Source organism: Callospermophilus lateralis, chromosome 1, assembly GCF_048772815.1.
Source record: "Callospermophilus lateralis isolate mCalLat2 chromosome 1, mCalLat2.hap1, whole genome shotgun sequence".
In the NCBI taxonomy this organism is placed as follows: Eukaryota; Metazoa; Chordata; class Mammalia; order Rodentia; family Sciuridae; genus Callospermophilus; species Callospermophilus lateralis.
In genome coordinates, this window is record NC_135305.1 from 221,789,347 (window position 1) to 221,857,362 (window position 68,016).

Consider the following 68,016-nt stretch of genomic DNA (forward strand, 5'->3'; position numbering starts at 1 on the left):
TTACCATAAAAGCCATTGCCAGGCTGACAGCGGCTGCAGGGCTCTTGTTTAAGATTCTGATGAACATATGATCCTCGCTGGGCCTGGCGCCCTGCCCTGCCCTCTTCCCAGTACTGAGCATGGCCCCAGGAAGGAGGCCCAGGAAGGAGGCCCCAGGAAGGAGGCCCCAGGAAGGAGGCCCCCAGGTCACCTCGGCTGGCAGCTGTGCCCAGAGACTGGCCTCCTGGGGCTGTGGGGGAGCAGCCTGGCGTGGTGGTCAGTGCCCAGCCTGCCCCTGGTTCCAGCTGCCCGCAGCCCTGGCCCATGCGGGCTCCCCACCTCTTCTTTTGCCCACCCAGTGTGCATTTATGGGGCTCTGACTGTTTGCCCAGCCCCGAGCAGGTGCTGGGGACGTCGCAGTGGCTGATGGGGGTCTGGGCCACCGACGTTGGGAGGGGCTTTCCTCTGAGGCTGGGGTGTCCCTGCCTGTTGCCCGGGAGACGAAACCAGAATGAGGGCCGCTCCAGGCTCAGGAGCAGGCACTGGGACGCGTGGGGACCGCGGTCCACGGGGAGGACTCGGGACGCAGGGAGAGCCCGCGTCCCCAGGACAGCCATCTCCTCATCAGGGTACCTGTCGGGGCCTGGGGACCCCTGCGGCCACGTGGCCTCCGGGCCTCGCGGCTCACAGAGACCAGCCCCCAGTGAGACCTTCCACCATGGCCTCGAGCCACAGGTGGCATTTGACACGGGGCCGCTGTCACCGCAAACAGAATCTCCTCTCTTTTCCATTCGCGCCACTTAAGCTCCGGCCGCAGCGTGGCTCTGGGCCCCTCAGGGACCGGGAGGTAGCACGGGCCTCAGATGCCGCCTTTTGTCCCGGGCGCTGTCATCGCAGCCAGTCCCCTGCTGCTGGGCACCTTGCTTGTCCCCGTCCTCGTCCTGGGAACCAGGTAGGGCCCTTCCATGGGGGCGTGAGCTCCGGGGTGGGTGTACCTGATCCAGGGGACGCGGGACTTCATGACAGCTGACTGTCCTCTGGGGACGGCGTCCACGTACATGTCCCCGATCGAGTGGGGGGTCCTCTTGTCCCTCCGCCCCGGCTGCCCGGCTCGGCATTGGCGGGACAGGCAGCAGCTTCCCAGGGACAGAGGGACCAGAGACTCCCACAGTTGGGCCGACCCGAGCATCCACCAGTGTGAGACGCCGCCGCGGGGCTGTGTGTCCAGGAGACGCGGGGCCACCGCGCTGGCGTCACCGCCCTGTGCGCGGCCCCCCTCCGCCTATCTTGAGCTGATCCGGCCTCCCTCCTGGGCCCCGCTCACCCCCCACCTTGGTGCATGGGTTCCTGTGGCCCGGGCCACCTGTCCCTGTCCCCGGATTCCCTGCCTTGGATGTGGAGTCCCCCCATCACCAGCCAGGCTGTCCCCCAGCCCCCTGGGACCTGGAGCTCCTGGGACCTGCCTCCCCAACAGGCCTGGGGGAGGCTGCCTGGGTCACCCTGGGTCCCAAGGGCCCAGCCTGGGGTCTAGTACACAGTTGGCGATCAACAAATGCTGGGGTAGGGAGAAAGGAACCATCGTGAGGACTGTACTGCAGCCACACCGGCCCCCTTCCTCCAGAACTCAGGGTTGTCCACCTCAGGACCTTGGCACGCGCTGTGCCCACCACCCAGACTCCCTCCCTGCCTGTGTCTTTGCTTGGCTGCCACCGTCTGCCACTCTCTCTCCCCCTGAAGGTTGGGACCTTGTCACACTGTGTCCCCCAGAGCCAGCATTTCAGCTACGGCCAGAACCTGGCCCACCCTCATTCGGCCAGACCCCGCAGGTCCAGTCCTTGGGGATTAGGGGCTGCGCCAGGCTCCGCTCTGAGGACCTCTCTGATGTCCGTCTGTTTTCCTGGTCTTCAAGGACCTGGGCTGAACATCAGCCTCGGGCACCAGCAGCCAGTCCCCCTGGGTGCACAGGTGGGCGGGGACCTTGTCAGGGCCTCCTGCCTCGGCGGGGGCTGACCTCTGAGACCAGGAGCCACGGCCCGTCCCAGGGGAAGGCTCTGCCAGGCGCGGGGATCCCCCAGTCATCCCAGCGACTGGAGGCTGAGGCAGGAGGATGGCAAGTTGGAGGACAGCCTCAGAAACCTAGGGAGCCCTGTCTCAAACAACAACAGGACTGGGGTGGCCTGAGGTGGAGGCCCGGCTCGTCCCCAGCTGTAGACCCTGCTGCGTCTGTGACAAAGCCCGGGGCTGCTGGCCGCGGTAGAGCAGCCCGTGAGCGGGGCCTGGCTGGTGTGTCCCGGTGGAGCCGGTGCCCTGCGCGGTGGAGCCGGTGCCCTGCGCGAGCGAGTCACAGTGAATCTGCGCCTGGGGGCGGGCGGGGCGCGGGAGGGACTTGGCCGGGACCTCACTGGGCCCTGGCAGGCGCAGGGGCCGAGGAGGGGTCTCTGGGCTTCTGTTGGAAAGGAGGTGGCCGGTCCCTTCGCCCAGCCGTCGCCCAGGCTGGCTGGGGGCAGGGGCAGGGCTGGCCCCTCTGTCCTCTGCCCGTGGCGGTCAGCACTTGGGCCCTGGCGCGGGCAGCTTCCTGTACATTTCTGCCCCAGGTGCTTGGGTCCGCCTGGAGTCCACCGTGGGGCTTCTCCCCCTGGCCCCCCACTTTGCCTTGGAAGTGGACATTTGGTGACCGGGGTGAGGCGGGCAGAGCGGGGAGGCGCTGATGGTCCCTGGGGCCCTGTCCTGCAGGCCAGCTCTGCTGGCTCTGTAAGGCCCCTTCGCCACCCATTTGTCCACTTATTCGTTTAAAAAGCACTTACTGAGCACTCACTGTATGCCAGGCCCCGGGACCCAGCAGGGACCAGGGCTGAGCCGACCCCCGGAGCCGTCCACAGACCCGTCCGCGGTGGCAGAAGTCTGTCTCCGTCCAGAACTGCAGCCTGGCACCCTGAAGGCAGGCAGGGCCCCCAGGAGCATCGAGTGACCAGCAGGGCGCTCCGTGCCTGAGCTGGGTGGCTCGGACTAGACAGTAAGCCATTCTGGGACTGCGAGGGTGAACGGAATCCAGGGGTGCGTGATGGGGGCGCCTCTGAGCCCCGCGCTCTGCTGGCCTCTCTGAGGAGGTGAGCTCAGGAAACTCATGAGAGCATGGAGGAGGAGCAGTCCAGGCAGAGGCACAGCCGTGTAAAGGCCCTGAGGCAGGCAAGCCTGGCCTGCTGGGGCAGAGTGAGGCTGCAGCAGGAGAAGGAGGGAGGGGGAGGCAGGAGGCAGGGAGGGGACAGGGCTGGTTGTGAGGGAAGCGGGAGCCACTGGGGCAGGGGACGGCCCCCTCAGCTGCTCACAGGTGCCCTCTGGCTGCTGCAGGGGCTCAGGCAGGAGTCGGGCCAGCGCTGGGAGGACTGCACCGAGCCTCGGAGGCAGTACTGGGGGGGGACGTCGGGACGGGACGCGGAGGAGGAAAGGTCTGAGTCAGTCTCTCCACACAGGCAGCCGAGGGGAGGCTGGGAGTCAGGGTCACTGCCCAGGTTCTGGCCTGAGCCCTGGCGGGTCACAGCTGCCCTCAGCGACAGGCGGTGGACACGGGAGGAGCAACCGGGGTGCTGGCTCCAGCCATTCCTGAAGCCGACTGCATTTGCCCAGAAGGGGCGGGGCGTAGGCAGACTGCGGGGCCAGCAGGTGACAAAGGCCGCGGAGCTGGGGTGTGTCTGCGGCGGGCAGTGCCCGGCAGGCAGAGGCGGCGCCAGGGCTCTGGTGTGTGTGGGCAGGCGCCTGGCTGGTTGGCACAGGCTCACTGCCCCGGGTCACAAATGCCGTGCTGGGCGGGGAGGGCCGGGCACGGGGCCTGGGGCAGGAGGCTGGGGGAGGCTGTCCAACCAGTTCTCCTGGGGAAGGAGGCCGGCGAGCACCGGTGGTTGGCAGAGGTGGTTTGAGCTCCCAAGTATGAGGAGGGCAGAGGCGGTGGGTCCTGCATCAGGGCACGGGGACAGCACAGTGTGTCCGCCCTGCTTGGGACGTTGCCTGCTGGACACAGTGGACATAGGCACATTGGAGAATGTCCCTTGGGGCCACTCCATGTGGAAGATGGTGGGATCAGCCTCAGCCCGTGGGCTGGACGATGGCACATGCCCACGATGGTGATTCCCAGTTAAAGGAAGAAAAGATGCCATTTTCTCATGCAGAGGATGGGACGGCAGCAGTGGCCCCAGGACCTTTGCCCTCACTGTTTCTCCACCTGGAAATCCATTCTTCCGCCCTGGGGGTGAAGCCAGGGCCTCGAAGGCTGGGAGGCACTCTACCCTTGAGCTGCACACCTGGCCCTTTTCACTTTTTATACTGAGGGTCTGGCTCAGTTGCCCAGGCTGGCCTCAAATTTGGATCCTCCTGCCTCAGCCTCCGGGGCAGCTGGATGACAGGTGTGCACCCCAGCCCGGCTCCCACAGGAGTTGCTGATTTGCCGACTTCACTTGGATCCAAAGGCAGATGGGGCCCCTTCCAGGAAGGCCCCCCGACCTCCCCTGTGGCACCCCCTGACCTCCTGTCCCCTGACTGGCTTCTGGCACTGCCGGGCACTGTGTGGAGCTCAGGGCCGGTTCTTTGGGGGTGTTGTGTCTCCTCACTTGATGTGAGCCCCCGAGGGTGGCAGGGGTGCTTCTGTCCGACCACTGCTGTGTCCCCAGCACCGGGCACGCAGTAGGTGTGCAGTACATTTGTGGGAACGTGACCCTGGCCCGCAGCTCTCTGCGGAGGGTGACTGCTCATCTTATTTCCTCGGTGCGCGTCCCCTGAGCTGCTGCACGCGCCTTTTATAATTAGAAGAAAAGTTATTTTGAAAAAAATTACCCCAAGTCCCAGCTGCAGGAGCTGACGCGATCTGGCCCCGCGTCCCTCCAAGGGCAGCTGCCTCCTGTGCACAGGGGGCAGAGCAGCTGAAGGGTCCAGGGGTCAGGGGTCACTCTCAAGGACACCTGGTGGGTTCCTGGAGCTGGCAATGCTGACCTTCGAGGTCCTCAGATAGAGACCCTCCCCCTCCTCACTCTGCTCCAGCTACAGGGGCTCCTGGGTGCCTGCCCTCTGAGGACACAGCCTGGCTGGGGAGCAGGTCCACGTGGGCACTCAGAGCTGTGGTGGGGACACTCAGGGCGCTGTGGACGGGGTCTCCCTGCTGAGGCGGCGGCCACCTGGCCAGCTCTCCCCAGTCCACTGGAGTGGCCGTGACTCCAGCCTGCTGTGGTCACTGTCGTCAGGTGAGGACAGGCGGCGTCCCCATGGGGACACGGGCCCAAGGCCCACAGAGGCAGGCTGGCTGGGAGGTGGCCTTTGGCCACCACCCTCTGGGTCCTGAACAGCCCAGGAGTGGGCACATCTGCCCCAGGTCACAGCTGCCGTGTCTGGCTGATGTTGCGCCCGGGGCCTGAGGCTTGGTCACAGTGGGGTGCCCACTGTGTGCCCTGCCAAGCCAGGGGTGGTCAGTGCTGCTCAGTTCCATGCCCCTGCTGACAGCACCTCCCAGGCCCCTGGGGGGGTGATCACACAGAGACTGGCACTGCTGGGCTTCCCATTGCCTGCCTCCATGAGGCACCTACTGTGTGCCTGGCTGGAGTAGGGCTGCGTGGGGGAGAAGAGCCTCAGGGTGCCCGGGCAGTGGCACCGCTTCCACTCCTGTGGCAGGGGCGGGAGGGGACCTCCTGCGCGGTGCTCGCCCTGGAGCGGGGTTCTGTGGTTGAACAGGAGGCTGGTGGAGCCAGGCAGGGGAGGCTTGGGAGCCGGGGGAGGTGGGGTGGGACCAGGTGGCGGATGAGCTGTCTGGGGTCACTCCTTCACCCCACTGAGCGGGCAGGGCTCGCGGTGTGAGGGGCTGTGTCCAGCACTGCTGCGTCCAGATCAGTGAAGAGGTTTCGGCTTCCCCTGCCGTGCCCTGCGCTGTGGGTGCCCTGCGCTGTGGGTGCCCTGCGCTGTGGGTGCCCTGCGCTGTGGGTGCCCTGCGCTGTGGGTGCCCTGCGCTCTGGGGCTGGGCTCAGCCCCCAGCGCCCTTTGGTTCCGTCCCCGTCCTCCTTAGAGCCCTAAAGGTCATGCCCGTGTCCCCACCTCCATCCCTCAAGCTGGGGCGTTGGGGAGGAAGCCTCCCAGGGCGCGTGCGGGTGGCCTGGGCAGGCCCAGCGCTCGGGATTGGCTAGGAGGGCAGCTGGCCCTGGCGGCCCTGGCCTCCCCTCGGTCCGCGCCTGAGTGGAGTTTTCAAACCCGGGCCCCAGGCTGCGCGCGCCGGGATTGGCTGCCGCCGGGCGCCCTCCTCTGCCCGCGGTGCCGGCCGTGCCCGGCCGCGCATCTGTTTCCAATCGGCCGCTCTCCGCCCCTCTCCGCCCCCTCCTCGGACGGTGGCCTGGCTGGGGGGCCTCTGCCACGCGGTCGCTCCTTCACTCCCGGGTCCCCGACTTGGAGGGAAAGGAGCCTCTCGGGCCCGCGCCCCGCCCCCGGCCTGGGGCTGGGAAGGGGGGACGCCCCCCCGCCGGCCACTAGGCCGGGAGGGCTCTGCTGCCCCTTCCCGGGTCGGGCACCCAGCGCCCACGCCACGTGGGGAGGGGCCGGCAGGGCGCGCTGGGCCCAGGGGCGGGGGGGGGGGGGGGGCTCGGGCCTGCGCGGACCCCGGAGTCCTGCGCCCGCGGACGGGCTCGGTCCCCCGCCACACTTCCGGCCGGCGCCCCGCCCCTCCGCGCCCCCTCCCCGCCCCGGCCCCGCCCCCAGGCCGAGCTCGCGGGCCGCGGCCTCTCCCGAGTGCTGGCCGCCGCGCTGGGCGGACGGGACGCGGACCCGCTGCGCAGGGCCTGGGAGGCGGCTCGGGGCTCGGCCGGATCCCGGAGCGGGGTGAGTGCGCCCGGGGCCCCTGCGGCGACGCGGCCCGCGCCAAGCTTTGTCCCCCTCCTCGCCTCCCCAGGCTGCGCAGCAGAGGGGACCCCCGCGTCCCTCCGCCCAGCGCGCGGGCCTGGTTGGCCGCCCTCCGGGGACGGCTCGGGCTCCGCGCCCCTCCCCCGCTGGCCCCCTGCCCGGCCGCCTCCCCCATCTCCGGGGAGAGCCAGGCGCCAGCGGCCAGTCGCGGGGCGCTCTTGTGGGGACTTGGGCATCCCCCACCGGGAGGGAGGCGACGGGACCGCGGAGGAAGCGCAGGGCTGGGGCTGTGTGCCCGGAGCCCCTCTTAGCCGCCCCCAAACCACAGAAAGTTTTCCTCCCTGCGTTTGCCCCCTCGCCCCGGGACTGACCCCGCGCCGCCGGGATTGCAACCAACACCCGAACACCTCGGCTGGGCCCGCGCCGGGTCTTGTTTGCTGGCCCCATAGGGCCGCCCCCACCTTTCCACGACATGCCTGGGCCTCTGCCCCGTGCCTTCCCGCTGCTGCCCCTGCCCCCTCCTGCCCTCTCCTGCCTCTGCCCCCTCCTGTCCCTGTGCTCCTTCACCGCCTCAGGAAATCTTTCCCAGAACCCTGGCTCCTGGACTCCAGGTCCGGGACCTTCTGCCCACCCCCAGCCTCCTGGCGCGTGCCACTCACCTGCGCTTTGGGCTCTGTGGCTGCACCAGGGTGAGGACGTGGCACCCTGCAGCTCCTCCGCCTGCCCTGCCTGCCGGGCCTCCTGGGGACCTCAGTTTCCCCTTGTAAATGGAGGGGTGACCGGTGGTTGGGTCTGACATGCAGTAGGCGTCTAGTGTGTGCAGAGGCTTTATCAGGTTCTTGGGGAGGAGAGAAGGCTCCCGCTGGGGGAGGACAGTCCTGCATGGAGCAGACCTCCGAGGGACACACAGGGTGCCAGGGTCCTGGCACCAGGAGGGCTGTCTGAGGGGTGTGGCCACTCAGTGGGACCTAGGACAGACAGCAGGAGGCTGAGGGTTGGTAGGGGCGAGCAGTGCACCCAAGGAACCCTCTGGGGCACAGGGGCCCGCAAGTAGCGGCACCTCAGGTAGGCACAGGTGGTGGCTGGGCAGAGGCAGGTGGGCAGCACAGTGGGCTTTGGAGGTGGGGAAGGGAGTCCTGGGCGCCAGCAGGGGGGTCTACACGGGATCCCACGGAGAGGCCCAGAGGCCTGCGGCTGCCGCTGGACACACAACAACCTGTGGGAAGAAGTGGCTCCCAGGCTGCGGTCCCTTCCTGGAAGGCCCCGAGGCCGGGGAGGGCGGGGGGCTGGCGCGTGCACCCAGACCTTGGCACCACGTTCTCCCTGGAGCCCGTGTTGGCCGGCTGAGGTGGGCAGGTGGGACTCTGCAGGCCTCCCCTCCACGGTGTCCCCTGGTGACCAGCCACCCTCTGCCTCAGTGTCCTCATCTGTCCAGCAGGCAGCCCCTCAGGGCACTGACGTATCTCTCCTCCTGCCCACGGGCACTCTTGGGGACAGTACCCTGAGCCTTCATGTCCTCATACGTACAGACCAATGGTCACCTTGGTACCGAGGAGCATGGGCCCTGCCCTGAGTCTGGGGGGCACATTGGCCCAGGAGGGAGACCAGGCCAGCAGCCCTGTCCACCAGTGCTGCCGGGCTCCCGGGGTGGGGGGCTTGCTGGCCACGGTGACCAGGCCCTGTTTGGCTGCCCCTTGAGTGGCCCAGACACCCAGGGAGGCTAAAGGCCCTGGAGGCTCTGAGGTCCAGGAGCTGGCAGCTGAGGGGCGGGTGCTGCTCTGGCCTGGGGCCCCTCCTGCCCTGGTCCCTTCTGGCTTCCAGGTGGAGGGAGTTCCCGGGGTCCCCACTGAGTCCTGGGCTCTGTAGGACGGGGAGACCCTGTGGCTACAGTCAGCGCTGGGAGGGGCACCCAGTGTGTCCTCAGGCCCCAGGAGACTGGCTGCGGGTGACACAGCAGCTCTTGTGCGCCAGCTCTGCCTCATAATCGCCCTTTCATGCTCCCTGGACCGCGTGGGCGCACAAAGCCGCTCCACCATCGTGTGACCCGGCGCCTGGGTGGGACGGGTGCCCGTCACTCCTCACGCACAGCACAGGAGACCCCAGCGGTGGCCTAGGACTCGCCTAGATCCACACGTGGGACACCCCAGCTGGGAGCCTTGGGGGCTCTGCTCCCTGGAGTCTGTCCCCCGGGGGAGGGATGGGACCCACCTCCTGCTGCAGCTGGGCGGCTGCTTGCTTCCTCCTGCCCTGTGTTTGCTCTAAAGAACCAGGTGGGGACCAGGACGGGACTGTGCTCAGGCTCTTTCTGTCCACCAGCCTGGTCCCCGCCGGCTGGGAGCACGTGTGACTGCGGTCTGACTGTGTGCTCTGTCTCTGCAGCCTGGCTTCGTGCGTGGGGGGTGCGATTTTGCTCATGTGGTCTGGGCAAGGAGGGTGTGGTCTGCGGCCGTGAGGGTCTGTGGGCTGACTGTGTGCTGCCGGGCGTCCACATCTGCTTGGGGCGTGCATGTCCTCATCTGTCACCTATGTCACCTGTCTACCTGTGGCCCGCGGAGTCCTTTGGCCAAGCGTCTGGCCGTGTGTTCCTGTGCAGCTGATGTGATTGGGTCTATGGTCTCACTGTGCGCACAGTGGGCAGGTGGCCTGCCTCAGGGTGACCTTGCATGGGAGCCTCGTCTGACTTGGCGTGGCTGAGGTCTGACTTTGTGCACATTGGCATTTGTGATCTGACTGTGTGCAAGTGCATCAGGCTGGGTGTGCGTGTCCCCACCTGTCACCTATGTCACCTGGATGCACGTGTCTGTCTGCCATCTCATTGTCTGCTGTCTTTGTGTGCCTGTGGCCTGACTGCGTGCATGCCAGTGACATCTGTGGCGGAATATGCGTGTGCTGAACACTCCAGCCGTCCTTGTCCCACCCCGGCTTCTCCATTCCACACCCTGGCCGTGACCCGGCCACTGTGGACCAGCCTTCCCCTGGGACCGCCCCAGGGCCGGCCAAGGTAACCGCAGCAGGGTATTTTGGGAACCGAATCACAGGGCTGCTCCGTCATTACGTGGCCCTGGTTCCTGTGCCGTGGTGGCCTGGACCCGCCCGGGGCCTGGCCTGGGGAGGGTGCGGGGTGCATGGCCCCGAGGGCCGCCGGAGCCTCTCCAGGCCTCGCCCTGACCCTGGCCAGAGTGGATACAGGTGGGAGTGGCAGAGCACGCTCCAGGGCTGGCGGGTGGAGAGTGGCCCACTGCCCTGCGAGGACAGGTCCCTGCAGGAGCAGTAGTGGCCTGGCGCAGGTGGCCTTGGCCTTGGGGGCGCAGAGGGCTTCCCAGGCCTCATGCAGGGCCCAGGGTGAGGTGGGGGAGGATGGGCCGAGCCCTGGGCCGAGCCAAGGCCCTGCAGGTTGGGCGTCCAAGATGAGGGGGTTGTGGACTCGGTGTCCCCAGAGCGCCGTCTCCCCGCTTCCCGAACCCAGTGTGCTGTGGTGGTCCCCGAGCTGCTCCCTCACGGCCCTCTGTTGTCTCCACAGACGCTGCCCGGCTGACGCTCGGCTGGAGGCCGCTCTCTGAGGGGCCAGCCCGTCCCTGCCCTGGGCGGAGGGCCGAGGTCACTGCCCAGCATGGCGCTCGCCTGGGGTCCCGGCCCGTCTGTGGTGGCCGCCACGGGGCTCCTGCTGGCGCTGCTGGCCGGAGGCTGCACGGCCGAAGGTAAGAGGCTGCCCGTGGAGCGGGCCGTGGCGCGGGGAGGGGTCTGCGCTGTGCTGCCTGGACTCACGGGGACAGTGACCACGTCCTGCCGGCCGGCAGGTGACAAGGACATTCAGTTCCCTGGTGCCTGCAGTGCCAGGCCTGTGCTCGCCTGCGTCCTCGGAGCCTCAGGAGACCCTTTGTGATCCCGGAGGAAAAGCGGCCTCCAGGGCGGTGGCACTAAGCTGAGGTCACCCTGGGAGCCCTGGCATCCGCCCGCACCCAGCGGCTGGAGGAGCGGGGAGGCTCCCGGGAGAGGCCGTGGGCAGGAGCTCGGCATGCGGGCAGCGCCTGCTGACAGGACCGGGGACTGCCAGGGAGAGGCCGCGGAGGGGGCTGGCGTGGCTCGGGGACCGGCAGGGCCGGTGTCCAGCTGTGACGGGGGCGCTGTGGGCTTTAGGCCCATGCGGGCTGACGGGGCCCAGGGGCGGGATCTCTGATGTGCAGGGCCAGGGCAGGACCCTCGGGAAGGGGCCGAGGCTCTGGGTTTGGGTGAGTTTGAACGAGCTCTTCTGCCGCTCGGCCCGGTGGCCTCTCGCCGGTGACTCAGCCCCTCACCTCCCACTTCGGCTCCATCGGGAGGTCTCCCTGCATCACCCGGTGCCTGGGTTCTGTGACGAGGCCGCGTGGTGAGCCGCTGCCTGCCTCCTAGCACACAGTAGGCCCGCAGTGCTGGCCCACTCAGCCGAAGCCTGGTGTTCTGGGTGACACTGGGTACCCGCTCAGCTCAGCCTCCATCCCCGCACCGATGGGGAAACCGAGGCCCCCGAGGTCTGGTCATGGCCAGGCCGCGGCGGCCAGAACGTGGTCCCAGATCTGAGGTCTGTCGGCCACAGTGGCCTGGTCACACAGGAGGTGGGCCGGTCCCCGGGTCGGCGGGGAGTCGGGCTGCGGTGCCGGACCCCGGGCCTGCGAGTGCTGCTGGCGCTGGTGTCCCGCAGGTCTTGAGCGTGTGCCCGGGGCTGTTTGAGGCGAGGGGCCAGATGAACTTGGCACCCCTCCTGGCGGAAGCCTGGTGACAGGGACGTCTGAGGACGAGGCTGTGGGTGAGGCCGAGGGGTGGCTGGGGAAGACCCCAGGGAGGAGGTGGCACCTAGGAGCCGAGGGGTGTGCCTCTGGGCACCTGGAGGAGCGGAGCCCAGGCAGAGGGCACAGCCTGAGGCCCTGGGCAGGGGCAGGCCTGGCCTCTGGGGAGGGAGGAGCCGAGTGGCTGCTGCGGGCGGAGGAGGAGGGGGCAGGCCCTGTGGGCCTGGGAAGGACTTGGCCTTGACCCCTGGGGGCGGGGCCGTGAGGGCAGGGGCCTGGCACTAGTGCTCTTAGGTGTCCTCTGGCCACTGCAGGGAGGACGGGCTGGGGCGGCCCCTGTCCAGGTGAGGGGAGGGAGTGCGCCCCAGGTCACCAGCACCTGTCGCATCTTGGACGGCCCTCGGGGCTGCTGCTGCTCTGAACTCCAGCCCAGGCCCAGAGCCCTGGACCCAGCAGTGGGTCTGCTCAGTAGGGGCCCAGCAGGGACCGTGGGCCGGACTCGCCTGGCAGCATCAGGAAGTGGCTGGGGGGTCCCTGGGGACCTGTGGGGCAGGGCTGCCACAGCTGCTGCGTTCCCAGGGGCCAAGGGAGGGGTCTCTGCAGTGGGAACGGCCCCTGGCCCTGGCCTTCCCAGGATGCCGCGGGCCAGTCCTGGCGGGGAGGCAGGGTGGGTCGCCCGCTCTCACGCCAGAGTATTTTCTGCAGAATCTGAAATGGAAAAACAGAAATCAGGCCAAGCCAGGCCACCGAGGGGCCCCTGCCCAGCCTCCAGAGAGGCCTGGTTTCCTCCCCAGGCCCTGCACTTACTGGAACCCTCCTGTGGACTTTGGCCTCTTTGTCCAGGAGACAGGGACGCCCCGTGCTCAGGGTCGGCGAAGCTGCGAAGCCCCTTTTACCCAGCAAGGCCCTTCCTGCGGCTCAGGAGCCGGTGGCGAGCTGTGACCCAGGGCGGGCCCTCTCCCCCAGGTGGCCCCAGGCCGGGCCCCTGTGCCCACAGGAGTCGGGGGGTGGGCCCAGGAGAGATTCCAAGAATCCCGCGGGCCGCGGTGGGCGGGGCCAGCCAGAGCTGGCCTGGTGCCCAGAGCCCAGAGGTGGGCTGGGAAGGGCATCTGCTCAGCAGGGGGCCCGAGGCCGCACGGCCCCACTGGCCTAGAGTGAGGGCAGCGGGGCCAGGGCCACCAGGCAGAGAGGTCCCCGCCCAGCCCAAAGCAACCCGGCAGCTCCCCAGGGCAGGGCTGGCACTGCCCGCTGCAGGCCGCGGGAGGGGCTGCCAGATGAGGCCAAGGGCCAGGGCCAGGGAGGGGCAGCCCAGACAAGGGCCGTGTCCCCCCAGGCTGCTGTTGGAGGTGCAGGGCGTGTCCTGGCTCTGGCCACACAGGCAGCTGGGCACACTGACTGCCCCTCTCTTCCAGCCTCACCCACTGTGGTGACTTTCCCTGTGCCCTTGGCCAAGGACATGTGACTCCAGGTCACCGTTCCTGAGGGAGGAAGGAAGGGGCCCGGCAGGCATCCAGGGAGGGACATGGAGCAAAACATCTGCTCATCAGGCAGGAACCCGAGATGTGGCTCAGGGACAGAGACCCAGGGTCCAATCCCATGCTTCCCATCTGAGCTCTGACCTCTGTAAGTCCCTAGCACCCGCAGGTCTGGCCAGTGGGATCCACAATCACTGGGCCAGAAGGACACGCAGGAAGTGAGTGAGGCTACAGGTGCCTGTACACTGGAGTCTGCTGCTTTTCCAGAGAGATGGCTAGTGCAGACAGAGGCCATGCCAACAGGAGCGCGGTGTTGGGTGAGGGAGGTGAGCCTGGCCCTGCTGAACCCATGGGTGGCAGGAGTTGGCCTGTGGAGACCCAGAGTTGGCACCTGCCACCTCCTTGAGCTGCTCTGTATTTCTGAAACTTCCAGAACTTTCTGGAAGGACTCGTGTGGCCCCTGGACTCACTCCACCCAGTCGGGTGAGCTCAGCCCTGGTGCTGCTGCAGCGTGGGGGTCCAGCCTCTGTCCTCCACCCGGACTTGACTTACTGAAGACCTTTGCTTTTTTCTTGAATCAGCTCATTTAAAAGACAGTTTATTGTATAGAATACTTTCAAGTTGTCTTTAAGTAGTGCTTAATCCTGGAAAAGCACCAAGATACGTCCCCCACCCGTCCAGCGGCTGGCCCTGTGTACACGTGTGCACACACACACCCGCTGGCCACCCCTCCCTGCCCTTCTCTGTCTCCTGTTTGCTAGTGGATCTCGCCCTGCCCTGCTGGGCCCTGGAAGCCCGACCCCTCCTCAGTCCCCTTTGGTTGGACAGCAGCGTGGCTCCTGAGGGACTTCCCCTGAGCAGGGGGCGACTCAGGGTCGCTGTAGCTGGGCAGGGAGTGACTGAGAGGTCAGGATAAAAACAGTCACTTCAGAGAAACAGCGTCGCACCTGGAGGGGTGGGGGGGCTCCGCAGATCTGGCAGGGGACAGTCCAGACGGCCGGGGTCCAGCGGGGACGTGGATGGCTCTGGCCCTCCAGCTGGAGTTGCTGGGGAGCTAACCTGGGGGTCCTGGGGTACGCGTGGCCTCCGTGCAGGCTGGGGTTGGGGAGGCCTGGGCCTCGCTGCCCTCCTCTGGCTCTGAGCCTCCCTGGGCTCCAGGCTCGAGTGCTGGCCGTGGCCCGGGTCCCTGCCTGATGTCTCCCGCGGCCCAGCTCAGGATCAGCATGGGAACCCCCCCACCCCTTCCTGGTGCCCTCAGGAGCTGTGGTGGGTGGGAAGGTGCTCAGGGGCGTGTGCTCCTGGGATGGGGCGTGGCCGGGGCGTGGCGCGCGCCTAGTGCCTACCCACTGCAGCCCGCCCTCTCCTTGCTGAACCTAGAGCCACCCAGGTTCATCAAAGAACCCAAGGACCAAATTGGCGTGTCGGGGGGTGTGGCCTCCTTTGTGTGTCAGGCCACCGGCGACCCCAGGCCACGGGTGACCTGGAACAAGAAGGGCAAGAAAGTCAACTCTCAGCGCTTTGAGGTGAGTCGGGGCGCACCCTCTCTCAACAGGGCCCCACAGCTTAGCCATGGAGGATGTCACAGGCGGGACCCCAGGTGGGGTGACCTGGCTGGGCGGCCTCTCCAAGGTGGCCCCTCCCACCCCTCCCGGCCTCGGGGCCCCACCTGGGGGCCCTGCCAGGCTCCGGTGGTCTGCCACCTGTGCTGTGTGCCCTGAGCAAGGTCCTGCCCTCTCTGAGCCCTCACTGGTGCCAGGAGTCTGAGCACAGCCTCCAGTTAGACCAGCATGCCTCCCACGCACACGCCTGCCACGCGCAGTGCAGGCCGGTCCCTTCTCCCCGTGTCCAGGCCTGGGTCTGCCCACCGCGTGCCCACCTGGATGCCCGCACAGGTGCACACAGCCTGGGACCATGGGGTGACCCCCTTTGCCCCCCGCCCACCTGGACGGGCCCTGCCCACCCTGGCCTCGGCTCACCCTGTCCTCTCCGCGGCCCACACAGACCATCGAGTTTGACGAAAGTTCGGGGGCCGTGCTGAGAATCCAGCCGCTGCGGACGCCCCGCGACGAGAACGTGTATGAGTGTGTGGCCCAGAACCCGGTGGGGGAGGTCACCGTGCACGCCAAGCTCACCGTCCTCCGAGGTACTGGGCTCCCGGGGCAGGTGGCCAGCAGCTGGGCTCTGGGCTTGGGGAGGGACAGTAGGCGTCCGTGGAAGTGACGCCAGCCTGCCTGCTTTGGATTCTCTGTGAAGGACTTTGATTTTCCTTCTCCATCCCATAATACTGTGGGGCCCAAGGCCTATGGTTGGGGTCTGTTCAGCCTTTTTGGGAGAAGGGCGCTGAGGGACTGACGTCACTTCACTGTGCTCTTCTGATGACAAGAGGCAGCTCCAACTCAAACCAGTTCAAGCACAAATGAGAATTAATACGTTTGTGTAAAAAAAACAAGTCTGTGGCGGATTCTGTCTGGCTTCAGGTTCAGCTGGATCCAGGGGTTCATTCAGGGTTCTCAGGGCTCAGCCTCTCTGCCTCCTGGCTCTGTTTTCTTCTGAACTGACTTGATCCTTGGCGAGACTCCTCACCCCAGTTAACCTGGGTCACCACACGCCCTCCCAGCTAATCGCTGCAGCTTAGGAGGAACACACTGTCTGACTGGCTTGACAGCTCCCCAGAGCCACAGGTGATCGGCTCCCAGAGATGGTTTAGTCCTGGAGCTCCCCCAAAGAGTGAAGGCTGAGTAGACGCGTGGCCAGCCCTGCCACTTGGCCCATGAGCCACCTCCTGGTTCAGCTCAAATGGGTTGGAGTCCACCACGAAATTGTTTTCTCATCACCCAGGCAGCTGTCCCACACCCCAGGCAGCTGCCACCCTCTGTGCCACACTGGGTTTCAGCCCTGGGCCAGCCTCCTACAGCTAGGTCTCTGCAGCTGTGTGACCTTGGGCGAGTTGACGAGCCTCTCTGAGCTGTAGTTCCGGTCTCTGTCCAGCAGGGTAATGTGTGTCTAGCACAAGCGGGAGGGTGTTGCAGGAGGCCACGGTGCCACCATGGACAGTTAGCGTTTTCGTCACCAGCTTTAACAGGACGATCGCCAGCAGCCCGTCTGCAGCCCTCAGACGATGGGTTCAGCCGTGGTTGGAGCCCTGGCGCGTCCCAGCCGTGGGCGTGAGCCACAGGCAGCTCTCAGCTGAGGGGTGGCTCCCTGGAGGGACTGCTCTGTGGTCTGCCAGGGCAGCAGGCAAGGTGGCGTCACTGTGGCCCTGGAGCCCGAGGCTGGCAGACAGGCCGCTGTCACAGAGGACTGCACAGAGGCCCTCGGCTCTGCCCCGCTGTCCCCCTCTGGAGGCTCCTGCTCCTCTCCTAAGGAGGCCCGGGCTTGGTCTGCCCTGTCCGGGACCTGGCCGCCGAGGGGGCCTCCCAGGGTGTTTTCGGCTGACCTTTCCCGGCACACCGCCAGCCCCTGCCCGACCCGCCCACCGCTGGGGGCTCCCCTAGCCCCGGCCTGGGGTCTGGACAGCTCAGCCCTGGGCTGCCCTGTGGCCTCCGTCCAGGCCCACCCCCAGCTGAGCCCTGCCCCTCCGGGTGGCCGGGGCCATCCTGTGCCCCTTCCTCCCTCCCGCGGCTGCGCTGTTGTGTTAATTAAACTCCCAGGAGCCGCCTGGTGCAGGCCAACGGGTCTGTTGAATTAGGAGCTGGGGCCTCCCCTGCACCGTGGGTTGCTGCCCACAGCTCTGGGGACCAGCGGGGCTGTGCGCACGCGGAGGGGGGCGCTCGCCGAGCTGTGCGCACGCGGAGGGGGTGCTCACCCAGAGCAGCACCCGGGCTGGCGCCAAGCAGGACACCCTGGGATCCTGTGGGCAGGCAGCAGGTGCCCACAGGGAACAGGAGAGGCTGCTGCTTAGCCTGAACCTCGGTGATGTCATCAGCAACCAATCAGAGCTGCCTGTGAGGCCGCTCCGCCCCCCGCGGACCAGGACGGATGGGTGGGGCCCAGACCCCCGGGAACAGACCCCAACCAGACCCCAACTGCTCAGGCCCCGTGGGTGCAGCCCCAGCTCCTCGCCCTCCCCCATCCTGCTGTGGCCCGGCTTCCCCACCCCCACGACACAGGCGCGGCCTTCGAGGAGGGCAGGTGTCCTCTGCCCACAGCAGCTGGACCTGGGACAGAGCTTCTCTCCTACCTCTGTCCCCAGCCACCCCCTTCACTGTGCCCTGTGTCCCTTCTGGACATTTTTAAGCAAATTCGTGGGTGTCCATTCTGGGCCCTGGGTGGCTGGGGCCTGCAGGAGGGGGCTTCACAGAGAGGAAGTGGCGGCCAGACCCCTCGCTCTGTTGTCCCAGCAGGAGGCCTGCACTCATGGCTGGGAAGGGCGGCAGGGTGGTGGCCCTGAGACTCGACCACCCCCCTGGCCCCTGAGGCCGCGGTCCATGGTCTTTCTCTTGAACACAGCCGGTCAGTGCCTCCTGGGCTCCGACCCCCTCTCTGGGTCCGGCCAGTGCTCCTGCTTGTTGGGGTGCCCACCCGCGGGTGGCATGTATCCCTGATGGAAGCCACAGTGGTCCCTGCCTCAGGGGCTTCCTACACCTCGGGAGCTGTGGGTGGACTCAGGGGGAGGAGGCCAGGGCTGCCCCCACTGCGCCCAGGGCTCCGGGGTGGCAGGCGCCATGCCGTCCCTGGGTTTCTGCTGTCCCCACCAGCACCCTCTCTGTCTGTGGCTCAGTTCCATCAGCACTGTGATGGTCACTTTAGCCCCTTGTCCTCTGGGGACAGAATGAGGGTGTGTGGGTCTGCCCAGCCTCCTGAAGCCACAGACCTTAGAGAGGCCCAAGGTGCAGGCCCAGGCAGGCCCGGCTGCTCCCGGCCTCTCCTTGCACCCTCGGCCACCTCCTGAGTCCTCTCGCAGCCGTCCTTCTGCATGCCCTGTCCCAGTGTCCCCTTCTGGTAGGGCCCCTGCTGAAGATGCCATCGTGCCCTGATCCATCTTTAAAGGCCCGTGTCCGCCCAGCCCTCCTGAGGTCCTGGGGTCAGGGCTTCCACGTGGCCTCGTGGGGCCCAGCACAGCCCACGTGGGGCTAGAGGCCATTCTGTTGGTGCTGTGGCCATCGGCCACAGCAGAGGAGCCAGGGGGCCGGCTAGAGAGCAAGGGCACCATGGAGCAGGGCCTGCCTGGCTGCAGCCCAGCGTCCGGTCAGTGGAGCTGGGCCACTGGGCCATCGCTGTGGGCTGCAGACCCTGGATGAGGCCACCCGAACTCTTGCCACGCTCCAGCCATGGCCGCCGCGGGGACCCTTCCCAGCAAGTTCGTCCCCCCCATTCCATTCCCCCCGCATTACTGTCCAGGGGCACCAGACCCTGGCCAGCCAGCGGGGCCCTGGGCAGGGTGCGAGGGGCCCAGCTGACACGGCTGTCCTGACGTGTGACAGGCGGGGGGTGACCCTCTGAGAAGATGCCAGAACCCAGGAGCGTCCGGACCAGGGAGCTGGCTCGGGATGGGGGACGGGCCTGGGTGCCGTGGCCAAGGGTATGCGGCGCCGCGGGCTGGGCTGCAGGGAGGGAGGTGGGGGGCAGCGCAGGGCGGCCGTCTGACCCCGGGTTTGCCGCCAGGCGGCCGTGCGCTGGTCAGCGTTGCGCAGCCTCCCTGGACCTCACCTGCCTGGGGCTGGGGCACCCTTCCTGCTGGACACCACAGGTGTCCCAGGCCTGCCGTGTGGCCCCAGAGCTGTGTCACCCTGTGGAGGACAGTTGGCCAAGCCCACGGTCCTCCCACAGCGGCGGGTGCCTGGTTCAGAGGCGGCGGCTCTGCCGGCTGCCAACACCTCCTCTTCCCCCGCCTCCTCCTCAGAGGACCAGCTGCCCCCCGGCTTCCCCAACATCGACATGGGCCCGCAGCTGAAGGTCGTGGAGCGGACCCGCACGGCCACCATGCTCTGTGCCGCCAGCGGCAACCCCGACCCCGAGATCACCTGGTTCAAGGACTTCCTGCCTGTGGACCCCAGCGCCAGCAACGGGCGCATCAAGCAGCTGCGATCTGGTGAGCACGGTGCCCACGGGGCGTGGGGCCGCGAGGCCGCGGGAGGGGCATTTCCAGGCCGTCCGTGCAGGGGTGGCCAGCAGGAGGGTTGCCCCGATGGGCGAGGGGACGGCTCTAGCGGGCAGGGAGTGTCTCCAGACTCAGTGCTGACCGTGAGGAGGCGCAGAGCACGTGGACAGTGGACCCAGAGGAGTGGAAACCGGGGCAGCCCTGGGCACAGACAGGCAGAGGTGGCAGCGGGCCCGGGAGGCCGTCTGCCTGGGTGCGTGATGGGAGGGCAGGTGGCAGGTGGCGCAGGGAGTCTGCGGAGGCCGAGGACCCAGGACAGCTGCCCAGGGCCCTGGCAGTTGGGGACAGGGGACGGTGTTTCGGGGGCTGAGGCAGTGGGTGTCTCCAAGGGGTCGGGGCCAGACCCAGAGGGCATCTGGAGCCTCGAGGACCCGGGATGCCCCCAGCACCGAGGCAGCAGGGCCTGTGGGCACAGCCGAGCAGGGCGTACCCTGGGCTGAGCACTGGCTGGCCAGCTGGGCAGAGGCGCCACTGAGCCTCCCCCCTCTGCCCCCTGCACCCGCACCCGTCGGCCGGTTGGACTGTGTGTGTCCTGTCCGTTGTCCCTGCTCTGTGTCCTGTCTGTGTCCAGCCCCTGGTGCTGGCCCGAGCTCCTCCCCGTGTGGCACACGAGGTCCCTCCGCCTTCCCCAGTGGGTGTTTCCCACCAGCCTCTCCCATGGTGCCTGACGGTGGCCTGGGCACCACCTCCACCGTACCTCCTGCTGCCCTTGCTTGGGGACACGCGTGTGACGGCCACAGTGCACCCACGTCTGGGCCCAGGGGCGGAGAGCCTGGGCTCCTGCTGGTACCTGTGCCCGCGCCCGCCCTGCAGCTCAGCCCAGCACCGGCGGGCATGGGCCAGCTCGGGGTCAGCTCCACGTCGCCCTCCCAGCCTCAGTTTCCCCGTGAGAGGTGCCCACCCCGTCCAGGGGTGCCCAGCACGTTCTCCGCCCCACAGACGCAGGCTGCGCGTCAGCCATGACCAGGGCTGTCACCCTGACCCCCCCGGCCTCCTGGGCCGGCAGCACCCTTAACGGTCTCTTCTCTTCTCTTGTCCCCTAACGTTCAGAGACCTTTGGTAAGTCTGACCTCGCCAGCAACTAACGCCTCTGGTCCCCACCCCCCCAGACTAACAGCCACCGTGACAGTAACCGACCCACGTGTGTGGCATGTTCACTAACCCGACCCCCACGGCCACCCCTCCCAGCCAGTGCCAGGGCCGCAGAGACCGGCCCCGAAGGAAAAGAGGAAAAGGAGGGCCGGGCCGCGGCCTCAGAGCCGGCAGCGGGCCCTCAGGTCCCAATGGAAAGCCCTCTGGGGCCAGGTCTGGGGCTGGGCTGACCTTTCCCAGCCAGGCCGGCTCAGGTCCTCGTCACCCTCCGCTCCCAGCCCCAGCTGAGCACTCTGGGCTCATTGTCACTAAGGTGAGAGGGGCCGACCCAGGACAGTGGAGGTCCGCCTCCGTCTTCCCCGCGAGGGGAGCAGGCCCCCGGGAATTGCTGAGAGACCTGCCCTTTCTACTCGGTGGCGGCCATGACAGCTTGGCCACCGTGGGGCCGGTTCTCTAACCCAGTTCCTACCATGGTCACCCTAGCACAGTGAGACAGTGAAGCGGGAGCCCGCGGGTCCCCTCCAGCTCCCGTGGCCTGGCCTCCGGGAGTTCCCCTTGGCCTCCTCAGGAGGGCGGAGAGCGGCCCTAGAGGGCTGGCGCTCCCAGAAGAGAAGGTGGCCCCCAGCCGGTCACCTCCTCTGCCTCAGGTGGCCTGAGGTTCCCCGGCTCCCCGCTGGCCCGGCCCTGGCCACTGTACCATGACCCAGGCCACGGGGAGAGCTGCCCTCGGGTGCCCGTCCGGCTGCTCAGGATGGCCGCTCTGCCTTGGTCTGAGGCCTTCTGGGCCCGTTGTCCTCCTGTGGCCAGCTGTTGTCACAGGGGACTGGGCTACCCAGGGAAGAAGAGCAGAACTGTGGGGTCCGATCTGGGTCCCCAGGTGTCCCCTCGGCGGCCCGCCCTTTCCTCTTTTCCTCTGGGAGCTGGACAGGCCCTGTCCCCCCATCCCGGCTCCTCCCGCCCTCCTACCTGTCTGTGACCTCCCTTAGCTGCTTCCACGCCCAGTCCCGGGGCACTAACCCCTGCTGTCCCTGTCTCTAACAAGACCGAGACCCCTTGCTCCCCTCCCGTCCCTCCCAGTCCAGACTCAGGACTTCAAGCAGCCCCTTGCTGGGCCCCAGAAGGAGAGAAGGGGTCGGGGCCTCCTCCCTCCCCCAGGGCAGGCGCAGACCCCTCCTGTGGGAAGCCTGCTCTGCCCACCTGTCCTGCAGCCAGGCCTCCTGGGTCTCCAGGCCCCAGCTGGCTGGCCTCCCCCTGGCCCCTGGCCCCTCCTGACATTCGCCTGGTCTCTCTTCCCTTGCAGAGAGCACTCCGATCCGAGGTAAGAGGCCCGCTCCCGCCGCCCTGCCCAGGTTCCGGGGCCCCCCAGGCCCCCACTCCCACCACCCTGCAGTGTCCTCCTGTCTCTGTGTCTGTCTGTGGCCGGGCGAGTGCGGAAGTGGGTGGCCACCTGCTGGGGGGAGGGGCGGCACCTCCTCACCACCCAGGGCCCTGGCAGAGCCCCTCTGCAGCCTCCGTTCTGCCTCTGAGGTCAGCTGCAGAGCAGCCCCTGGATGTGACCATCTGGGGTGTCCAGCCCGAGGGAGCAGGCACTGTCAAAGTCCAAGATGGACTCTGGGCCCTCCCTCAGCACTGCCTCAGAGGCGACTCTGTAGGCCTGGGTGGAAGCCTAGGAAGAATGCTGTGTGACCTAGGGCAGGCTCCCTGCCCTCTCTGGGCCTCACAGTGATCTCCACTGCCCATTACCGCAGAGTCTGAGGTCGGGGAAGAACATAGGTATTTGTTCTGTAGGGACAGAGCCTCTATCTGCTGTCCCCAAAGAGGACCTCCCTGTCTAGGGTCCATGCCATTTCCTAGGACAACCGTAAACAGCTCTGGTTTGGGACTCCTGGTGCCACGGGTTCTGATGAAGCTCACAGCTCTAACACCGCGGGACCCTCTGTCGCCTTCCTTAACTCGCGGCCAGCAGGCCCTTGGGTCCAGGCTGTGACCCATACGCCCTAATGTACCTTTACGGAGTTTAGTTCTTACCAAACGAAGGCCCGTGGACCCCCGTGTCTCGTGGGCTGTTGGTGAGCGTGTGTCCTGTGAAGGCCTGGGCTCCGGGCACACGGCCTCGCTGTGACGTGGGGACACGTTCTCGTTCGGGCTCCAGCAGCCCTGGGGGGTCTCGGCCTCCTGTTCACTAACTCTGGTCACCGACTTAGTCTGTGACTTCAGCAACTCCTTAAAACGTGGGTAGAAGTGGGGTCTTGTCAGAGCCTGCGACCTCAAACACAGCGAGGGCACGGCACGTGCCGCTGGGCACCGAGACCTGGCCTCAGTGCCTGCCATCTCAGACGTATCTGTCCGCTCATGACCAGCCAATGCCCAGGTCCGGGCCTGTGGTTCTGGCCTCACTGGCCCATCCAACTCTAGGTCGGCTGTGAGTGTAGCGGCCTCCGTCGGTCGACCTCTGCAGCCCCGCGCGACCGGGCCTCGGGGCTGGGCCCAAAGGTCAGACACACCGAGGGGGCACCAGGACCTTGGGTCCCGGCGCCTGGTGTCCGTGGGTCCGCGTGTCCAGTCACTCATTTGGAGGACTTGGGTGCCGGGAGGCCTGGCCCCTGCGCAGTGTCCAGACAGTGGCTCTGGTCCAGACTCTTGAGGCCAGGCATGCTTGGTGCGCCCTGTCCTGGTGGCTTTACCTCAGCCATCGTGAGGTGACACTGCTCCGCATGCTCACAGGCACCCGGGTGTGGAGACCCCGATTCCACACGCACTGGGGGACGCGGACCCGCGGGGTGGACTCGTGGGCACTGTTGAGTGCCTCCAGCCTCCCGGATTCGCAGTTGGCCTCTGTTGGCCCTGAGGCCTGGGTCTGGGGGGCTGAGGGGCTGAGGGCCAGCCCCACCCATTTCCCTGAGAGCATCACGCGGTGCTTTCTCACGTCCACCCCAGCAACATGGCCGCCTGCTGCCCGTCTGGGGGCTGGCGTGGCCCCGTGGGCAGCTCCTTTTCAGCGAGAGCGGAGGATTTGCCGGGCACCCTGGGGTGTCCAGCCAGCCCAGCAAGGGCTAGGCCCGGTGGGTCCAGCCGGGGTGGGGTCCGGCGGGCCTTCAGGCTGCCCTTGTGTCGTCACCCTCTCCAGCTGGGCCAGCGCCAGAGACGGGCCAGCCGGGACTCAGGATGGCCTCCCAGCGCGGCCGGCCCCCCTCAGTGGCCAGTTGTCCCTCTCCCCGCAGGGGCCTTGCAGATCGAGAGCAGCGAGGAGACCGACCAGGGCAAGTACGAGTGCGTGGCCACCAACAGCGCGGGCGTGCGCTACTCCTCGCCTGCCAACCTCTACGTGCGAGGTAGGGAGCGCGGCACCCAGGTCCCCGCAGGGCCCCGCCTCCGGCTCCCCCACCCGCAGACCTGCAGGCGCCCTCCCCAGCCGGGGGACGGGACTGGCGGCCTCCCTCTCTGGACCTCGGCTCCTGGCCTGGGCAGCGGGCGGCTTTCGTCCTGCCCCTGGCCGTGAGAATGCCTGCCCTCGGCAGCGGACGGGCACGAGCGGGCGGGGGAGGGGCAGTCTTGGGCCGCAGGGTGGGGGAGCCCGCGGGCCTCGGCCCTGTCCCCGCCGCCCCCGGTGGCTTCTGTGGTGTGTGGTGCCCCGTGTCGTGTGCTGGCTGTGCTTCTCCGACTGTGGCCTCGTGGTCCCGCTTCACTGCCCGCCCCGCCCCGCGCCCTCCTCGGAGCTGGGGTCCAGGCCGCCCTGCTGGCCCAGCACACTCGCGCCCACAGCTGAGACCCGCAGGGCGCTCACGCTCGGGCCAGCGGGAGGACCGGGCCTGGCAGGCACACTCGCGGGCTTGGTGGCCCCCTCGGGCCAGGCAGGCACGGCACCCGGCGAAGCTGTGGGTCCCAGCTTCCCGTCCCGCCAGGTCCCTGCCGGATACCAGGGGTCCCGGTCCCAGGGGCTTCCCCACCTCCGCCTCGAGCGCCTCGGGTGCCTGAGTGCTCCCACGGGGCCGGAGACTGCCGACCCCTCGTCTCCATCAGGATCCTGGGTCTTCTCAGAAGCTTTGTCCCCCCACCTCCGTCCCACTCGGGGCTGGTTCTGACCCGACCCGTGGTAGAAACGGCCTCCACGGCCGCCTGGCCGCTCTGTGCCAACTGACCTGACCACGCCCTCCCCAAGCTCAGTGACCCACGCGGGGCCCGCCCTCGTCATCTTCCACGCGGGCTGAGCGGTGCCTCCACCCAAGACCCTCGTCCCCTTGTCCAGTGGCCACAGCTCCCGCTGGCCCTGAGGCGACTCCTGGGTCCTGCACCGCGGGTGGCGCGTCCTGTGTGAGGAGCAGGCCTTGCGGGGAGGGGGGGTGTGGGCGGGCGGGCGTCCGATCTGCCACCGCGGCACCCGGTGAGTCTAGCGCGTCCGTGACCTCATCCTCCTGTGGCTTCCCTGCCAGCACCTGGGGTCCGCAGCCGGTGGGGATGGAGGGCAGTGTAGACGCAGTGGGCGGAGGGGCCCAGGGCCGCATCCCGGGCAGGGCCAGCCGGCCCGGTCTTGCTTGGTCTCAGACTCTCCGACAGCCTAGGCAGCGCCAGGGAGCAGGCGCCCGTGTCGGGCCAGAGCGGGGAGAAGGAAGCCGTCGCTGTTCTTTTTCTTTTTTAATTTTAGTTTTTTTTTTTGGTTTAAAGAGAAACAAACGATGCAGCTTTTCGCCTTGGGAAGTCCTCTTTTACTCTCTGTATTTCCCCTATTTTTTCTCTTCTCCCCATGTCATTGTGTTCCGCATCAACCCCCTTTACATCCCTCAGAGCTTCGAGAAGGTTGGTGTGTTTTTTTTCTTTTTTACTTTCTTTACCCACATTTTTACATTCCGAAAAAACGACACGACACACACTGAGCACAGTAGACACACACAGACACGCACACGCACACGCACAGCCGAGACGCAGAAACGGAGCAGACAGTGGGCACCACCACAGACAGAAAGCCGCCCAGCGACAGCAAACCCAGAAAGACACAGCCTCCGCGCCCAGCCCGGCCGAGGCGGCGCACACATGCGATGCTTGCATTGTGGTCGCTCTGCATCCGTTGGTCATGTCGTTGCTGAGTTCTTGCACCTCGTCGTCATGGTGACGGGCCTGATGCATGCTGGGAGAATGTGAGACTGCATGCCCCGTGGTCTGCCTGGTGCGTCCCGCGCCCTCTGTTGGCGGGCTCCTGTCTCCCGGTCCGTTTCTCTCTTTTTTGTTTTTTTTCTTTTTTTCTTTTTTTTTTTTTCCTAATTTTTTTTAAGTTTTGTTTTATTTTGGGGGAAAAGTCGATCGGTTGGTTTTTCCCTGCCGCCCCTCCACCTGCTCCCCCTCCCCAGAGCGACTGTCTGTCCTGTCTTGCTCTGTGCTGTCTGGTATCTGTCCCTGGCTGAGCTGTTCCGTGGTTGCTCTCCGAATGCATTGTGACTTAAAAGCCAGTGTTCCTGTCCCGACTGTCACCCAGGAGGGTGGCAGGGGTCCCGCAGCTGAGATGTCAGGGCAGAAAGTGGCCGCCCCGGCAGAGGGTGCAGAGGGCGGGTGCAGAGGGACAGCGGGCGGCCAGAGCCTGGGCGGGCGTGGGGGACGGCAGCCCCCTCTGCCCAGCCTGACCAGGGCAGCTGGTGGAGGGAGCTCAGGCAGGTGTCTCCACTGTCCCCACTGCCCCCGTCACCAAAGACAAAAAGAAATGGGAGGTCTCCGCTGAAGGGCAGCGGGAACCGGAGTCCTCCTCCAAACAGCGAAATTTCCAAATAAAGAGAATGGTCACCTTAAGGGCGAGTAATAATGGCACAGCCCGCGCCAGCAGTGCATGCCTGGCACGCGGAGCTTGGATGGCAGGACGGCAGCCAGTGTGACGACGTCATCGTCCTGGCTGGCACAGGCCCAGACGCGAGCAGGGCAGACGGGAGAAGCACCAGGCCTCCGCCTCCCGGCGACGTTGGCCCCTCTCCTCCCCAGGCTCCGCCCAGTCAGGGGCGCCTTTGTCTAACCGCACCACGGTCACTTTCTGAGTTACCTGAGCATCAGAGCTGTGGGGTCCTGGAGAAACCAGGGATTGAGGACACGGCCTCCCCTCGCCCCCCCCTCCCTCCCTCTCCCCCTTTCCCCCTCCCCCACCTCTCCCTCCCTCCCCTCCCCCTCCCCTCTCTCTCATTCTCTGCCCCATTTCCAAACCTTCAGAGGTGCAGACTCTCCTGCTCCCTCCCCAAGGGAAGGCAAGCCCTGAGTCTCACACCAGCTCCACACAGCGGCCGCCTAATAGACTCTTGGGTTTCTGCCCAGCCCAGCCCAGCCGGCTGCCCACCGTAGACAGCAGTCCACCGTAGAGGCCGCCCTGCTGGGCCTGCGTTCCTTGCCCTCCTGCCCCTCACCTGCTTTTTCCAGCCTCCCCCTTCCTAGACCCAAGCTGAGCTGGCGGGAGGGCACCAGGTCCCCGCAGGACTTCTTTCCCCTCGCAGCAGCTGTGACCCCGGCAGACGGGCCCTCGGGGAAGCCCGCAGGTGGGAAGTGGTCTGCCCTGCACCAAAGCCGGGTCCCGGTGGATTTGGGGACAGTGCAGCCTAGTGGTGACAGTGCCACACAGGCTCTGGCCTGGACTCTGGCTGCAAGACCTCAGCTGGCCTTTGGACCCTTGGAGTCCATGTGTCTTCGTCTGAATGATAAAGACCCTAAATGTGCCCAGCTCACAGGGGTAGGGGGACTCCATGGAGCTGACCCTGTTAGGTGTCCCATGTGGTCAGCCTAGAAGGACACCAGAGGACTGTCATGATGTAGTAGAGAGCTCAAGGGAAGAGCCTGTCCAGCCGCTCCCTTCCCTGCGAGGCCCCTCGGTGTCCATTCCGTAGAAACTGATTGGAACGCGTGGGCCAGGACCTAACAGGGGTCTCTGATCTCATTTCTCACTGGTGCCTTTCCGAGTCCACCCTTGGTCTCATTTCCTGTGGCTCCAGCCCTGTCCCCCAGAGGTCAGTGGCTCCCCCAGGGCCCCAGCCATTTTCCAGAAGTCCAGTCCAGCCCCAGGCGCGGCTGGAAGGTGCAGCCAGGTGCCCACAGAGGCACCTGCCCGGCTCAGGCTGCCAGACGTGTCCTGCCCTGTTGCCACCCCTGTCCGGGAGTCCAAGTCCCAGCCCCAGCCGAGCTTCTGACTGATGGCCTCTGGCTCCTGCTGGCCGGAGGTTCAGACTCGCCCTTCTCTTTCTGAAGTTGACCTTTGGGACCCAAAGGGCCAAGGCCACATACCTGGCCACTTCCCAGCGCACCTGGCGGCCCTGGGCTGGTGGGCAGATGCAGGACGCCCTCCCCGCCGCCGTGCCCTGTGCCTCTTGGGAGCAGTGCCCTAAGGTCAGTCATGTGCAGGGGCCCAGCCGCACTGCATCTTGGGGAGCAGGACCCTGTTTAATGGCTCTCTGTGCCAGCTGTGGACGTCAGGAGGACGTTCCTCCACAGTGGACTTAGGACACCTCCAGTGTTTTGGAGGAGGCCAAAGGGACCGGAATAACCCCCCACAGAGTCTCGAGTTCCGAGCCGGGTGGCCGGGACGGGCTGTCTGACCGAAGTCGGGGAGTCCAGGTGGCCGGCCGTGGTCCCCTGTCCTCAGGCGTCAGGTGACGCTTTGGACTAAAGTTCCAGCACCAAGCCCTAGAATTGGTGGATGTGACCTCTAGGTGTCCCTTACGTCCTGTGCCCAAAACAGTGGTGGACACAGATGCAGGGCCCAGGACACCTGTCCTTCCTGCAACACCGAGAGGACCGGGTGTCTGCTGGCCGCTCCCCAGGCCCCCGGCTGCCCGCAGCTGGCCGTGGCCCACCCTGGCCGACTTCCTCCCGGGCAGGACTGTTAGAGCAGGGTCCAGCCCCTCCTTCACCCTCCCCGGGAGAGGGGCACCCCCTGGCCTGGGGCTCAGGAGGGTCCTGCAGGAACACTGTGCTCTGAACCCCGCCTGCTGCCTGCACCCGCCCTGTGCATCGCTGTCTCCTCTGGGGGGGACGTTAGATTACACCTTGTCATCGGGAAGCCCGAGTCTCTGCGGCCACAGCGAGGGGGCAAGGTAGTCGGTGGATTGGCAAGGGGGGGGCACAAAGGGGAGAGAGAGAGGGTGACACCCCCCAAAACCCGGACAGTTTAAAAGATATGTGTCCATGGGACAACACGACGTCCTCCTCAAACGCCCACGACTGGCCAAGGCCACTGTCAGCAGTGCTGGGGTCCAGGACCCTCGGGGCCTGCAAGCTGCTGTCTTCGTGGCAGAGGGCGCTGGGGGCGGGAGGGCAGGCGGGCGGCGAGCACCACAGGGTGACGGGGAGGGGCCCGGGCCGGCCACAGGCCTCCGACCCCCGACAGGTGTAATCTAGGCCCCAGCGACCCTGGAGGCTGCCGTCCCTGGGCACCTCTGGGCGTCCCCACCCTCCCACCCGCTGCCCGTTTTGGAGTCTGGAGAAACCGCAGAAGTTTCTCTCACCCCAAAACGCCCAGCAGGTCCCGGCGCTGCGGCTCGCTGAACCCTGACGTGGCTGACACTGTGGGGTCCTCCTAGTGCTTCAACCCATCACCTCACTTTTGAGTTTCTTTCCTCCCCTCCTCTGCCCACCCCTGAACCCCACTTTTGTTTTTGAGTTTCTGCCACTTCCTGCCTGGGGGAGGGTCGTCTCCTGGTTGCTTTGACGGTTTTTGAGTTGTTTTTCCATGTGAATCGGGGTTTGAAGCGACCACCCCCCAACCTGCCACCACCCCACCCCACCCCCGCTGCCCACCCTCCTGACCCCTCGCCCACGCGGGTCCCCCTGCTGGGACCCCCTGGCTACTCGGTGACGAGAAGAGCTGGGACCAGAGCCAGCTGGAGCGTGCTGAGGACCAAGGCTGGTGTGGTCCTTTATAACCCGCCTGGACCCTCCATTCAGGTCGGTAATTGGGGCGGGGGTCCCGCGGGCCTCTCTGTCCCGTGGGCCCCATGCCCACTATTCTCTAACCTGCACCTCAAGCTTGCAGCCAGGGGTGGAGAGACGGTGTGGGTGGGTCAGCACCAACCGTGCAGAACACAGCGTCAGCCGCCCTCCTGCTGGCCTGGGGGGTGCCCACCGGCTTTTCAAAGCCCCAGGGGAGATCCGGGTCACCTGGTGCCAGTGGGCACAAGATCCTCCACAAAGTCGTGGCAAACCAGCCCCTTCCTAGAGCCCACCCTCAGAAACAGATGAGGTGGGTGAGCAAGCAGGCGGGCAGCTTGGGTGCCCGAGAGGCCTCCGCAGCCTCCTGGCAGACCGCTCAGCAGGTGGCCGCTGGCCATGTTGGGGAGTGTGGGCACTGAGCCCTGCTGCTGACAGACCGCCTCGGACGGCCTGTGGTCACGGACCCCCTGGGGCAGGTCTTCCACAGGCTCGAGGCGTGACGGCTTGTCCACTCCAAGTCAGCGTGACGGCCCTGCCGGGGAGTTAAGAGACAATAGTGTGACCTGGGTCTTTTGGACGAGGTGGAAGCCTGACGTTCAGCCTTTAGATGCTAAAGCTAGATCTCCTGTCCTCGTCCTCACGGTCCCCAAGGGGGAGCCTTTCACTGATGGCCCCTGCACCTTTAGCATGAAGGCTGCAGGATACCGAGCTGTTGTGTCTAGGTGACAGGTCCTCTGCCCTCTTTGGTGTTCCCAGTGGGTAAGGACATAAGTTCAAAGACGCTGAGGTGCCAAGAGAGACACCTGGCTGTCACTCTTGCTGCTCACTGTGGTGAGTCAGGCTCACTCTGTGAGGGAAAGGGACCAGGCAGCCTGAGTGAGTGCTGGCACAGGGTTCCCTTGCTGGGTCTGTCACCCCCGGAGCCGTTTCCTCATCTGCAAATAGGGCATAAGGACACTTACCTCTTGACGTCATCAGGAAGGACAGAGCAAGGACAAGGGCACCCTCAAGGTTTCCATTTTAAAACTAGCCCCCAACTTGCTGACGCAGAGCACCTGTACCTACCTTCTGCCACAGGCCTGGCCGAGCGCCTACTGTGTACTGGGTCCTGGATCGTCCTGGGGGCCGCCTGATTGCCCCCCTTTTACAGATGAGGAAATTGAGGCTGGGGACGGGCGCCTTGCCAAGGCCTGGGGCTCCTTAGCCAGGGAGTGGGACTCTGAGGTGTTGAGGATGGGCCCTGGACTGGACTGCCCCCTGGGGCAGGGCGTGACAGGGCCTGGGCGGGCGCTGCAGGGACAGGCCCTCGGGGGCCGGGTTGGTTTGCTCCTTTCTGCACGAGGATCCCACCCGTGGCCGCCTTGGACCCCGGGCCGGGCCGAGGCCCCTGGGTGCCAGGCGGGGGACAGATCCTGTGTTCTGCCGGGGGCGGGGGGCCCTCCCTGGGAAGCCACAGCCCTCCTCCTTTCAGACCCCGATTTTCAGCCCCCCATTCCATCTCTGCCCTTCTTGCTTTGGGTGCTGTCTGTCTCCGAGGGCTGTTTTCATTTGTTGGATTTTCTCTTTTTTTCTTTATCCTTTTCTTTTCGCTTTCGCTCTTATCATTTACCCCCGATTCTGTTCTGGACGTGATGCCGTTTCCTGTCCTGGATTATTAGCTCCCCACGCTCATCCCCCATCGTGTTCCGTTTCCATGACAACACAGCCTCGGCATCTCTCACCCACCCCAGCCTCGCTGTGGGTGCCGGCGGCTGGCCTGGACGCGTCCACGGGCGGCCGGCCCCTTCCCTCCCCCGGCCCTCACTCACCTCCGTCTGTCTGCATGCCCTTTGCCCCGCCCACCCCTCCCCAGCGGCACCCCATCCTGTCTCCAGTGTGACTCTGGACTTTTCGTGGGGCTTCGTTTTCCGAAGGGCTGCCAGCTTCCACAGACCCTGCCACGCCCCACGGGGCCCTTTCTCGTACCTACCGCCTGGATTCAGGAGCAGGTTGGGGTTCCGGGAGGCCAGGGCTGGGGGACAGCTAGGGCTGCTTCCCTTCATCCTGCGAGACCCTCCTCAGTAGAGCAGGCCAGACCTTGAACCCAGCGGAGGGCACAGCCCCAGGAGCCTGCAGCCAGGGCGGGGCCATGGTGGGGATCCCGGGTCCTCCTGGTGGCCCCCTGTTTGGCACCAATGCAGAGTCCCTTCCCACCCGGGCTGGGGACTCACCCAGCAGGCTTCCCTGGGTCCTGGGGATCCCCCAGGTGACACCTTTCCGTCCGAAGCCTCTCCCAGCGGGCCACGTCCCCTCCCACGGTCCAGCACGTGTCCTTCTGTAGCCAAGCCTTTCAAGTTCAGGGGCCTGGAGGCCGCCCCTTTCCTGCCCAGAATCCCCCAACTTCCGAAAATGGAGCCCCCGAAATGCATCCTGCCGCCTTCGCCCTCCGCGAGGCCCGTAGGGAAGGCGGCACCCCTCTGCTGGGACGCGCACCCAACACGCCCGCGGCCCAGCCCAGCTCGCCCCTGGTTGTCGATGATGATGATCATTATATTTCCCTGTTTATGACTCTACCAGGGCCGTGATGTGACAATGTGACCTGTCACATTGGGTCACATCTGCTAGATTAATATGCAGCACTGAAGTGGGCCCCTCCCCGCTCTCTCTGCCCCACCCTCCTTCCCGGTCTCTCTCCACTCATCTGTCCACGCTCCGGCCTCCTGAGCCTCTCCTGACCCCTCTGCCCCCCTCTGCCCTTCCTCGCCCTCCTCCTCTCCCACCCACTCTCTCAACCTACTTTGCATGATGTTTGTGACTTTGAGAGCCGCATCTATCGATGGAAACTTGTCAGACCGACAGAAGCTTTTAGAGGGTTTCTAACCCAAAACCACAAAAATTTCATTAGAGTTTCTCATCTTTCCTTTGGGGAAGGGGGTGGGGTCCCTGTGTCACCAGAAGGGGTCGAGCGTGGGGGCTGAGCTGCCAGGCCCCCTCTGCCTCCGGGCTCCTCTCCTGCAGGACCCTCGTCACCTGGGAACCAGGGGTGGCGAGTCAGGTCGGCCCGAGCGCCCCTGCCCAGGGTGTCCCGCCGGAGCCCTGCAGGCTCTGCAGAGTGACCGCCCACTCAGGACGCAGGGCCGGTCTCCGGAGCCACGCTGTCAGCAAAGATGAGAAACGGCTGATAAATTTTTGTGTCCATCTCTGTGCTGTGACAGCCACTCTGGTCTGGAACCCTGTGCTCTGAAGTCCAGCTTCGCGTCTCCACTCCGTTCCGATCTCGTTTGTGAAGTTCCCTCCTTTGACGTTTTGGTTTTTTGTGTTGGATTTGGTTTTTGATTTTGGCCTTTGTTTCCTTTTCGTTTGGGGGGTTCCTGGGGGACAAGAGCCTGTCTGTATTTAATGGCTTCCGCTCTTTCCCATCTCTCCTCCCTCTCTCTCTTTCTTCCTCCTTCCTGCTTCTCTCTCTCCTCTGCCGCCTCCCCTCCCCGGCATCTCGGCCGCCGCCACCCCCCAGTCCGCCGTGTGGCCCCCCGCTTCTCCATCTTGCCCACCAGCCACGAGATCATGCCGGGTGGCAACGTGAACATCACCTGTGTGGCTGTGGGCTCGCCCATGCCCTACGTCAAGTGGATGCAGGGGGCCGAGGACCTGACGCCTGAGGACGACATGCCTGTGGGCCGGAACGTGCTGGAGCTCACGGACGTCAAGGACTCGGCCAACTACACGTGTGTGGCCATGTCCAGCCTGGGCGTCATCGAGGCGGTGGCCCAGATCACAGTGAAGTGTAAGCTGGGCGCGGGTGGGCCTCTGGGCCGTGCCTCGGCCTCCTTGCTGGGAACCTGGAAGGACAGCTCTCCGAGCTGATGTGTATCGACCAGACCGTCACGCGTCACTTAACGATGGGGACCGTGCAGCGTTGGGCACTGTCCTCCATGTGGGGACTGACAAGACAGCTTACACTGATCACTGGACACGGCCTCCAAGGCCAACAGGAGGCCTGCTAGACCCAGTGCTGTGTCGTCCTGGTCACGAGGAGGCTGAGGTGGGAGGATGGCAGGTTCCGGGCCAGCTCGGGCCACTTGGCCACACTGTCTTCAAGTGAGATGGACAGGGCCGGGCATGGCTCAGGGGCAGAGCGCTCACCAGGCGTGCACAGGCCCTGGGTCCCATCCCAAGTGCCACAAAAGGAAAAAACTGCCACCGTAGACATGTGACGCAGGAGGCTGCCTCTGGAGGCGGGAGACTGCACAGGTCCTCCCGCAAGGTGCTGCGGGGACAGGAAGTGCCGCGTGGCGGGCAGGGAGCCGCGGGGGCTGCTCATCCACAACCCTGGTCCCGCAGGCTGCCACCGCACCCTGCCACACTCTGAGGCGCGGAGCAGGGGTTTGCTTGTAGAAGGAGAGGCAGGCGGGGGACAGTGGCCGTGACTACGGGGTCTCCACTCATGTCCATGACTGTGGCTCATTCGGAGCCCACAGAGCCAGGCAGCAGCGACCTAGGGTCATCAGGACGGTCACAGGGGTCCACAGTGCCCTGGAGACCTCCTCGTCATGGACTCACCTCCCGGAACGTGAGGGAAGAGCATGTCTCAGTGGAAAGACTGAAAACTGAGGAGGCGTGAGCCAGGCAGGACAAGGGACAGGGTTTGGGGACGGTGGTGCAGCCCGTGCAGACACAGGAGGTCTGGAGAGGAAATGGGGTTGTAAGTCATGGAGTTTTCAACCTGTCCGTCGGGGACCAGCCGGCTGCAGCCTGGGGACAGAGTCGGCCTCCGCTCTTGTGAATAAAGTTTTCTTGGCACGTGGTCACACTCACTGGCAGCCCATCTGGCAGCCTTTGGGTGACAGCTGCAGAGCAGAGTCGGGAAGGCCCCAGGCCCTGACCCAGGCTGCAGGAAGGCTTTGGTGTCACCTGAGGGTCAGCTGCCGCTGGGCCTGTGGGCTGATGTCTAGGGACAAGTGGGAGAGAGTCAGCTGCAGGTGACATCCAGGCCCCGCTACTGGGACAGAGGTGAAAAGTGGGAGAACCCGCGATGTGAAGCGGGCACCGTGCCTCCTGCCAGGCGGAGGAGGGGCACGGGGTGGACATTCAAGAAAGTGGCCAGGCATAGCAGGGGTGAGGCGGGAGCAGACACGCCCCATGGGGCAAAGCCGAGTGACCCGGCTGAAGTGAGCAGCGGCCACAGGCGCCGCAGGCAAGGTGGACATGTGTCCTACCCAGCCGGTCCAGTTCTGTTCCTTGGCAGAGCTGGGATGGAGCCCAGGGCCCCAGGGCGGGCAGGCCTCCACCCCTGAGCCGCACCCCGGCCCTCTGTTTTGAGACAGGGCCTTGCTAGGTTGCCCAGGCTGGCCTTGAACTCGCCCTCCTCCTGCCTCAGCCTCTTGAGTCACTGGGGCGACGAGTGTGTGCCCCTGGGCCAGCTGCAACTGTTAAAAAAGGTGAGCTTCAGCTCTGGGCGGCTGGACGGTGCTGCACCCCTCAGCTGGTGCCACCCATGGCCACGCAGGCTGGCTCTTGCTGTAGAGGGGATGAGACAGAGGTTTCCTCCCAGGAAACCAAAATGGGAGGAAGGCAGTTGTGTGGTCAGAGGCTACACGGCTCTGGGACCCTTTGACAGTGTGCCCAATCTGTCACCTGCCTCCCTCTCACAGCTCTCCCCAAAGCCCCTGGGACTCCAGTGGTGACGGAGAACACAGCCACCAGCATCACCATCACCTGGGACTCGGGCAACCCAGACCCTGTGTCCTATTATGTCATCGAGTACAAGTCCAAGAGCCAGGACGGGCCATATCAGATCAAGGAGGACATCACCACCACACGCTACAGCATCGGCGGCCTGAGCCCGAACTCCGAGTACGAGATCTGGGTGTCTGCCGTCAATTCCATTGGCCAGGGCCCACCCAGCGAGTCTGTGGTCACCCGCACGGGCGAGCAGGCCCCGGCCAGCGCGCCGCGCAACGTGCAGGCCCGCATGCTGAGCGCCACCACCATGATCGTGCAGTGGGAGGAGCCGGTGGAGCCCAACGGGCTGATCCGCGGCTACCGAGTCTACTACACCATGGAGCCGGAGCACCCGGTGGGCAACTGGCAGAAGCATAACGTGGACGACAGCCTGCTGACCACCGTGGGCAGCCTGCTGGAGGACGAGACCTACACCGTGCGCGTGCTGGCCTTCACCTCCGTGGGGGATGGGCCCCTCTCGGACCCCATCCAGGTCAAGACGCAGCAGGGAGGTGAGCCACGGGGCGTCCCGGCTGGGGCCTGGAGGGGGGCCAGGCACGGCAGCCCCATGGCTGATTGCCACAGCCGGCCTGTGGGTCCTGCACGGTGCTTTGAGATATTTGGGGCCATCCAGAAAATCAAAAAATTCTGGCTTTCCTTGGAAACTCCGACTGGCCAGCCCACAGGGCTCCAGCTGGACTCCCAGGCGGCTCCCAGGGGCCGTGATCCAGGCAATGATGCCATGGCCTTCCGCTGTCATTAACTCCCCGGGGACATGTCAGCAGCTGAGTTTGGGGACCCCCTCTGCCACTGTCATTGTAGGGACTGATGCTGTTTGTCTCCAGTTAATAAATGAAAAGGGCCTCAACCCCAGGCTGCAGATGGGCCTCCCTCCCCGCTCCGGTGGGAGGACTCACGGCTGCTTAGTCGTGGCCCAGCTCTCCTGGGTCGCTGACCCTTCTCTTGGGGTTCAGGCTTTTGAAACCAAAAATCCGGGAAGACTCGGGCGCCTGCGGAATGATGGGAACGCAGGTCTGCAGTGCACCTTGCCGCCTTCCAACTTCTCTCACTTAATTTGCAGGGGTCAGGAAGAGGCCAAGAGAGGGACCGGGTGGAAGTGGACAGCCGAGGGGAGGTGGGGTTTCAGAGAGAACCGCGGGGCCCGGGCTCAGCGCTTCCTCCAGGGCGACCTGGGAGGAGGAGCACCAGCCGCGCGGCGCCCCCACGCTGCCGCGCCCATTTCTGCTCATTGCTCCTTCTCCCCCAGTACCTGGCCAGCCCATGAACTTGCGGGCCGAGGCCAAGTCAGAGACCAGCATCGGGCTCTCCTGGAGCCCCCCACGGCAGGAGAGCATCATCAAGTATGAGCTGCTCTTCCGGGAGGGCGACCGTGGCCGCGAGGTACCCTTTGAGCTCGGGAGCGGGGCTCTCCGGGAAGGGGCGGGGCCGGCAGGGTGGGAGGGGCCAGCCGGTGGGCGGGACCGGGGCGGGGCCAGGACTGGGAAGGGGAGGGGAGGGCGGGGCTCACCGGACTCCCCGCCCCTGCCCCGCCTCCGTGTCGCCTGTTCCGTCCCTTTATTGCTGGTTTTTCGCTCTCTGGCTCTGCTGTTTCTCATCCTCTGCGTCTCTGTCCCTCTCGCTGTCCCCTCCGATCCCCTCTCTTCTCCTGCGTGTCTGTCTCTGCGCGTCTCTGTCTCATCTCTCTCTGGCCCCGTCTCTCTCCCTCAATTTCTAAATCTGTCTCTGGTTCTCTGTACCCATCTCCCCGTCTCTGTCTCTCCCCGTCTCTCCCGGACCCCAGGTGGGGAGGACCTTCGACCCCACGACGGCCTTCGTGGTGGATGACCTCAAGCCCAACACCGAGTACGCCTTCCGCCTGGCGGCCCGCTCGCCGCAGGGCCTGGGCGCCTTCACCTCGGTGGTGCGGCAGCGCACGCTGCAGTCCAGTACGTGTCTCGGCCACCGCCCTTCTCTGCGGGGGGGACCGCGGCCTGGCGCAGCCGGCCTCGCGGGGCCTGAGGGGCAGAGCCCGCCGCAGGGGGTGGGGGGCACCTCGCCGGATTCCTTTCGCCCCTGGACCTCGGACACATCTGCCCGAGCCGGGCCTCGGTGTCCCACCACTGCAGTGAGGGTCTCGCCACGGGGTCCTCCTGTCCTCCGCCTCTTGACCTGCGTTGAGAATAGGGACCAGGAGAGCAGCAGGCTTTGCCCTGCTGAGAGAGGTCACCGGGTGCACCTCCCTCCTTCCTGTCCTATCTTTGGGGCCACTTCCTGGCCTCTGCACAGCTGGCACCTGTGGTTGCCAGAGCAGAGGACACAGCTGGACCCTCCCTGATGGCCTTCCTCCAGGCAGGGAGCAGTGGCTCTCAGGCCCCAGACGTGCCCCCCCCCCCCCCCCGAGGGTCGGTGCCCTCAGATCTGACCAGGCTCTAGGGAGCATGCGGCCGCTCCCCGGCCCTTGAATCTCTGCACTTCTGTGCTTGTCCGCCTGGCCTCCTGTCACAAGTCCCCTCCACCCAGCAGCTGGGTGTGGGCCACCCTGTGGCCCCTGCCACCACCTTCACCGTGGCCCTGCCTGCCTGCCCTGTGCTTGGGCCTGTGGAGGCCCCTTCGCTTTGCCCTCTGGGTCCTCCTGTCAGCCTGGCCCCCCGTGGCCTCCCTGCAGCCCCTTGGTCACATGTAGCCACCCTGCCTTTGTTCTGGAAGCAGCTGCGGCCTTCAGACCTTCAGACCCCCTGCTGCGTGCCCTCGGGGGGCATCTTGGGTCAGTGGGGGGTGCCATCAGCTCGGGCTGGGTGCGAGAGATCAGGGGCCGTGGACACAGCCCGCCACCCAGGCCCCTTCCCTCCTTCCTGCTGCCCACTGAGCAGCGCCCAGCCACCAGGGCGCGTCTGGCAGGTGGAGGTCAGTGAGGGTGGCCTGTGGCTTGGGCGGCCACCTGAGAGGCCGGCAGAGGTGTCGTAAGGTGAGTACCAGCTGGTCTCGAGCAAGTTCACAAACACAGCCCACCCTGCGTGCCCCCACGCGCCCAGCAGGTCTGGGCTGCACAGATGGCCCAGAGCCCTGTGTCCCCCAGGACCCACTCCTGATGCCTGTGCCCGCGCCGCCCGCAGCGTGTCTGGCTTCTGCACACACCTGCCCGGCCCTTTCCAAGACATCACGCAGGTTGGGCTGGATTGTGATGGACGCGACCCCAAGGTCGCCTAGGAAGCGGCTTCGGCCAAGGCACGCGAAGCTCCGGGGCGGCCCAGGACAGGGAGTGGGGGGAAGGGACTCCCCACTTCTTGCCCCAAGACGGGTGGGGCCCGAGAGGAGCAGCAGCAGAGACTCAGGGCCAGGCGTACCCCGGGGGCTGCGGGCTCCTTAGTCTGAACACAAGGGTAGGTGGAGGCCAGACCACTCGGCCGTGGGTCTCCCAAGACACTGTCCTACCTTCCCGCCTCGTCGGCGTCGGGCCCACTGCGTCCGGGGGCCCACTGCGTCCGGAGACCCACCGCCAGCTGGGTCTGGCCTTGTAGCTCAGCACTCCGCGTCCCTCCCTCGTAAGAAAGTCCTATAAGTTAGCAGGTGAAGAGTGGAAGGTAGGTAACCAGACTGGGAGTTTTCTGGAAGGCGTCTTTCTTTCTTTTATTATGGTTTTTCTCATCATCACCACCATCACCGTTGTTTCTTATTTCATTATGGTTTTGGTTTTATTTTCCTCCCCCTTTCTCAGCAAATTCATTCCTTCTGGCACGTTCCCAGTTGGTTTTCTGCTCCTGCCTGCCTTCCCTGGGCACTCGGGGTTGGGTGGCTGGTCAAGAAGTGGGGAGAGGCCCCTCAGGTCTAGTTTCAGAGGAGGGTTCCAGTGTCTCACTGGGAGGCAGGTCATTCTAGTGGAAGTGAGCCGTGGTGGCTCAGGGGTCTGCGAGGCCTTTGTGGACGGGAGCTCTGCTCCTCTCTGGGTCGCAGCACAAGGATGTCCACGTGGCAAATAACACGAATGAGATCCGAGCACAGACGAGCTGGGCGTGAGGCTGGCAGGACAGTGGCCTCCCTGGGCCTCCTCCACTGTAAGCCTGGGTGGCCACTGGGGACCGTGAGGCCTGGCCTTGGTCCTGCTCTGCCGCTCCCTCACCTGGGCAGAAGGCTCGGCTCAGCCAGGGGAAGCGTAACCAGTGATGGTGGTGAGCCCCTCGTGGGCTCTGAAACCGGCTTCCTGCCCCCTGGAGCGTGGGGTGGGTGCAGGGACAGCTGTGACTTCTGCATGGCTGTGAGAGCTGAGCAGGGCAGGCCAGGGACAGCACCTTGCAGGGTCAGCCACAGGGCCTTGGAGTCTGTGGAGGTGAGAACGTGGGAGGTGGTGCCCATCGCCCCCACAGCGACTTGGTGTATGGAGATATTACGCTCCGTACACACAGTAGGTGCTTAGGTGATGGGAACAATCACTGTTGTTCAACAAAACCCTTAACATTGCCTGGCACACAGTAGGTGCTCCATAAGTGCTGTTTGGAATGTAAATATGGAACAGCATGGGGTGGGACAGATAGTTGGCACTCATCAGCGGATGCTGTCAGTGGTGTGTGACAAGCTAAACCTGGTGCCAGGCACCCAAATCATGGGCTGCGGCTATTGCTGTTCAAATTTCTTGTCGCATGCTTGGTATACAGTGAGTGCTTAATATGTGACACTTGCTATAAATAAGTTAGCCTGGTGAGGTACACAGTAGGTGCTCAAATTAGTACTTTTTTTTTTAAGAGAGAGAATTTTTTAGTATTTGTCTCTCAGTTTTCAGTGAACACAACATCTTTATTTTATGTGGTGCTGAGGATCGAACCCAGCGCCCCGCGTATGCCAGGAGAGTGCGGTACCACTGAGCCACCTCCCCAGCCCTCAAATTAGTACTTGTGTCAGTCTAAAACACTGACATGGTGAGTGCTCAAAACCCACAGTTATTGTCTGCCAAGTTCTTGGCACATAGTAGGCACCCAGTAAATGGGGCCTTATTGAGAGTCCCCTGGCTTGGTGTCTGGCACACAGTAGGTGCCCGACACATAGTAGGTGCCCAGTAGATGGGGCCTTATTGCAATTCCCCTGATAGCAGGGGCTCAATAAGTTACAACTGTTAGTGTTTTTATGTAAGGTCCTTAGCACAAAACCTGGCACACAGTAGGTGCTTAACGGGTATGAGCTGTTGCTGTTGACCAGCGATGCTCTTCTTAGCGCCTAGCGCACAGCAGGTGCTTTAGTGTGTGGGAGCTGTTTGTTTTCCACTCACTCTCCTACCATGGCACCTGGCACACAGTAGGTGCTTAATGTGTGGGGACTATTGCTGTTGGTGATGAAGTCCTCCGCGCCGTGCCTGGCCCAGTGGGTGCTGCACAATGTTGACTGCTATCGTGGTCTTCAGAGGACCGTGGCCACGCCCAGTCCATGGCAGGTGCTCAGTAGGCGAGAGCTGCTGTTGGTACGCGGTGGCTCTGCCCAGGGCTGGCACACGGCAGGGCCTCAGAACAGGACAGTGTGATGTGGACCTGGCCCGTGGAACCAACTCCGCTCCCTGACGGTCAGTGTCCAGTGAAGTGGCACTTTCAACATCACTCTCCAAAGTGCTTGGCATGCTAACTGGCACACAGTAGGTGCTCAAGACATGGGCATTGATTTTTCTCCGAGTAAGGCCAAGGGGGGCCCTGAGAGGAGTGAGCGCTTGGTCCCGTGTGGCCACGTGTTCAGTGAGCACTTGCTTGGCCATAAGAAACCCTCCACCGGATTTTTACCATAAAATATGTGAAGCCCTTGGCACCATGCCTTGCACACAGTAGGTTCAGTAAATAAGGGTAGATATTATCTGTGAAGCCCTTGTCAGGGGCCTGACACATAGTAGGTGCCCAGTAAATGGGGCCTTATTGAGATTCCCCTGACTTGGTACCTGGCACATAGTAGGTGCCCAGAAGATGGGGCCTTATTACAATTTCCCTGGCTTGGTGTCTGACACACAGTAGGTGGCTGGCACATAGTAGGCACCCAGTAGATGGGGCCTTATTGAGATTCCCCTAGCTTAGTGCCTGGCACATAGTAGGTGCCCAGGAAATGGGCCTTATTGCAATTCCCCTGGCTTTGTGCCCTGCACATAGTAGGTGCTCAATAGATGGATCCTTATTGAGAGTCCTCTGACTTGGTGTCTGGCACACAGTAGGTGGATGGCACATAGTAGGCACCCAGTAGATGGGGCCTTATTGAGTTTCCCTGGCTTGGTGCCTGGCACATAGTAGGTGCTCAGTAGATGGGGCCTTATTGCAATTTCCCCTGCTTGGTTCCTGGCACATAGTAGGTGCTCAGTAGATGGATCCTTATTGAGAATCCCCTGGTTTGGTGTCTGGCACACAGTAGGTGGCTGGCACATGGTAGGCACCCAGTAGATGGAGCTTTATTGAGATTCCCCTTAGTGTCTGGCACATAGTAGGTGTCCAGTAGATGGGCCTTATTGTGATTCCCCTGGCTTGGTGCCTGGCACATAGTGGTGCCCAGTAGATGGGGCCTTATTGCAATTCCCCCTGCTTGGGGCCTGGCACGTAGTAGGTGCTCGGTAGTTGGATCCTTATTGAGAGTCCCCTGGTTTGGTGTCTGGCACATAGTAGGCACCCAATAGATGGAGCCCTATTGAGATTCTCCTAACTTAGTGCCTGGCACATACTAGGTGCCCAGTAGATGGATCCTAATTGAGATTCCCCTGGCTTGGTGTCTGGCTCACAGTAGGTACACAGCACATAGTAAGTGCCAGTAGATGGGGCCTTATTGCAATTCCCCTGGCTTGGTGCCCAGCACATACTAGGTGCTCAGTAGCTGGGTTCTTATTGGGAGTCCCCTGGCTTGGTGTCTGGCACCCAGTAGGTGCCTGGCACATGGTAGGCACCCTGTAGATGGGGCCTTCTTGCAATTCCCCTGGCTTGGTGCCCAGCACATAGTAGGCGCCCAGTAGATGGGGCCTTATTGAGAGACCCCTGGCTTGGTTTCTGGCACACAGTAGGTGCCAGTAGATGGGGCCTTATTGTGATTCCCCTGGCTTGGTGCCCTGCACATACTAGGTGCTCAGTAGCTGGGTTCTTATTGGGAGTCCCCTGGCTTGGTGTCTGGCACCCAGTAGGTGCCTGGCACATGGTAGGCACCCTGTAGATGGGGCCTTCTTGCAATTCCCCTGGCTTGGTGCCCAGCACATAGTAGGCGCCCAGTAGATGGGGCCTTATTGAGAGACCCCTGGCTTGGTTTCTGGCACACAGTAGGTGCCAGTAGATGGGGCCTTATTGTGATTCCCCTGGCTTGGTGCCCTGCACATAGTAGATGTTCAACATGTAGATGTTTTTAGCCAGATGTGGACACGCATTGGTCATCCCAGTGACTGAAGGCTGAGGCAGGAGCACAAGTTCAAGGGCAGCCTCGACAGTTACCAAGACCCTATCTCATAATTGAATGGTAGCAGAGGACGTGGGCGTGGTCAGGGGCACAGTGCTGGCCTTGTCCCCATGGCTGCAGGATGAAGTCAAACAGCCGTTTCTCCTGCTCTCTGAAGCCCTGACCAGTGCCTGGAGCTTGTGGGTGGTGCCCTTGGACGGGGCTCCTACCGGCTGTCCCCTTGTCATGGTGCATGGGTACCTCCGCTGCCTGTGCTGAGACCTACTGTGCGCCAGGCAGGCACAGCCCCAAGCGTGAGCGCAGTATTCTTGGCCAGCCCCCCGCCCTCCCGCCGCCCGTCCACCCGCCCATCTCACCCTTGGTTGACACCCGCTTCTTCTGGGTTCGACTTCTGTTTGGTTCTGTTTTGTTGTTATCATCTTCTTTTTTATTTTCTCTTCCCATCTTTTGTTTCCCCGCCCCTCCCCGCCCATCCCACCCCCCCACGCTCTCCCCCAATAGAACCGTCAGCCCCCCCTCAAGACGTTAAGTGCACCAGCATGCGCTCCACGGCCATTCTGGTAAGTTGGCGCCCGCCGCCGCCGGACACACACAACGGGGCCCTGGTGGGCTACAGCGTCCGCTACCGACCGCTGGGCTCGGAGGACCCGGAACCCAAGGAGGTGAACGGCATCCCCCCGACCACCACCCAGATCCTGCTGGAGGCGTTGGAGAAGTGGACCGAGTACCGTATCACAACTGTCGCTCACACAGAGGTGGGACCAGGGCCCGAGAGCTCGCCCGTGGTCATCCGCACCGACGAGGACGGTAAGCACCGGCCGGCCCGGACCGACCCCCCAGGCCCAGCCCACCCTGCCTTGGAGCCGCCATCTCAGAAAGCTGGGCTGGTGGTCAGAAGGTGGGAGCCGCGAAGCAGCCGGCTCCCCGAGCGTGGATTTGGGGGCCCCAGGCCTGGGCGGCCTTATTGAAGGGTGCTGGCCCCTGGCCCAGCTGGCAGCCCCTCCCCCTGGGCAGACAGTGGGAGTGGTGGACACGGGCACTCAGTGATAGAGGGCCGGTGGTCTGCGCACAGCCCCCAGCAAATCAGGGTTGCCTCTGGAGCCCGAGCCCTAGACCTTGGCATCAGCCCGGCTCACTGCTCCCTGGGAGTCGGCTGCCTAGGACGCAGCGCCCGGGGTCGGGAGCCTGGCTGGAAGCTGAGCTGTAGCCGTGGCCGGTTTCTGTGGTGTGAAGTCCACGGTGGCCAGTGACGGGCTGGGAGGTTCTAAGAAGCAAAGTCAAGTGATGGCCTGGGTGCAGAGACGCACTGAGGCTGAGCTCACAGGCCGAAAGGAGGCCAGTGGGTGGGTGAGGCTCTGAGGGGCTAGACACCGGAAATGATCCCCAGTGCCAAGTGGACCGGCCGGAGTGTTCAGGAGTGTACAGCTGGACCGCCCAGTTCAAGTGACCACTGTTGGTCACAGTGAGCTCTCCCAGCCTCTGTCCCGTCTGTGGAGAGAATGAGTCCCCATCCAGCAGGGATGGAAGCCCTGAGAGGGAGCCCCCTCCAGCCGCGGGAAGGCCCTTAGGGTCCCGTGTCCCCACTGGAGACTTAGCCCTAGGGGCCTTGGGTGGCCATCTGTGAATGGGGCATGCCATCAGGGCCCCTCGGGGCGTGGGAGGGCTGTAGGGGGCCTTGCCCTCCTGGCCAGTGGCCAGCGCTCAGCGCCTGGTGACCCTCAGCATCCTGGCATCGGGCAGTGTCGCCGCCCGGGGCAGGGCCGGCCCCCGGTAACAGCCCCGCTCGCCCCTCCCCTCCCCTCCCGCCCGCCAGTGCCCAGCGCGCCGCCGCGGAAGGTGGAGGCGGAGGCGCTCAACGCCACGGCCATCCGCGTGCTGTGGCGCTCGCCCGCGCCCGGCCGGCAGCATGGCCAGATCCGCGGCTACCAGGTCCACTACGTGCGCATGGAGGGCGCCGAGGCCCGCGGGCCACCGCGCATCAAAGACGTCATGCTGGCCGATGCCCAGGTGGGCGGGGCCGGGGCTGGGGGGGGCACTGTCCTCTGCTTCTCTGCCTCTGGCCTCTGCTCACCTCCCTGCTCTCTCCCCTGCCGCCCTCCCGCTCAGTGGGAGATGGACGACACTGCGGAATACGTGAGTAGCCTGCCTCCTGTGCGCTGGGCCCCGAGGGTCTCCTCCCCCGCCCGTTGCCTCCTAGGCTTATGTGCCTGGCGGGTGCCAAGCTCTGACCCTGTGTGCTCCAGCGCCTGGGCCGGCAGCCGCCGCAGGACCAGTGGTCACAGCACACCTCACCTGGGGCTCCCGTTCCTGGTGACCCACAGTGCAGGCTCTGTCCTCTGGGGTCTGCACCAGCCTGACTCAGGGCCCAGCTCTGCCCTTGGCCTGGGAATTTCCCTGGGGCCGAGCTGTCCTTAATGTGGCCCACCGCTGGGAGAGGAGCCAGTGCTGGGGACAGCCTGCAGAGCCACTGTGCCACCCTGCGCTAACTGGGGAGGCTCGGAAAGCAGAGCAGGATCACTGTGTGGCCTGGGGCAAGTCACTGCCCCTCTTTGGGCTGTCTTTCTGCCCAAACGGTGGCTCTTCCAAGAGCCCCAAAACTCTGGGTTCTTGCTTTTGTTTTTGGTTTTTGTTTTTGTTTTCTTTTTTTTTTTTTTTTGGTGCTGGGGGTTGAACCCAGGGACACTTAACCACTGAGCCACATCCCAGCCCTTTTTATTTTTTATTTAGAGACAGGGTCTCGTTGAGTTGCTTAGGGCCTCACTAAGTTGCTGAGGCTGGCTTTGAACTTTCGATCCTCCTGCCTCAGCCTCCTGAGCCGCTGGGATTGATGACAGGTGTGCACCACCGTATCTGGCTCCTCTGTCTAACGTTAAATTGGCACTGACCCCAGACACCCCACAACCTATCTCACCCCCCTCCTGAGTCTAGGGGAGTCCCAGCTGGGCCCCTGCTCAGCCCCTCCCACCAGGCCCCTGGGAAGGACAGTGGGGCTCGGGGCAGGAGACCCTCTGCCCGTACTCCTGACCTGGGTGCCCGTGGCTCCCAGGTGTGCCCGGCCGTGCTTGTGTGTGTGCATGTGGCAGGCGGGGGACCCAGGGGGTGAGGGCTCCTCAGATGGACGGCAGCCTCCTGAGCACCAGCCGCACCTGAAGCGTGTGGGGGCCAGGCCCGAGCTCCCCAGGGGCCGCAGTCCAGTCGGGGAATTGGGTGCGAATCAGCAAGACCCAGATGCATGTCGGGCACAGCTGCAGTGGGGATGGGAACATGACGTTGGCTCTCTGGGCAGTGTGCTGGGCATCAGTGCCCATGGCCAAGGTGCAGATGCTGCCGCTGCGCCCATGTCACACTCCCCAGGGCCGCACAGCAGCCCATGGTCTCAATCTGCTCCCGCACAGACAGGGGACCCTGAGGCGGGGCATGGCAGATGAGAAGGGGAGGGGTGAGCTCCCTTGCGGTCTCTGGCCCTGAGAGCCGTTTCAGACTGGCGACAGAGTTCCTGAAAACCTGTCGGTTCCCACCAGCTCCGTGGGGCAGACAGACTCAGGTGCAGAGGCATAGAATAGCACATGCAAAGGCCCTGGGGCAGGACCCCACCTGGTGAGCTAGGGGCACAGTGAGAACCCTGTGGCTGGGAGGGAGGAGGCAGGAATCAGGGAGAGGACAAGGCGGGTTGTGCAGGGCCCGTGGGTGGCAGGCAGGGCTTGGGCTATGACCCCCTGGAGGGAGCCATGGAGAGCTGTGGGCAGAGGAGGGGCCTGACTCGGGCTCACAGGCGCCCTCTGGCTGCTGCGGGGAGCACAGGCTGGGGCAAGGGTGGCCAGCCCCAGCTCAGAGGCAAGTGGGCGCTGCAGGCCGCATGTGCCTGGAGGGGACAGGCCGTGAACAGGTCCCTGCATGGCTGTGTGCACGTCTCTGCTGTGGCCCGCGTGCTGCCTCCTCGGCTTGACTTGTTGCGGGAAGGTGTGGGCAGGCTCTCCCCCGCGGGTGTGTCTCTGACCCCTGCCCTGCCCACAGGAAATGGTCATCACAGACCTGCAGCCCGAGACCGCTTACTCCATCACGGTAGCCGCTTACACCATGAAGGGCGACGGTGCTCGCAGCAAACCCAGAGTGGTGGTGACCAAGGGAGCAGGTGTGCAGCCCGCAGGCCAGGCCCCGGGCAGGGCGGCCTCCTGCAGCGCCCGGGCCGCTGCCCCACACCCCGCTGGCCCCTCGGCCCCTCTCTCGCCCGACACCCTGTGGGCTGCCCGGCCCCTCCCGCCTGGAGGCCTCGCCCGGCTCCCTGCCGCCTCCAGGGCCCTCCCGCCAGCCCAGGGTCGGCTCTTGTGCAGTACTGAGCTGAGTCAGGAAAAAGGCCACCTGGACTGCAAGGGGTGGCTGTGTGCGTGGGCGGCAGGAGAGCCTGTGCCCTGCTGCTCCACGTCCTCAGGGACTGCGCTGCCACTGTGACCCTTAGCCCCGTCCCGCCCTCCCGCCACGCTCCCTCCTCCCAGCGCCCTGGGCCTTCCCTCGCCCCTTCCCAGGGATGGCCAGGGCTGAGCAGTGTCCCCACTGCCACCTGCCTGGATCCACAGCATCCCCCCAGTCCCTCGAGGCTCCTGGCGGGGTTGGTGCCCCCTCCCCACCTAAGCCTGGTGCCCCTGGGTCGCTGTGACGACCAGGCTGTGAGCACGCGCCCGTGTCCCCTGCTCGGGAGGCCGAGGTGGGTCATGAGCCAGGCTGGCGCCCAGGTCACCCTGAGCAGCTCTGAGGAGACCCCAGGCGGAGGCCCCATTTCTGGAAGTCATGCACCCTGTGCTCCAGGCCAGGGTGACGCGTGGCCCTGATGTCCCCACAGTGCTGGGCCGCCCCACCCTGTCGGTGCAGCAGACCCCCGAGGGCAGCCTGCTGGCCCGCTGGGAGCCCCCTGCCGCCGCGGAGGACCAGGTGCTGGGCTACCGCCTGCAGTTTGGCCGCCAGGACGCACCACCCCTGGCCACGCTGGAGTTCGCGCCCTCCGAGGACCGCTACACGGCAGCAGGCGTGCACAAGGGGGCCACGTACGTGTTCAGACTGGCTGCCCGGAGTCGCAGCGGCCTGGGCGAGGAGGCGGCCGAGGTCCTGAGCATCCCTGAGGACGCGCCCCACGGCCACCCGCAGATCCTGGAGGCGGCCGGCAATGCCTCTGCAGGCACCGTCCTGCTGCGCTGGCTACCGCCTGTGCCCGCCGAGCGCAATGGCGCTATCATCAAGTACACGGTGGCCGTGCGAGAGGCCGGCGCCCTGGGCCCCGCCCGAGAGACCGAGCTGCCGGCGGCGGCCGAGCCGGGGGCCGAGAACGTGCTCACGCTGCGGGGCCTCAAGCCCGACACGGCCTACGACCTCCAAGTGCGAGCCCACACACGCAGGGGCCCCGGCCCCTACAGCCCCCCAGTCCGCTACCGCACGTTCCTGCGGGACCAAGGTAGGCGCACGGCACCGCACAGAGCCGGACTGGGCCTCGCGCCCCCCCCACCCCCTCCCCCCCAGGTAAGTGGCCACTTTTCTGCTTCCTCCTGGACGTCGAGGCGAGTCGGACCGAGGCTGGCGAAGGCAAAGGTGGGATCGCCTCTGGCACCGCCGCCCCACCTTCTCTCTGCAGCCGCGTCTCCGCAGCAGGGCCTGGGACAGGGCAGGCAGGGCCGGGCCAGGGCCAGGCAGGAAGGCCGTGGGCACAGGCACAGCCACAGCAGGGAGCCTGGGCCGCCCCGCTGCCCCGCGCAGGCCCTCACCTGCCTCTCCTCTGCTCTCTCCCTGCTGCCCGTGCAGTCTCCCCCAAGAACTTCAAGGTGAAGATGGTCACGAAGACCTCAGTGCTGCTGAGCTGGGAGTTCCCGGACAACTACAACTCGCCCACACCCTACAAGGTGCGCCGCTGCTGCCCGCCGGCCTCGGGCTGCACTGCTGCTGGGTCTCTCATCAGGCTCCGTTGGGACCCGAGGAGGGCAAGGCCTGCATCCGGGCTCAGTCAGGACTGGGACCTAGAGGGGGGCTCAGCCTGGGATCCGGGCTCAGTCGGGACTGGGACATAGAGGGGGGCAAGACCTGGGATCTAGGCTCAGTCGGGACTGGGACCTAGAGGGGGGCTCAGCCTGGGATCCGGGCTCAGTCGGGACTGGGACCCCGAGGGGGGCAAGACCTGGGATCCAGGCTCAGTCGGGACTGGGACCTAGAGGGGTGCTCAGCCTGGGATCCGGGCTCAGTCGGGACTGGGACATAGAGGGGGGCAAGACCTGGGATCTAGGCTCAGTCGGGACTGGGACCTAGAGGGGGGCTCAGCCTGGGATCCGGGCTCAGTCGGGACTGGGACATAGAGGGGGGCAAGACCTGGGATCCGGGCTCAGTCGGGACTGGGACCTAGAGGGGGGCTCAGCCTGGGATCCGGGCTCAGTCGGAACTGGGACCCTGAGGGGGGCTCAGCCTGGGATCCGGGCTCAGTCGGGACTGGGACATAGAGGGGGGCAAGGCCTGGGATCCGGGCTCAGTCAGGACTGGGACCTAGATGGGGGCTCAGCCTGGGATCCGGGCTCAGTCGGGACTGGGACCTAGAGGGGGGCTCAGCCTGGGATCCGGGCTCAGTCGGGACTGGGACCCCAAGGGGGGCAAGGCCTGGGATCCCCGTCAGCTCTGGATGGATGCGCAGCCAGGGATGAGGACTGGGTCAGTTGGGCTCAGCTGGACGGAGGTTCAGGCGGGGCTTGGAGCCCAGGCTGGGGCTGCAGATCAGCAGGAATGAGGGCCTTGATGGACACAGCGTTGGGGCTCAGGACACTCAGGACTCGGGGCTCACTTGATACTCAGACACAGGTCCAGCAGAAGGGGGATGCAGCAGGGGCTCTGAGCTGGCCGCCCCTGAGCTGGTTCCGGCCCACAGATCCAGTACAACGGGCTCACGCTGGACGTGGACGGCAGGACCACCAAGAAGCTCATCACGCACCTCAGGCCCCACACCTTCTACAACTTTGTGCTGACCAACCGTGGCAGCAGCCTCGGTGGCCTCCAGCAGACGGTCACTGCCTGGACGGCCTTCAACCTTCTCGGCAGCAAGCCCAGCGTCGCCCCCAAGCCTGACCCCGAGGGCTTCGTCGTGGTGTACCTGCCTGACGGCCAGAGCCCCGTGCCTGTGCAGTACGCTGCCCGCCCACCCCCAGCCCGCGGTGTGCCAGGGCAGGCCCCTGACCTCTGTGCCCGTCTAAGACAGGGACAGGTCCCACCTCACAGGCTGTGCTGAAAGTTCAGTGCTCCTCGGCTGTGGTCCCGGTCATGCTGAGACCTGCTCCTCCGTCCCTGGCCCTCCGTGTGACTCTTCCCTGGGCAACCTTGGGGCACGGGGAAGGCCTGGGCTCAGGTTCTAGGCGGGTGGAGACGGCGGGAGGCCCAGAGGAGAGGAGGAGAAGTAAAGGCCCCAAGAACATGGGAGCATGGAGGCCGGGCCTCGAGCGGGGGACAGCAGTTCTGGGCTTAGAGCTGGTGGCCCTGGCCTGGGGGACAGAGGTGCCCGGAGGTGAGGCGAGCGCTGGCCCCGGGGCGGGCGCGGGAGCCAGGACCCTCTGCTTCCCCCCCAGGAGCTACTTCATTGTGATGGTGCCCCTGCGCAAGTCCCGCGGAGGCCAGTTCCTGACCCCACTGGGCAGCCCGGAGGACATGGACCTGGAGGAGGTGAGGCCTGGTGGCCGCGCGGGGGCTCGGGCTTCCCTGGGGCTCTGCCTCCCGCGGCTCTGACGCCCGCCCGCGCCCACAGCTGGTCCAGGACGTGGCCCGGCTGCAGCGGCGCAGCCTGCGGCACTCCCGCCAGCTGGAGGTGCCCCGGCCCTACGTCGCTGCCCGCTTCTCCGTCCTGCCGCCCGTCTTCCACCCCGGCGACCAGAAGCAGTACGGCGGCTTCGACAACCGGGGCCTGGAGCCCGGCCACCGCTATGTCCTGTTTGTGCTGGCCGTCCTGCAGAAGAGCGAGCCCGTGAGTGCCGCGTCCAGCCAGGCAGCGGGGACCTGGGGCCACCGGGGCTGGCCTGCGATGGGGGCGCGGGGAGGGGCCGGGGAGCAGAGAGGGCCATGGCCCGGGCGGGGGGGCCTCTGCTGGGCTCCCCCAGGGTGGACCTGACGGTGCCCCCCCCCCGCAGACGTTCGCAGCGAGCCCCTTCTCAGACCCCTTCCAGCTGGACAACCCAGACCCCCAGCCCATCGTGGACGGCGAGGAGGGGCTCATCTGGGTGATCGGGCCTGTGCTGGCCGTGGTCTTCATCATCTGCATCGTCATCGCCATTCTGCTGTACAAGAAGTGAGCCCGTGCTCCCCGAGCAGGGTGGCCTCCTGGGGAGGGTCAGTTCAGGCTGGCAGCCAGAGGCCTCTGTGGGTCGATGGGGAACTGACGCTCAGAGAGGTTAAGCCACTTGGTCAAGGTCACACAGCCTGGGGCGATGGCAGGGGCAAGACTCAGAACAGACCAGTGGTTTGGCTCCTGCCGAGAACCTCCACTCGCCCCCCCCCCGGGGCGTGATCCCCTTACCGAGGGGGGCTGAGCAGGTCTGTGTGGAGTGGGGTCCTCGCAGGAGGGACGAGCCCCTTTCCCAGGGAGGAGCCAAGCTGAGAGGGTTCCCAGCCAGTCCTGCGTCCGCCCTCACCTCTCCTCTTCCCGCCCCCGCCGCCTGCGCCTGGTGCTGGAGCAGCAAGCCTGACGGGTGAGGGCCAGCCCTTCCCCTGGGCCGGGCGGGTGCCCAGGGAGGCCTGCCCAGGGCGGTCAGGGTGCTGCCAGGCCGGACGCGCCCTTCCTGACGGGGCGGCTCGGGCACACGGGCGTCTCAGGCGCCTGGCGCTCACCCGCGGCCCCGCTTGCCCCGTACAGTAAGCGCAAGGACTCGGAGCCCCGCACCAAATGCCTGCTGAACAACGCAGACCTCGCCCCCCACCACCCCAAGGACCCCGTGGAAATGCGACGCATCAACTTCCAGACCCCGGGTACGTGCCAGCCCCTGGTGAGGGACCCCACCACAGGGAAGGAGCTGGGGAGAGGACACTGCCACCGTGAGGGACATCCGGCTGAACAGCCCAGTCCAGCCCATGTCAACGCAGTGGGTGCAGGCGAACCCCTGATTCCCAAACACCACCCTCCCTCAGTGGATCTGGCCTGGAACTCCCAGGTCGCTCTGCACACAACCGAGCAAGGCTGGGTTTAAGACGTAGTTAACTGATGGCCGCTGTCCTCTCGGAACCTGAAGAGCATCTCCAACTAGGAAGGGCGCTGCTTGTCAGGAGGAGCGCTGCTCCCCACCCCTCCAGCCGTAGCGCCCGTGGAGCGGGAGCGTGGGTGGTCCTTGGCCTTCTGTACACTGGCCTAGGGATGTGCCCCTAGCAAGGCACAGAAACAGCGCCATCGCCCGCCCTGCACCCCTGCCCTCTGGTGGCAGGCCCGGCCCCCAGGCCCCTCGCTCTGCTCACCTGCAGGAGGACTGGATCAGGCTCTCGTCCTCCCACGGACAGTGAATCACAAGCGCCCCCTCTCTCCCCCTTGAATGGGCTCATGCCAGCTGCTTCTAACTAAATAAGGAATTTTTAATTTAACCCACGACTGCTCTTCTCCTTATGGGTTCACAGCATGGTTGCATCTGTCCCTCAACTGGTTTATGTCAACTCTGCTTCCAATCAAACGGGGATTTTAAACATTTGTATTTAACTGATGACTGCAGGCCTGAAGGGATCAGGCCTGACCTCACGTGCTCTCCCTAATGTGTTCTTTCTGTGTTTGGACTGGCTCATGTTTCATCCAGATGATTCTAATTTTATGTAACTGATGGCTACAGTTATCCTGAACGAGTCTCAGGGTCTCATTTGTCACCGTACTGTACTATTTTCTCTTTCTGTCTCTGGACTGGCTCATGTCACTTCAGTTTCATCCAGTTGGGGATTTTGACCATTTGAATTTAACTGATGGCTGCAGGTCTCCTGAAGGGAGCGTGCAGTGTCTTCTATCACCCCTAGTGTGTGCTCTTCTCTTTGTCATCTCTGGATTGGCTCATGTCACTTCAGTTGTCATCTAGGTTTAGTGTGTGTGTTTAATTGATGGCTGCATTCTTTTCAAGGGATCCTGTGGCACCTCACATGTCACCCCTCAATGCTCCCATACTTCCCTGGCTCTGGGCTGTCTCACATCGTCCTGTTTCCTTCCATCTAAGGGGGGTTGTAAATGTGTGTTTAACTGGTGGCTGCTGTCCTCCCTAAAGCTCATGGCATGAGCCCAATGTCCTTCTCCTGCCTCCTGATTTCTCCCTCACCATCCTGCATCCACTTCCCCCATATCCCCTCTGCTGGCCTCAACAGGACCCAAGGCCAGGATGGGCTGGGGTTGGGGACATGTAGAAAGAGGATCCTAAATCTTTGGGGCCTGGGGTCAACACTGGCCCCTGGCCGGCCAGAGGAATCCAGGCTTGCAGTTCTGTGGCTGCAGGCTGGGCCCGGGCGGCTGTGTGCCCCTTGTGCCCATGGCCAGCGGGGGCGGCGGCCCCGAGTCCTCATTGATTGCTTGTTTGCTGTTTCTGCAGATTCAGGCCTCAGCAGCCCCCTCAGGGAGCCGGGGTCTCACGTGGAAAGTTAGTCCCGTGTCTGTTCTCGCTTCCTCCACGTTTGTTTTCATCCTGGGTTTTCCGTTTTCCATTCTGCCTCCTGTCTGTCCGCGCGTCCACTCCTGGCCGGCCTCTGCCCCCGTCCCACCCTGGCACCTTGGGGAGGGCAGGGTCTGCTCCGTTGGGCCCTGGGTGGCCAGGGGTGACTGCCGGGTGTGAGCCGTGGGGCGTGGGTGAAACCCTGGCCGCACGGGAGGCGTCCAGGGGCAGGCAGGCTCCCGAGGCCCCTGGGACGCGGCATCTTGGGAAGTGGCTGGGGGTCTGCACAGCGGGTGTCCAGGCTGCCTGCGGGCCTCAGTGTGCGACCCTTTTCACGGGCCGGGAGCGGGCAGGGGTCTGACAGGGCCTTGCTGCCCCTGCCTGCCCAAGCCAGTGCAGGGACAGGAGCCCACAGCACACTCATCGAGCCTCGGCCCCACGGTGGCGGCCTCGCCCCGGCCGCGCCTGCCCCTCACCTGCAGCCACCCGCCTGCTCCTTGCCATGAAGCACGGAGCCCGAGGTGCTGGGGACCTTCCCCCAGCCCCGCGCCCAGCTGGGTGGGGGGACCAGGACCGGCCAGCACTGGAACAGCAGTCCCCTCGTGAGCCACCCTGCCGCCCCTAACCTCAGCTTGTCCATGGCCGACTCACACTGTCCAGCACCCCGCCTGCCCCAGGGCCGGTCCCCTGACCGACGCCGGCCGGTCTGCTCTCCCCTAGGCATGCTCAGCCACCCGCCCGTCCCCATTGGGGACATGGCGGAGCACACCGAGCGCCTCAAAGCCAACGACAGCCTGAAGCTCTCCCAGGAGTACGAGGTGAGCCGCGCCCCACCCGATCCTCCCGGGGCCCAGATGCCCGCCTGAATGCCCACCTCCTGCCCTCTCCACAGTCCATTGACCCCGGACAGCAGTTCACGTGGGAACACTCCAACCTGGAGGTGAACAAACCCAAGAACCGCTACGCCAACGTCATCGCCTACGACCACTCCCGGGTCATCCTCCAGCCCATCGAAGGTACAGCCCGGGTCCCAGACTCTGCTGCGGTGTTCTGGCCCACAAAGCTCAGACCCCACACTGTCCTGTCCTGCCACCGAGGCCCAGTTCTGGTTTATACCTGACCTGGTCCACTGGAGTTTGTTGAGCGTCTTTAGATAAGTATTTAACTGATGGCTGCTGTCGACATGTAGCTCCATCTGTCCTCCTACGTAGATGGAATCAGGGCAGTTCTGCTGCCTAGGAACATTTGGCAATGTCTGGGGACGTGTTTGCTTGTCACAGTTTGGGTGATGGGAGTGCTACAGCATCAAGTGGGGGAGCCCAAGAATACGCTCGGTACCCTAGAGTGCGCAGGGCGGCCCCAGTGGCTGTGGTATCCCAGTGGCACCATCCAGAATGTGTGGCACTTATACCCCGCAGCAGTGCCTAGCAGCCAGGTGTGACGTGGGTGACGGGAAGTACGTGCTGCCCCGTGGCCTCGGGGCATGGGGCAGCACCAGGAGGTGGTGGGCCCGAGTGAGCCCACTGAGGCACGGTGCCCGCTGCCGTTGCTGTAGGCATCGTGGGCAGCGATTACATCAACGCCAACTACGTGGACGGCTACCGGCGGCAGAACGCCTACATCGCCACGCAGGGGCCCCTGCCAGAGACCTTCGGGGACTTTTGGCGCATGGTGTGGGAGCAGCGGTCAGCCACCATCGTCATGATGACACGGCTGGAGGAAAAGTCGCGGGTGAGGCCCGGCCCCTTGACCCGCAAGCCCTGCGCCGGCTGCCCCGTGCTTACCCCGCTCTTGCTTGGCACAGATCAAGTGTGACCAGTACTGGCCCAACCGAGGCACCGAGACCTACGGCTTCATCCAGGTGACACTGCTGGACACCATCGAGCTGGCCACGTTCTGCGTGCGGACCTTCTCCTTGCACAAGGTAGGGCCCAGGCTGGCGGGGGAAGACCGAGGCCCTGGCTCCTGCTCAGAGTGCCCCTCCAGGACACAACAACCCGGGCATGGCCCTGGGCTGACCACACTCCCACGAGGCGGCCGAGAGGGCCGGACACAGCCAGACACAGCCAGCCTCAGGCCTAGCTGAGTACACAGCCCAGGCCTCCTGGCCTACTTAACCTTTGCCCCCCCCCCCCTTAATTTGGGCATGTGATGGGGCCCTAGCAGAGTTCTGGTCCTGCCTTCGAGGGGCTACCAGATGGAGCTAGGTAATACTGCCAGCCCCTTTAGATGCATATTTAACTGATGGCTGCTGTCCATACTAGTATGGTACCTGTTCTTCTGCATTGATGGTTCTGAACTGGTACGGTTCTGCCACCCAGGGTATTATCACAATAGAAGTGCTACTGGCACCACTTGTGTCCCAGACACCTGGCTAGGCCCTTGACATCAAGCCCCTGCCTGGCCCGAGTGCCACAACACTGAGCAGGTGAACAAAGGGAGTTAAGAATTCTCAGCTCATTCCTACATGTAAAGCCTGGACTGTGCCCCACATCCCCACCTGGGCACCAGAACACCCCAGGGACAGAGATAAATGTCCTCCTGTAATTGACAAGATACAGATAGCACGCAGGAGGTGACCGCTCTCACTGTAGAATAGGGTGTGGGTGGAGAAACCTGGAGGGGACAGGGAGGGAACCACGTGGAGACCTCCAGAGGGTATTGTCCATGCAGAGGCCCTGAGGCAGGTCAGGCCTGGCACATGGGTGGAACAGAGAGAGTGCTGGGGAGAGGAAGGGTCTTGTGGGCCACAGGGAGGATGGACTTTAATCCTGAGGGAGGTGGAGCCATGGAGGGCTGTGGGCAGAGAGAGGGCCTGACTCCGTGCTCACAGGGGCCCTCGGGCTGCCGCGGGGGAGGACAGGCTCCAGGGTGGAAGGAACCCCCTGGGAGGCAAGTGTGGTGGTCCAGGGGCAGTGACAGGTCTGGACCTAGGTGGCCACCGTGCGGAGGGGTAAGTGGGAGGCTCCGATCCAGGTGCTGGGGAGGCCAGGCCACCGAGCAGGGCACTCCAGGACCAGGTACTGGAGACAGTGCTGTCCGAGCACCTGGGGGAGGAGCAGTCACAGGCCACGCCCCTGTGGTCCCCAGAATGGCTCCAGTGAGAAACGCGAGGTCCGCCAGTTCCAGTTCACAGCGTGGCCTGACCACGGCGTGCCCGAGTACCCGACGCCCTTCCTGGCCTTCCTGCGCAGGGTCAAGACCTGCAACCCGCCTGACGCAGGCCCCATCGTGGTGCACTGCAGGTGCGCCCCGCCCACCGCCCCGCGCCCCGCCCACCGCCCCGCCCAGCACTACCCTGCCCACTGTCCTGCCCCACGCACTGCCCCGCGCTGCCCGCAGCCGCCCTGCATGCCCGCCCCTGTCTCGCAGCGCCGGCGTGGGCCGCACGGGCTGCTTCATCGTCATCGACGCCATGCTGGAGCGCATCAAGCCCGAGAAGACGGTGGACGTGTACGGGCACGTGACGCTCATGCGCTCCCAGCGCAACTACATGGTGCAGACCGAGGACCAGTACAGCTTCATCCACGAGGCGCTGCTGGAGGCCGTGGGCTGCGGCAACACGGAGGTGCCCGCGCGGAGCCTCTACTCCTACATCCAGAAGCTGGCCCAGGTGGAGCCTGGCGAGCACGTCACCGGCATGGAGCTGGAGTTCAAGGTGACGGGGGGGGGGAGGCCGCCGTGGGAGGGCGGGCTGGAGGCCAGAGGAGCCGCGGGTCCTTGGATCCACGCCCTGACAGCCGCCCTGGCGGCTCCTCCCTGCAGCGGCTGGCCAACTCCAAGGCCCACACGTCCCGCTTCATCAGTGCCAACCTGCCCTGTAACAAGTTCAAGAACCGCCTGGTGAACATCATGCCCTACGAGAGCACGCGCGTCTGTCTGCAGCCCATCCGGGGCGTGGAGGGCTCCGACTACATCAACGCCAGCTTCATCGACGGCTACAGGTGCCTCCCCGGGCGCCACAGGGCGCGGGCCTGGGAGAACCTTGGCCCTGCCTCTCGGCAGTCTCCAGGCTGGTGGGAGACGGGCAGCTGGGGCTGGCAGGAGGCGTCTTGGGCTCTGCCTTTAGTGCTGGCTGCTGCCACAGCGGTTTCCAGTGGAACCAGTCTGGGTGTTCGGGGATATTTGGCAACATCTGGGGATATCTTTAAGTGTCACGAGGGGACTTGGAGGGAGCGGTCGCTCACACCCCTGGTCCTGCAGGCAGCAGAAGGCCTACATCGCGACACAGGGGCCCCTGGCCGAGACCACGGAGGACTTCTGGCGCATGCTCTGGGAGAACAACTCCACCATCGTGGTGATGCTCACCAAGCTGCGGGAGATGGGCCGGGTGAGCGGGAGCCACGGAGGGCGGGCGGCGGCGGGAGGGCCTGGACCAGGGCTGACCCAGCCCTGTCTTCAACAGGAGAAGTGTCACCAGTACTGGCCAGCTGAACGCTCTGCCCGCTACCAGTACTTTGTGGTGGACCCCATGGCAGAGTACAACATGCCTCAGTACATCCTTCGAGAGTTCAAGGTCACAGACGCCAGGGTGAGCCACCAGGAGGGGCTAGGGGTGCGCCACCGTCCCTGAGGGAGGGGGTGAAGTGGGGCAGAGCAAAGGCCCTGGGGCAGAGACCAGGTTGTCAGTAGAGGTGATGGGTGGGCCCACAGTCCCGTGCTGAGCCTGCTGTGCCCCGACGTGACTCCCTGGGGAAGGGGCCCAAGAAGACCACAGGAAAGAAGGAGGGGGCTGTTCCCTGTGGGGGAGGGTTAGAGGGCTGCAAGGGCAGGCGTGAGCTGGTGACAGGGCCCTGCGGAGTGGCCAGGGATGATGGGGACCCGCCAATAGGACAAGGGTGGTGGCCTGTGTTGGGAGAAGGACCACTGTGAAGAGTGACAATGGAAGGTGGCCCCCAGGAACCGGGGGAAGGCCGGATGGGACAATGGGGGACACTGGTCCAGATGATGCAGACAGTGGGGTGAGATGGCACCAGGGACCGGTGGAGGGAGGTGGACAGGCTGGTGACGTGTGCGGGGGAGGCTTGCAGAGAAGGACGTGGACGGACGACCCATAGGCAAGCCACGGGGCACATGCAGGGGGTCAGCAAGTGTGATGCCCATCAGCTGTGGCAGCAGAGAAGGGCAGACATTGGCCACAGGGGACCAGAAAGATGAGCGGACAGTCCGTGGTAGGAGACCAATGGACAGAGCCGCTGGGTGGGGGACAGACCGGCAGAGGAGGTGGGCGCACAGTGTGTCGCCGTTCTGGCCCTCGTGGGGTTGGAGAAAGCAGGTGGCAGGAGGAGAGACCACGGTGGGAGGCGGGGTGGCAGCAGGGGGCCTTGGGTGGTGAGGTGGCAGGAGAGGTGGCCCTGGAGAGGGGAGTGGGTCAGGGGTGAGGACAGCCTTGCTCGGGTGTGATGAGGCGTTCCTGCAGTGGACCAAGGGGGGCGTTGGGAGCGAGCCCGTGCTCCGCCATCCTGGTTGACGCAATGACGTCTGAGGTGGTGTCACTGGGTGAAGGCGGAGGCTGGCGCTGGCACCTTGGGTGGTGAGGAGTGGCAGAAGAGGGCGCCCGGGCAAGAAGTGGTGGGTGATGTGCCGATCGGGTCTGGGGCTGGAGCTGGGATTGAGGTTGGTGCCCAGGAAGCCGCCGTGAGCGCCAGGTACCAGCAGCGGGTGTCCTCTCGCCATTCCAGGACGGCCAGTCCCGGACGGTGCGGCAGTTCCAGTTCACAGACTGGCCAGAACAGGGTGTGCCAAAATCGGGGGAGGGTTTCATCGACTTCATCGGCCAAGTGCATAAGACCAAGGAGCAGTTCGGCCAGGACGGCCCCATTTCCGTCCACTGCAGGTGAGGCCCCAGCCCGGCTGGGGAGGCGGAGCCTCGTGGCTGGGGAGGCGGAGCCTCTGGCTGGGGAGGCGGAGCCTGGCGGTGCAACTTGGGGTTGGGGAGTGCAGCCAGCCACCAGCCGTGACCGCGGTTCCTGTCCTGCAGTGCTGGCGTGGGCAGGACCGGCGTGTTCATCACGCTCAGCATTGTGCTGGAGCGAATGCGGTACGAAGGCGTGGTGGACATCTTCCAGACGGTGAAGATGCTGCGGACGCAGCGGCCGGCTATGGTGCAGACGGAGGTACAGAGGGCGGGAGGCCTCACACGCTTGGCGAGATGGGGGCTCAGCCACCCTGATCTCTGGGTGGAGGGATCTCAGCCACTGCCTTGAGTGGGAAGAGGACATCAAGGCTCAGTACATAAAACCCAAGCAGTGGCTCTCGGAGTGGACAGAGACGCGAGGCCGTGTTCATCCTGCCCTGGGTCACAGATCATAAGACCCAGACACACGGGAGGGGAAACTGAGGCCCAGAGCAGGAGGGGACTTCCTGAGATCACATTCACACCGGGCACATTGAATGTCCAGGGGCACGGCCAGCCGGCCTCCCGCCTCCCTGTGGACCAGCTGCCTGGACAGGCCCCCATGGCCGGGGAGGCGTGGCAGGGCCCAGCCTTCGGGAAAGCCCAGCACCTGCCTTGCAGGGGCCCCCGGCAAGGGCTTTGGGCTTGGGGACCTCTGCGGGTGGGCACCAGGCCGAGGACCGCCCCGGGGCATGGCAGGCACTGACGGGGCTCTCCCTGCAGGACGAGTACCAGTTCTGCTACCAGGCGGCGCTGGAGTACCTGGGGAGCTTCGACCACTATGCAACCTAAAGCCATGGGACCCGACGCCACGGCCGACCCTCTGCCCGCGCTCGACCCGGGCGCCCCGGGGAGGGCAGAACGCGGTGGCGGTGCTTCTGCGCGGCCCTTGAGCCCAAGCCAGGCCGCCCGCGACCTCCCGCCCGGCGCCACCTCGATACTCGATACTCGAACATTCCTCGTTTCCTTCCGATTCCAAATTGAGACTCCGGGGTGGGTGGGGGGCGGTGACACTCGGGGTGGCCCTGAACCCGCGGGGCGCCGGAGGGCGAGGCCAGCTGTCCTTCAGACTGTGGCTGTCCATGACGCTTTCTTTTTTCTTCTTTTTAGTGTATTTTTTTATTTTTCCTTTTTTTCTTTTTTTAATATGAAACAAAAGACTTGCCGGTCAGCGACTTTAAAACGAGCCGCTCAGCTTGTCCCTCTGTCCCCAGCCTGGTTCTCCACGGTGTCGAGCAGCCAGAGTGTCCCCGCCGACCGGCAGCCCTGTGCCTCGCTCCCGCGGGGGCCGCCCTCGCCCCCTCGTTTCTCTCCTTCCCGTTTTTGCTTTTTTGTCTCCGACTTTGTTTTTTTACATTTTCAGACATATCAAGTGGCCCTGGGGTGGGCAGCGGGGACTCGGCCCCCAGTGGCGGGTCAGACCCGCGGGGTCGGGGAGCCACAGCCCGAGCGCTTTCCAGCCTCGGAGGTGCCATGTGTGCCCGGCCATCAGGGACCCTTTGCCTGGGACTATGGGGCAGGTTGGGGACAAACAGAAGGACTGGACGCCCCACCCCGAGCAAGTGAGTTTTTTCTCTTTGTACAAGAGCGGCTGCCGTTGCTTTCAACACTGTTTGTCAAACGGAAGCAGCTGGTGGCCTCCCCACCTGTGTATGTAGATAAACCGACTTTGTATTAAAGGAAGAACGTCCGACCGGGCCCGGCCCGCCCTGCGGTCTCTTCTGCATCCACCGTCTCCTCGCAGCGTGCCCCTGGGGTGGGAGCAGGCGGGAGAGCCCGTGGTCCGAGCTGCTGGCGGGAATGGTCTGGCTGGTCCTCCACTCCGCCACCGCCGGGATGGGTCAGGAGTTGAACCCGGGTCCCTGCCCTGCAGGGCTGCCACAAGATCCCCTCTGAGTGACCATGACTGAGAATCTGCCTCCGCCTCTGGGGCGCAAGGGTGTTGTCACAGATGATGGCAGGATTAGGCACCAAGCCAAAGCCAGTGCGTCCTCCAGGATGGAATCCACGCCCTGGCCAGCCCCGCCCACAGCCTCAGCCCCCTCTGGGAGCTCAGGGAGGAGCTGCCTCCGTGGACGGGATGGGGGCTGCTTCCCCCATGTCCGAGGCCACCCAAGGAGGGCCCTGGAGCGTGAGCTACTCTGTGCCTGGGAAGTGGGGTTTGCCGCTTGGGGGCTGGTGTCCCCTAACAGAAGAAGCAGTGGTGTCACTAGCGAACACCTTCCCAGATCCCCCAGAAACAAACTCCTGAGCTTGAAAAGGTCTTCAACTTTGCGTGGTGTAAAAGCAACTCGCGTCCCACGGAGACCACAGGCTGCATTTTGATCTTCCCTGGGGCTAGCAAGACCCAGTGGCCTACTCAGTGGTGATGCTGGGCAGCAGCTGTGAGCCCGGGCTCCTGGGCAGCCCTGGGGCCACGGGAAGAGGAAAAGAGGGTGCTCACAGCATTCTGTGGGGCTGAGCTATGCTGGTCAGTAGCACCAATGTACCAGGTATATTTTTGACTTACTATATTTTCAGTTCACAATGATTTTTCAGGGCACAATCCCCTCATAAATTGGCGAGCATCTGTATCAGATACCTTGATCTTAGCTCAGAGGGACAGATTCTGCCATAAATTCAGCTTCTCCTGAAAAGGACTGCATTGGGAAACTTAAAACATTTCTAAAAAAGACATGAGTTAGAGAAGGAATCAACGGAAAAGTTTCGAAGTCTTAAAACTGAGCAATCGTTCAAAATGTACATTATGTGGGGGTGGGGCTGGAGCTCAGTGGCAGAGTGCTGGTGAGGCCCTGGGTTCGACCCTCAGCACCACATAAAAATAAAATAAAGGCATCCTGTCCATCTATAACTACAGAAAAACTTTTAAAATGTACATTATGTGTTGAAACCTGAGTTGCAGCCAAAATGATAAACAGGGGACAAGTCATAGTCTTGAATACACTATGAGAAAACGTTTGAAAAGACATGAACTTAAGAGAGAAATGGGACTGGTCTCGTTGGTACAGCCTTGTGTAGCGTGCACACGGCTCTGCCCCTAATCTCTGGCACCACAAAAAGTAAAAATTCAACTGAAGTTTGGTTCACTTTTTTTTAAATATACACATATTTTCTTAGTTGTTGATAGACCTTTATTTTATTTATTTGTATGTGGTGCTGAGGGTCGACCCAGTGCCTCACACAGGCCAGGCAAGTGCGCTACCGCTGAGCCCCAGCCCCAGCCTAGTTCAGTTTTTAAAGAGCTACAAAAGAAGAAAATAAATTCCAATAGGACAGATGAAAGTGGAACTAGCTGGGCATTTTTGAGGTGGTTTTTGAATGCTAACGAAATAACTTTGTTTGAAAACACCAAAGAGATGAATCTTAGAATCAAGAATGATGCAAATAAACATCACCAAAAAGTGTGGGAAGAGGCACATTAACTGGAGGTGGCTTTTCTTGTGTGAGATGTGCACTGAGGGGAGAAGTCCTCTGTCTCCTGCTGGGACCCAGGGGAAAAGGAGGGGGAGGGACCAGGAGGGATGACTGAGTTCAAAAAGGAGAGGGGAGGAGACAGAAGTACAGCCCGCGGCCAGGCCTGTCCTGCCTGCACTGTGCAGACCTACCACAGTGCTCGGCCTGGGGAACTCCGGCTCCACCCGGAGGCCACACTGAAGCCCCTTCTCTGGTACCTGGTTCTGGGGTCCATCTTTCTAGCAAACTCCAAGCCACTGCGGCTGAAGTAGTGAATAGGTCTGCTTTGCCCTCTCTGGAACAGGGAGAGTCACCATGACCGTGGGTGGGTGCAAATGTGAGTTTGAGATGCTCAGGGCTCTGGTGGGGGCAGGTGATGGTTGATGGGATCTTGGGAGAAGGGTTCCCTGAAGAACCGTGACAACCCACAGACGTGACCTCGCCAGTTGCCTTGGCCACCTCTCGGGTACATAAAACCCACCCTTGTTTATTGAGCACTTACTATATGCTGGGCTCACAGAGTCTCATTTAGCCCTTAAAGCGGTCCACCGTTGGACAGAGCAGGCTCAAAGAGACCGGCTCCTGTCCGAGAACATCCACATGGTAAGTCGTGGACCTGCACTTGGGACCAGTCCTTTCTTCCTTCTTCAACCCTAGTGAGGGAGTGCAGGGCACCTGTGAGCTCTGGCCACCCACGGCCAGCACTAGCCCCACCTGGAAGCCAGACTGGGAGACCTGAAGTCGGGAACAAGAACCAGCCACATGCCAACAATGTGCCCAAGGCCATAGGTGGTGCTGAGGGTCAAACCCAGGGCCTCACACAGGCCAGCAAGTGCCCAGCCCCCGCCCACACACACATTCTGACCCCCCCGCAGTCCGTCTGTGAACACTTCAGCAAAACCCCCACAGGGGGACTGGGGACCCTTTCAGAAAGTAAGAGGCCAAGCAGACAAAATCCTAAAGATGACCCAATAGATACACACAGGATCCGGACCAAAGGACAGGTGCACTGTCACAAAAGCTGACCACACAGTGGGCCACTGGTGGGCTCAACCCTGGACTTCGCCCCAGCCAGGCAGGATGGGTCTTACGGCCTGCGACCAGCTCTCCGGATCCCCATGTTGGGATGTTCAGGGAGGTTTCTTAGCACAAACCAGATTCAGCAGGACCTGGAATGATTGCTCCAATCCTGAAAGAAAACAACTGTCAGCCAAGACCTCTGTGTCCAGCCAAGGCACCTTCAAAACCAGAGAAAACAGAAACCTTCCGCGATGATGGAACCACGGGATCCGTGGCTCCTGAGCAGAGTTCCGGATCTAAGGAGACTCCACGCGGAAGACATGAGCGGCCGGCCCAGGGCCTCAGTGAACCTCCCCTGGAGAGCAGGAGCCTGGCCGTAGGAGCCGAGGACGTCCCGGGGATGACTGGGCCTCGGGGTCTCGGCCTGGAGGCTGCAGAAGGCCAGAAACCAACAGGACCCTTGTTCACACGGGGGGCCTGAGGGACAGAGAGCCACAGGCTCAAAGTGAAGGCTGGAAATGGGATCACCGTGGGAACGGAGCCTGGGGACCAGCGGAGACAGCAACTCTCCCCCCAGCAGAGACACGGAGCCGCGTCCTACCGTGGGGGAAGGAACTGCAGCGGGAAGAGGTACCACGGTGTTCATGCCCCAAATAGTGGCCCACCGAATGCCACAAAGAAGACACTCCTGAAATTGAGGCCTCAGACAGACCCGGGTCAGTGGCCCAGGTGATCCGACACCTCCGCCAACACGGGACGTCACAGACGTGAACGCAGGCAGACCCTGGGCCTGAGGAACGTCGGGAGTCAGACACACTCACAGGCAGCTGGCGAGTCCGTCCGTCAACAGAAGCCGGTACAGTGTCTTCTCAGCGGATCACGGAACCTTCTTCAAGACAGACCCGACTGCAGACCACAAAGTGCTCTTACAAATAACCAAAGCAGACGACGGGATTTCTTGCGTCTCATCGGCTCACACTGGAATGAAATCGGGAATCAACATGACCAAGCTGAGAGAAGCCACGGGGACCCGCGGGGACCCAACAGCGCGCTGGTGAGTGACGAGGATGGTCGAGAACTCAGGTGAGAGCCTTTTAAAAATTCTTAGACAAGAAGAGCGAAGCAACGTGTCAGACCGTCTCAACATGAGGAAAGCAGCTAGCAGGAGTGGAGGCCGAGGATCGCGAGTTCCAAGGCAGCCTCAGCAAAGGCGAGGCCCTGAGCAACGCCAGGAGACCCCGTCAAATACAAAACAGTGACGCGGGTCCCCGAGCTCGGAAGTTCAATCCCCAGGACCCAAACACACGCACATGCACACACAATCCCAAAACCAGCAGGAGAAGGAAGAAAATCAGGCTCAGAATGAAAATCAATGAAATCGAGAATTTAAAAAACACAAAGAATCCATGAAATGCAAAGTTGGTTCTTTGAAAAGATAAACAAGATTGATAAGCCCTAACCAAACTGACCCAAGGAGAGTGGACACAGATTCAGAGAGCCAGAGGCCGGGGCAGTGGCCACACCTGTCATCCCAGGCGATTGGAGGCTGCAGCAGGAGGACTGTGAGTTCAGAGCCAGCCTCAGCACCTGGGAGGCCCTGAGCAACTCAGAGAGACCCTGAGCCTAAACAGAGTACAAAGTAGGGCTGGGGGTGGGCTCAGTGGTCGAGTGCCCCTGAGTCCAATCCCTAGTGCCCCTCCCCCAAAAAAAAAGAGACGCAGAGAGCAATGTCACAGTAGAATCTACACATTCCCAGTCATCAGATCCTCAACCAAGGGGCCAAAACATGCGTCAGGAACACAGCCTTTCCAACAGACGGTGCTGGGAAAGTGGCTCTCCATAGGTAGAGAAGGACCCGGCCCAGAGCCTTCACCCTGCCCAAAAGTCAACTCCAGGTGGACCAGACCTGGAAGTCAGACGGGAAACTGCAGCTCCTAGGAGGAAACTCACGTCCACACCCCGGCGCACAGCACAGCGCAGACCTGCTCACGCTCGGGAAGTGATGCCAAGAGTTGATGAAGGGTCCCATCCGAGAGCTCTACCAGCAGTCAGCAAGGAGACCATGAGGAGCGTCCGAGAGAACCTGAGGGTGGGAGACGCGTCTCTGCTAGCTGCTGCGCTTCTGACGGAGGATCAGTGTCTAGAACATACGAAGAACTCAACAACTCCACCCAAACTCAGATGGCCAGCTGGTAAATGGGCACACTGATAGACAGCCACTTCTCAGATACCGGAGAGAGACGTTCCCCGACCAGTCAGGGAGATGCAGACCAAAGTGCCCAGCGTCTCACTGGGAAACAGGACTTGTGACGCGAAGGGACAGAGTGGGGGACGCCAGGTCGCGAAACGCCAGGAAACCGACTCAGACGGAGAACAAACTGGGACCCTAGAGTCGCGCTGCACGCCCGGCTCACACCTGACGGAGAGCCCTGCAGACTGTCCAAGGGGACGCTGCAGGTCTCCACAGGTGAGGACCTCCCAGCAGGGGGTGCACGCGACTGTCACGGAGGCACCCGGTGGAATGTCACTCAGCAACGAGGGTGAAGCAGTCGGACAGCACACGGGCCTCACCAGCGGTGACCTCAGAACTGTGGCACACACCCGGGATCCCAGTGCCTCGGGAGGCTGGGGCCAGAGGACCTGGCGTTCAACCCTGAGCGCGCAGACACTGACCACGGCCCCACACGCCCAGCCCCTTTATGTAATCAGGGTCTCGCTCAGTTGGCCAGGCCAGCCTCAAACTAGTGATCCTCCTGTGTCAGCCTCCTGTCTTCACTGCAAGGAGAGGTGAAGTCACCACCCTGTGGAAGTGTCTACAGGGCAGGGAACAGCACCCGGTAGAGACCACCGCCCAGACTTGCTACAGTTCCATTAACGCCACTTTGACTTTTCTACTGGGTCGAAAGCATGTGCAGTCATTCACCTTCCACTGTCTAACTGGCATAGTTACAGGATCAGCTTACACTATCACAGAGGAGACCCTGTGCGGTGACTCTGTCCCTGTGGGCTAAGGCACATGTCCTGGCACCTCCAAGGCCGGCTGGGCGAGGGCATCCAGCAGGTGAAATGTGATCCACTCACCCTCAACTTTACATTTTCAACTGACCTCATCAGAAATAGTATACAGCAACAAAAAAGGCAGGCAATGACCCCCCCAGCCCCCCTCTATTTCCCCTTCCCTGAAGGACAGCCAGCTGGAGTCCAAGTCCCCAGGCTGTTGGCATCAACGCAATTATTTCCTTTATGTTTGTTTTCATAGTTATCTTTTGTGTAAAACAGATAAAACTCTACTGGAGGAAGACCCTGGCCGACCTCAGAGTGCAGATGCAGAGACCCTGGGAGTGAAAACAGCCAAAAAACTCAAGAGCTGCCCCCACCGGCTCAGCCACTGAACTCGTTAACGTCCAGAGGAAAGCGGGAGGAAGCAGCGAATTCTGATTTTCTCTCTGCGTTTCAGCAGCCGGCACCGGGGTTGTGGCAGCCGTGGGACAAAGGGAAGGGAAGTGGGAGGCCCCTCCTGGAGGCCCTGGAGGCTCGCCCGCAGGGAGGCCGCGCCCTTTCAAACAGGGCTGGGTGGGAGCCCTGGGTGGGGCCTGCAGAAGGGCCCAGCTCTGGGATGTCGGGGACGTCACCCCTCGTTCCCGGGCTGGAGCCCAGCTCCCTGGACGCTCCCACTGGGCTCCCGCTGGGGCCGCCACCGCCCACTCCCACCCCCACAGCCGCGGGTGGCGGCAGGACACACAGGAGGGCCATCGTCATAGCCACTCAGGAGGCCAAGGCAGGAGGACCACAGGTGGACGCGGCCCGTGACCTGGCAAGACCCCGACTCAGAATAAAAAGGGCTGCCATGCGGCTCAGAGGTGGCACGTCCGCCCGGGACGGGGAGGCTGTGGGGTCCGAGGACAGCGGTGGGTGGCCACAGGACCAGCAGCCCCATGGCCAGGAGAGCTTGGACAGGGAGCTTGGTGACAGCTCAGTCCACATGGGCCACAGGGGAGCCAGCCGGCTGGTAGCGGGTGGGTGAGGGAGCAGGGCTACACACCTGGAGGACCCTCAGCCAGCAGCAGGAGCGAGGGGCGGATGGACCTGAGGCTCCTGTGCTCAGTGGTCCTGCCCCTGGGTTCCAGCCCTAGAACAAATAAACAAGTAAACAAGGCTGGAGTTGGGGCAGCGACCCTGCAAGACTGAAGCCCCCAAGGTCCCCAGATCCCTGCCACCCGGCCTCAGGGCCTTTGCACAACAGATCCTCCACAGGAGCCCTCCCGCAGCCCTCCAGCTGCCACATCCCCACTGTGGCCCTTTGTCTGTGGACCGTGGCTTTCCCTGCCTCCCACCTGGAGGAGGGGCCAGTCTCTCTGTGAGGGGACAAGACAGGGAGAGTCCAGACACCCAGCCTCAGCCTCCATGGTGGCTCAGCATGGCTTCCCCCAGTTCACCTCTTCTACTGCCCCTGAGGAGTCCTCCCCTCCAAGGCAACTGGGCTGTCCTCTGTCAACTGCCACCAGAATACCCCGTGAGATCCAATCCGTCCTGGAGCCAGGGCACCGCAGCAGTGGGGCTGGGGAGGGCCGCTGGGGGCCTGAAGGTGACCCCGGCCTCCCTGAGCTGGACCAGCAGGCGGGGTCCAAGGGCCACAGGGCCAACCCAGCTCCTCTTCCCCTCCCACGCTGTTTGTCCACCATGGAGTTAATATTCCACCGGGAGGGACACGGCCCTGGCCCAGTGCTTGAGGGGCATGTGATCTGAGTGACACCAGGAACCGCAGGACCCCCGCGAGGGGCGGAGC

General features: G+C 64.1%; 1 protein-coding gene across 9 annotated transcripts; it reads left to right on the forward strand.

Annotated features, from left to right (window-relative positions):
• The first annotated feature begins 6,725 nt into the window (after positions 1-6,725).
• On the forward strand, positions 6,726-60,455 carry Ptprs (protein tyrosine phosphatase receptor type S). Of its 9 annotated transcripts, XM_077109643.1 has the most exons (37): positions 6,726-6,822; positions 10,364-10,541; positions 14,459-14,604; positions 15,083-15,224; positions 18,924-19,112; positions 20,232-20,240; positions 21,574-21,591; positions 23,495-23,605; positions 25,056-25,067; positions 32,653-32,922; positions 34,790-35,371; positions 36,127-36,260; positions 36,661-36,805; positions 42,750-43,055; positions 44,062-44,255; positions 46,263-46,380; positions 47,086-47,691; positions 48,036-48,133; positions 49,141-49,394; positions 49,832-49,925; positions 50,008-50,223; positions 50,387-50,544; positions 50,933-50,944; positions 51,109-51,221; positions 52,802-52,849; positions 53,582-53,679; positions 53,754-53,877; positions 54,417-54,592; positions 54,666-54,785; positions 55,952-56,106; positions 56,234-56,519; positions 56,627-56,805; positions 57,065-57,191; positions 57,267-57,392; positions 58,543-58,697; positions 58,842-58,977; positions 59,481-60,455. In XM_077109643.1, exons 2-37 carry the CDS (start codon positions 10,454-10,456, stop codon positions 59,547-59,549), a joined length of 5,814 nt encoding a protein of 1,937 aa, XP_076965758.1. In that variant the 5' UTR covers positions 6,726-6,822; positions 10,364-10,453; the 3' UTR covers positions 59,550-60,455. The 9 variants fall into 9 exon arrangements, with proteins under 9 accessions (XP_076965758.1, XP_076965752.1, XP_076965747.1 ...); XM_077109637.1 differs by lacking the exons at positions 20,232-20,240; positions 21,574-21,591; positions 25,056-25,067 and having other exon boundaries at positions 42,750-42,808; positions 42,941-43,055; XM_077109632.1 differs by lacking the exons at positions 20,232-20,240; positions 21,574-21,591; positions 25,056-25,067.
• Positions 60,456-68,016: the final 7,561 nt, after the last annotated feature.

Coding starts and splice junctions, on each gene's coding strand:
- Ptprs (XM_077109643.1), top strand. CDS start 10,454: ATGGCGCTCGCCTGGGGTCCCGGCCCGTCTGTGGTGGCCGCCACGGGG. Junction 35,372..36,126: donor GGTCAAGACGCAGCAGGGAG/GTGAGCCACGGG, acceptor CTTCTCCCCCAG/TACCTGGCCAGCCCATGAAC. Junction 36,806..42,749: donor GCAGCGCACGCTGCAGTCCA/GTACGTGTCTCG, acceptor CTCCCCCAATAG/AACCGTCAGCCCCCCCTCAA.